This window comes from Neolamprologus brichardi, chromosome 1 (assembly GCF_056152115.1).
Source record: "Neolamprologus brichardi isolate AB-2024 chromosome 1, ASM5615211v1, whole genome shotgun sequence".
Taxonomy (NCBI): Eukaryota; Metazoa; Chordata; class Actinopteri; order Cichliformes; family Cichlidae; genus Neolamprologus; species Neolamprologus brichardi.
This window is the reverse complement of record NC_142104.1, coordinates 30,982,882-31,049,289: the sequence shown is the minus strand read 5'-3', so window position 1 is coordinate 31,049,289 and position 66,408 is coordinate 30,982,882. Positions and strand designations below refer to the sequence as shown.

The 66,408-nt window shown below is 39.4% G+C and overlaps 1 protein-coding gene across 1 annotated transcript; it reads left to right on the top strand.

Annotated features, from left to right (window-relative positions):
- The first annotated feature begins 17,589 nt into the window (after positions 1-17,589).
- On the top strand, positions 17,590-62,180 carry LOC102795379 (leucine-rich repeat-containing protein 4C-like). The gene is made up of 2 exons (XM_006793780.2): positions 17,590-18,035; positions 58,266-62,180. Exon 2 carries the CDS (start codon positions 58,293-58,295, stop codon positions 60,177-60,179), a length of 1,887 nt encoding a protein of 628 aa, XP_006793843.1. The 5' UTR covers positions 17,590-18,035; positions 58,266-58,292; the 3' UTR covers positions 60,180-62,180.
- The last annotated feature ends 4,228 nt before the right edge of the window (positions 62,181-66,408 follow it).

Sequence of the window (66,408 nt, the reverse complement as noted above, 5' to 3'; positions counted from 1 at the left end):
TGCTAGTACATTTTCCAAGACATCTGTGACTGAAATTCTAGTTATGTTTTATCCTTACATAAACGAAATTACGCATGCAGTCTGCCTTTGCAAGTATTTGTGAAAAAGTCAGTCGTTTCAAAGAGCTCACTGAATTCAGTGGAGGTAATAGTAAATAAACTGATCTTTTGCAATGAGTAAGTTTGTGAAATTTCCTCCCATCTGGATGTTAGACAGTCATTGACAAAAATGGTATTATGGCAAAGTCCTGTCTCGGCCACAAAGTGCCAGACAATGTGGCCGATAAAGTTACAAATTGGGCTTACCAACAGGTTCCAAACATCAGCACAAAAAGTGTGCCCTGGGAACTTCATGGCAGAGGTTTCTATGGCTGAGGAGCTCCTGTAGGCAGTGGTGGCTCCAGTGTCTGTTGGAACTCTAGGCAAAAATTCACAGAAAGCTCTTCCAACTAGTATTCATCATCATTATGTTATAAATAATTTGACACCAAAAAACCCCCCCAAACTGCACACTCATCTAGGTCAGGTCTCGGCCAGCAAGGCTGGACACACTAGGTTGCTCTGCTAGCTAAGTTAATTAATGTTAAATGTCAAAGTAAACAAAGGAAATCATGTGTTGCTAGTAGTAATTGCATTATTCAAGTGTTTCTCTCACACAGTTAAAGCTAGACAAGCAGCATTTAGTTATCTGCACCACTCTTGATTGGCTTTTCCCCCTTCTCTTATTTTTGGTTCTTTTTTTCCACTCTCAGAAGGATATATATTCGCTCTTCATTTGCACTGAGTGGCTTTTGTTGTCAGTAGATTTGTTCGAACAGAATCATGCACACCATTTGCAGCAGGAGTGGGTGGAGTTAGGTGGGGTTGTCTCCTCCCTGCGATCACTGCAAGTTAACACATTGCATGGCTTGTCAGCCCTCGGTCGCATCTGTATGTGCCCCAGCACTTTTGTCCATATAGTGTATATTAGCACTTTTTAGCCATTACAGCCGTTCCCTCATGACTTATCTTTAACAACTATATTAACTGGGGTGTTTATTACTAATATAACCTTTAGGGTTAAATGTATTTAAAAAAAGAAAAAAAAAAACCAGTGAGCTTCAAATATCTTTTAGTCCACCTGAAAACTGAAAAAGGAAACTTAGCTGTCAAAGCAGATGTACCCATAATGATAAATATTTCTCAATAAAGTGTTTATATTAAAGGAAAAACAAAACAAACAATCATCCTCCAACAATTGTTATGATGTGAAAACTTTGAAATATGACAGCAATATTTTTTTTGTACCGAGCCTACTGTAAAGTTGGGCATTTTCACACAGTTGGTGAAAGTAAACTTCATAATGAAGGTTTCATGAAAATGTGCAAAAACGTCCCACGACACGCAAGCGTAAAACCTCTCTCAGAGTTTCAAAGGTAGGATATGAATGGGTGGAGGAAAATCCATGGTTTCGGGACATACACGCACAAAACCTGTGTAAGACTGCGGAGATTGTTCAGTTTTATGTGCTATTTAACCTTTTTCAGATCAGCCTGGGTAATCAAAGAAAATAAAGTCACCATGTAAAAGACAGCCAGTGAGAGCAGATATTTCGTATGAAAGAGCGCGGAGGTGTAGGACATCATTTACACCAGGGGTGTCAAACTCCAGGCCTCGAGGGCCGGTGTCCTGCAGGCTTTAGATCTCACCCTGGGTCAACACACCTGAAACAAATGATTAGTTCATTACCAGGTCTCTGGAGAACTTCAAGACATGTTGAGGAGGTAATTTAGTGATTTAAATCAGCTGTGTTGGATCAAGGACACATCTAAAACCTGCAGGACACCGGCCCTCGAGGCCTGGAGTTCGACACCTGTGATTTACACCTTTACTGAAAGAAAGCAGAGGCTTTATTTTCTTACACTTCAAGTTTTCACAGATTTGCGGCCATTCTCTTCATCCTCTTTCTAAATATTTCATTGTGTAGGGAAATTGTGCACCTCTGGAAACACGCCTCACTTACACAAAGCTTCCACGTGCCCAGTTAAAACAGATCCTGGCTGAAATCTGCATTTCCGCAATTTGTTTTGAAATTTCTTGGCGACTGTGATACCGCAGATGTGCCATGGGCTCGCAGCAAAGCCGCACTTGCTATAACAATGACTTGTTGTCGCCATTTAGTTTGCAAATATATGCAAATCTTTTTGACAGTTTACATTTGTGTAATTTCTCAGCAAAAAGAGAGGCCCACTTTGTTGTATTTTGGACAGCATTGTGCGCTCTATTTTTTCCCACATCAACTTGGCACGCTGAAGCTCCCACTCAGCACCGGCACACAGTGTCTGGCAGATACGTGCGTCTAGCTCACATTTCTGTGAGCGTCCTTGCCAGTTGTACTGTCTAGGGCCACAGTCGCACGTTAGACGGATCGGGGCCCTTTGCTATCCAAGCTCCCGGCAAGAGTCTGCCTTCAAGCAGCAGATCACACTCCATGCATGTTTTTATTTATTTCACTTAGATTTTTTTTCAGTAAACTCTTGAATTAATGAGCGTGCAGGAGGATTCATCATTAAAGCTTGTTTGTGTCAAGCATTTTATAATAGTGACGTTGGCTTGAGACCAGCTCTTCAAAGAGCACGAACATTTGCTTTACATACCACTTCTTCATCTGCTGAATCCATATCGCAATGCAACTTGGCAAGTGATGGTGAAATATGTTGAAATATATATGCTTATCATTGGCACCAGAGCAGAAATGGAAAAATAGATGACTTGGACATCAGAATTTTCATTGAACCTGTGTACAAACAACAACAAAAAAGCACTGCCTTTAATGCTTCGTATTAACTCATCACTTTAGATAAACCTTCAAATGTGCAACTAACATCACAGAAAATAGAAATTGACAGATTTTGTTAAAGAGCAAGAGCCATTCAGAGGAGCGTTGTTCCCTGTAGGTAAATGTTAATAAAAAAAAGTAGAAAGAAAGCTCTCAAGCCTAGAAAACCTAAAGGTCTGCAGCTTTGCTTGAATAACACAAGACCAGGGCTGAACGCTACAAACGGCAGAGAAGCTGAGGTAATAATTTAGACGTGCCGCCAGAAGACAGGTCTTACTGAGCTCTTAGGAAACCATGACGGCACCTCATCCGTCATCTGTCATCCTCCCTTCAGCCCATCTCCTGGGCCCGGCTGGAGAGCATCCTCCGTCTCTCCTTGCCCACATAGACAAGACACGCACACCCTCAAATATGATGGATGAGGCGAACGAACACACAAGCCTTACTCTTTCAACAGAGCATGACTCCATTTACACCTACACCATTACCAGTGAGCGCTCTCTGGCTGGTGGATCCCAGCGTTGTCCTTATCCTGACCAGCCTTGTGAACAAATTCAGACAGATGTAGGGCACACTCGGCTCCATTTTTACTCTTATTCTGTGACTCTAATCTTAGCCCCTGCCATTCTAATTGCAAGTGGATGCATCGGTATCAAAGAGCTGGTACCATTAAGTGGGAAAAACATGTATTAGCATATTAAAATGTTGCTTCCGGCATCAAAATAAAAAATAAGTTAGAAAAAGCTAAAAATAGTGGCTCACTGTGGGATCCTGGGTTTTGACTGTAATAGGTCATGAAAGCATCTTTTAAAGTGTGTTTCCTAATCTTTGCCTGATTCTGTGTATTTCACCTGAGTTTAAGCCAATGACTGTCAAATTATTCTTTTTTGATCTTTTGCTCAAAGTTTTAAAGATGCCAGACTTTAATTCACTACTTTAACTTAATGTCCTCCTCACCATTGAGACTGTCAGACTTTTGTGAGGCAGACATGTTGTGAATCAGTCTTCCCATCTCACTTAATCTTAAATATTTTTGTGCAGCTGGCAGCTGTAATGATCTCACTCTTTTAAGAAGCCGTGAGATGCACAGTGCTTTCACAATTATTTTTTTTTTTTTGGAGTCTTTGTGATTGCCCACCTGTCACACACAGGTTTGCTTCACTTTTCCCTTTCCTGAAAACTGCAGATTGTTAAGTGACTTGCAAATAATTCTACTTCGAGTGTTTAATTGCCGTGCCTGTGCTTCTCGTGGCCTTACAGAACTGAAGAGTTCATTTAGTGAGAACAGAGAAAAAAATACTACTTTGAATCTAAAACAGTTGTAGCATTTTTATGTTGTGCTTTACAACCAAATCCAGTCATTGTTAACGTGCAAAAAGAAAACAATCATGGGTCTTTTCTCCTGTACTATGTTGTGTGCATTTGTTGTTGATTTACTTTTTATCTAATGCCTTGTGTTGCTTCAGTCGGAGAACAAACTGTGCGATAAAGGGGAACATCTTTCCTTTGTATATATCCTCCATACTGTCTTGTGGAAAATGATTGAGGAATGAATCATTTGTTGCCATCTGGAGCAAATTAAACAATTTCATGGTGTTCTATTTAGTGCAGGATAACAAAATCATACTTTTTGCTGCATTATGTATCATTGAGGGGTTTTTTTTAAAACTGGTGGTCATTTTTTTTTCTCTCTCTCTCTCTATCGCAAATGGTTTGTACCCCTCGAGAACATGTGAATCATCGCAACCATGACAGCAATGTCACTGTATTTATAGCACAGGTGGTTTGAGGGGAATCTCATGTCCTCAAATTATTAAACACTGCCAAATCTGTGGGTTTATTAATCCACAAGCAAAAGAGACACTGTTGCACTGAGACTGTGTGTCATCAACAGAAGGCACTAAAACCAAAATAGCACCAAGTCAACAGCACACACAGGGCTAATCGAGGAGCTACTAACATCACGGTAGACCGTGTCCAAGTGCAGACAAACTGTAGGTGAAGTATTGCAATTTAAAAAAATAAAAGAAATAAAAACTGTAGTCAACTGTTAATTAATTTATTTATTTATTGCCAGTTTCGAATGACTAGTGCAATTTAATGAATAATGGATATCAATGGTTTTTTAAAATGAGTGTTGTCAAATGAATAAAACACAGGTTTGACTAAGACTGAGTGAAAAGAGACGTCTCCCTTCCAAGACAACATGTAAATACTGAACTGAGACCTCCAGCGTGGCCGTGAAGAGACTTCTAAAGCTTTAACGTACTCAACTGTTTCCCCAGGTTTACGTGCTGCTGATTTTAAAATATCTGTGCTGATTATATCTGCTAGAAACGGGAACAGCGGGAGTAATGTGCTGTGACGTGAATGAGGACTGTCAGGTGGTGCAGTTATGTAATGTTGACTCTTGGTTAATTCTTCAGGTATTCCAGTAAAGCTCCATGTGCCTATAAAAAACACCTTATTTACCAATGAGAGTCATTTCAGTCACATAATGACAACTGAGGCTTGAAAGGCTGCTATAAAAGCTCTGAAAATGTAAAGTGCTCTGCTCTCGCTAAAATATACTTTTATATATTCAAAATCTGTCGGTACACAGCAGTAACCGGACTGATTAAGTCCTCCCAATGCATGTGTGTACCCATTTTACCTCCTACCCTTAATGTGATGTCATAATTCCTTCCCATGCTTTCTAATAATCCATTGTGCATATTTTTGTTACCTCCTGAGTGAGTTAAGCTAATCCCCCAATTTTGCTTTATTAATTCGAAGCTGGAGGGTCGTGGTTATTTAATTTGAAGATCTGCCTTTCCCTTTCTCTCGTGTCAGGAATACACAGAGGTTAGCTCTAAAGACATCTGTGGTTCTAGTCTCTTTGTCTCGCACAACGCAGACTCCCCTGGTTACATAATACTCATAAAAATGCAAAATCAGTCTTACAGGGATCAATTAAAATTCACCTGACCTCATTAATAAAAAAAAATTATGTTTATTTATTTGGCTTAGAATGAATATAAAAAACATAAGATTTTAGCATTTTACTGTCATAGATTCGAGTAATTTCTGATACAATTTCTTGTTTTCTTAACTGCTGCCCCCCTGTTTATTCACATATTTACTTCTTTAATATTATTTATTTATTTATTTTTGCTGATCCTGCTTCTATCGATTGGCTGCACTCTGTTGAGGCTGAAAAGGGATGGGTAGGTGTGCGTGGGCGTTTTATGATCCGTCCTCATCCTCTTTCCATCCTGCAAAGTGCTTAACAACAATCAATCTCAACTCCCCTCCTTAGGAGATAACGTCAACCATGAGGTTGGTATCGATTGGTGAAGAGGCCTCCAGGTGGTCTTTAGTCATTCCGCAAACCTCGCGTATCTGAGGACAGAGAAAAATACTGATTTAGAAGGAATCGTTATTAGTGATGAATTGGGCACAGTAGTAACATAAGATCTGCAAACAAAACAGGAATGTATATCTGATAACCAAGGAGATGTAACTTTTATTAATTAAATGAGTTGGCTGCTGGAAAGAGCAGCTAGATTAGTTTGTTACATAATGAATTGTGTCGCCTGTCTAATTGTCACATAGATTTATGCCTCAGTCACCATTTGAAGGTGAGTATAGCCTTCTGCTTTGACATCTGAATAGGGCTGCTGTGTGGGTGCTCAGTCTGGATTATGCCACAAAAGACTGTAACACAAGATCCTGTGTAGTGATTAATACAGCCACCTGATCATATCTGTCATCCGGCAGCAGTTTGAAAGGATTTCAGGATAGAAAAAGTAACATAAAAGGCCTTTTTAAGCTGAAAATTTTATTGTTAAAACAGTTAAAGAATGCTCACAAGTTCCATATATCCATGCCCTCTAGGCATTGATTATTCAATACAATTTTTTTTTTATTCAGAGACATTTTTGCTAAGATATAAAATTCAGTACAGAGAGATCAATGATGCAGAAGACTTGCAAGGGCTTGCAAGAAGCAATCGCACAAATGGAAGGTCACTGTTTCAGTCCTTCACAGCACCCACTGTCCGTTCTGATTAAGAGAAGCATTGAACTGCTACAGCAGTAAGACAACCAGTATATCAACCTGCACTTCCATCGACACTGATAACTAAAAACATCTGCGATTTCCTGATCATCAGAGGGTGAACAATTTTCCTATACTTTGGTGAATAGAATTTTCTAACTCTTGAATCTAAAGCAAACCCATCACATTAAAATATTATAACTTCCATCTGAAGGTTATCAAATCATAAAATCCATTATTCATCCGCGATTCTGTTTCACCCCTAATGATTTTAACTCTTGAGAGCATTTCTCAGTATATAGATGTTTTATGCATAGGACTGCAAACCTGCACATCACATATGACAACATGCACATAATGAGCCGGTATTTTGATTTCTCATTGCTTCATGGGCTGCATATGCAGGAGAGCGTCATCATTCAAGGCACTGGTTTGCTTTATTGTGGCACGGTATGATGTTTATGGCAAAAAAGAAGAGCACACTAAATTTCCCTTAACCACCATCTTTATGCGTTCCTGTGCTATGCGTAAAGCATTTGCATTAATCACCCTCCTCATGTGTTCAGCATTTTTCTTTTTTTGGATGATGTTGTTGTCTTTTTTTTCCGAGCTGTAGCCCCGTGTGAGGTGGTAAAACGGTTGAAAGTTGCCAGATAAAAGATATAACACCCAGGCCAGTTTTAGACGCCTTTCTCTGTCTTCACATTTATGCTAATAAGGCTCCTTATCATTCTTTATAGAAATCTGGGCACCGTACAGGAAGTCACATGACCAGGACTTTGTGCACTCTTTTGGAGGTCATTCAAATTCAATGGGGACCTGGTGTAATTAATCACAATAATGTATTCTGGAGAAACAAGGACTGTTGGACAGCACTGTTCAGCAATGATGTGGGCACGTACCATTTTTGACTATATGCCAACACATTGCATTACTTCTTTTACCCTCTCAGCTCTTAATATAAACTTGCTTGCAACCTATGAGAAGAGCTAATATATATATTTTTTTATCCTTACATTTTTCTTCTCTTATGCTCTCTTGCAACATGTGTCACAAAAATCACTTTTATGATTGGCCTGTTGCTTCTTATAACACACTTTGAAAGACCTGTGGCTTCAGATATTTATGCATTTAAGTGCTAAGGTGTCTTAGAAAGAAATGACAAACTCAAATCTGACGGGACCGTATTTTATTTTAAACTCTGGTTTTGATTCAGCTTTTCTTTAAATTTTTTAATCGAATTAAAAAACATTCAACACCAAAGGATCTAATTTAAAAAATTGGGGTTTTTGTGGCCCAGCATCCAAAGGTCAAATGACCATTATACACACCATGTCCCATTTTCATGGGAAAAAAATTATAAATAAAATGTGAACAGGCTATTCTGCCTGACCTACATACTGATAATATTGGAGCCTTTATGAACCATAAAAAAGCAGAACTTTTTTTTAAACTTAGAGTATTTCACTTGCATACTAGATACAATAACCATTGTCTTTATTGACTGGGCACTAACTTGAATCAACCTAATTTTGACATTGGTTTCCTCAAGATTGCTTGACCTTATATTAAAACTGGATGTACCTTTGTTGCCCCCAGGAGCTGCTGACGCTGGCAGCTTTCTATTCACTTTAGAGTACATTTACATTTACAGTCTGCACACTCATTTTTTTATTCTCCTTCCACAAAGGGGCTTTAGTGTAATACGCATACACAGAAATGCCACTTTAATTATCTGGAACTGCTGTAATGGTCCATTAAGGTTCATCCTCCTACACTGCTCACTGTGATCACTGAATACTAAGAAAATAAAATGAAATAAATAAAGCAGAATGCCTTGGAGGTTTTATTTCTGGGGAGTTTTTACTGAGTCTGACAAAAAAAAGTCAAAGAAGAAAGGCAAGGCTTACCGCTGGACACCAGTCTTAAAAACCTTAACCACTACATTTATAATACAGGTAATATTATACTAAAACCAGAGAGTAAAACAAAAGTAAGTCTGCGTGTTCCTCAGGATCCCACTGGCTGTTTCTGTTCATCCAAAGGACACATTTTTGTTGTGTTACAACTTCCTCAAAAGTAATTACGACATACGTATAAAGTTGACCCCTGAAATTGGCAGGGCGTTACGCTCTTAGAGCACCTGCGATTTCAGCAAATTTTGGATGTGATCAAAACATGTTTTAACATGTAAACAAAAGAAAAGCAAAAGATAACAAAATGAAAAACAAAGAAGACTTGGTGAGATTGCTACACAGTTTGTAAACTGTTATGATGCAAAGAATGCTGGACTGCATCTGCTGGAGATCCAAGAAGGAAAGATGAATAACGTTGAGTACAGGAGCATCACATTTTCCTCCACGTTTGCTTTGTGTTCTCTCTACAGTGCTAAAAATGTATACATATTATATTTTATATGGAATATTTTGCTGAATTTACATTAATATTTATTAAGTACATTTAAATTTGTAATTTATTTATGAATAATATTGTTCTTAATAATTTAGTGTTAAAATTCATGGAAATTTATATATTGCCACAAAAAAGCTATAAAACAATTACAGAGGATATTTGCAGTTTCCGCAAAGTTCCTGGGGCTACTCAGGAACAATTATTAGAACAATTATTAGTCTAGGTTTTAAAGAAAAATTCAAACTTTCAACTGCGACTTTGCGGGAGTGGAAAAAGTTGAATTAAACCATTAACCCCACCACAAAGAAGTAATGGTACTTAAATCATTTTTAAACTACTGTTTGGTCAAATATTTGTAATTGACCTTGTTTGTGTTTTTGACATTTTTTTTACCACTTTAGCAGGTTTGCAGCTTTTAAGATGACGAGGTGCTTACTTAGCATTTGTATGCTTTTTTCCTCCCTCACACAGTGTTGTGCATCTTGATTGGTGCTAGTATCCAAAAAAGCAACACTGCAGGTGACACACTTTTAACATCTGGCCTCCAGGAGGCTGCCACCATGGGTCATGTTTGCTGTGCCAAGAGATTTTGAAAATATGATGGAAACAACAATGTAAAGGATTTATTAGGAAACAACTTAAAACTGGTTGATGTCATGAGACAGCAAGTCTCAGAGTTTTTCCTTTTTTCCCTTACTTTCAGGCTTATTGTAATACCTTCCTTTGTTTATTTGCTCTTAAATAAAATACCTGACATTTGTTCTTGGTAAACACTAAAATTACAGACTAGCCTAGTAACATGTTCTACAGGAAATTACTCTTTTTGACTTTTTGACAGAAAAAAACAAAAATTGCTCACCGCACTGAGAAAATGCTCATCACATCAATAAGGGCCATAATATTAGTATAATGAATACTTGTGCATTTTTTAAAATAATACATTTTGTTGTAATTTCCTTAAGAATTAGTATGCAAGACTTGAGTCATTGACTTTCTTTTCTTTTTAAAGATACGAGCTAGCATCGCTGACATTCCTAAGGTGATTGGCTATTAACTGAGTGCCACAGTAGGTGCGTGGGTTTTCACCAGCTGCTCCTGTTTCCTCCCACAGTCTAAAGATGTGTTAGTTGAAATAGTGATTCTAAATTGCCCCCAGGTGTAGATGTGAATGTGAATGGTTGCTTATAGCTCACAACCAGAGATTTGGACACCACAATATAACCCTGGATGGATGGATGGATGGATGGTCAGATGGTCACTTCATTCTTTCTCATGTGATGGTGTTTTTCACAACATATTCAGATGTGTGGTGTAATCAGAAAGCTCTACGACACCCCAAAAGGCAGATGCCTCACTGAAACATGGCTGATTCTTTGTGTCAGTCTCCTTGTGCACCTCAGGACCACTACAAAGGTTCTTACTACTCCCTGTTCAGATCATTTGCAAGTGTGCACAGCACCACCTCCATTGTGTCAAAACAGCCTTGAGATGTGAACCCGTAGTTGTTGGGCACCAGACCTGGCATTTATGGAGAGCAGCAAGCTGTCTTTTTCAGTTTGGGGCTTTTTATCTGACATAACTTGATCTTATATTTGTTAGCAACCTTGGCTAAAATTAAAGTGAAATAAAGTTATTGTGCTGTCAACACTGAGTGTGAGGAGAATCTTTAGACTTGCCTGCTCATGTCACAAAGTCCCACCAGACTATTCTGACCAGGTCAACCCCTCAAAGAAAATACCAGGGACTTCAGTTTGCACGAATGAGCAGAGAGGGCTTTTCCTGTCTGTTGGGATACAGGTAGCATGCTCTACTTGATGCTAATAAGGCAGTCCCTGAGCCTGTCCTTAATAGAATTTAGGCTATACGTGACAAGAATTCGTCACTCTTCAAAGTCATGCATTTAGTTGCAAAGATAGTCTCCTGTTCATCAACTGCTATGGCAGAGATGCAAAAAAGTCAAGCACACTCAGCCTTTGCTCTCTGCGTGGGCTTCATCTTGTGGATATCTGTCTCTTTGGGGGCGGCCATTTTAATATTCAAACCAAGCAGAGAGAACAAGTGCAGAGGGACAGCGGCCATTTGAATAATTGAAGAGGCTCCGTAGAGCTAGAGGATCCTCTCTCTCTTTCTTTCTCTTTCTCTCACCATATTTCCCCTTCCGTGTTTTTTTTCTTCCAGCCCAGCTTCTTGAAGTTTGTCCCAGAAAGCAGTCTGGGACTTGTGCTACCACAGCAGCCGAGCCAACATCCCAGTAGACTGATGGGAAAAGATAGAAAGGAAGGAAGCTGAGGAAAAAAAAGAGATGTCTCACAGAGGGAAAGAAATATAGAGGCCAAACTTGTTTTGACAGATAAGTGGCTATGGACCAAAATGAGGGATAAAAAGAATCAACTAAAGCCATCTCTGCCCATAATTTGTTAAACACTTTCACATAGCTTTTCCCATCTGTGTCCTTCAATTTGTCTGACAGACTTTAAAGCCAGTATCTCTAAATAAGCCAGTGAGCAGTGAGCAGTGAGCCTCTTTCTCTTCCCCCAAAACAGAAAGAAAGAAAAAGTCTCTGTGAAGCTCTACGAAGCACATTTAGATTCTTACTGTCCTTTATCGTTTCATCATATCTTAAGCAGAAACTCGGAAATTTTGTTCAACTAAATTGTTCTCTCAATTATGTGTTTGTAGCAAAAGGGCTGTCAGGATTACCTTCAGAAGCAATATTTATTTATTTATTACTGGATGAAGCTCCACATTTAAAATATGTGTCACACATCTTTTTCTGTGTTAGACAAGAGCTTTCCATGACTTTAACCAAGTGCTGTGACTGACTAAAAAGGTCCATAAAAAGGCACCGAAGGAAGATATACTGTGTAATCAGATATTTTAGTTGAAAGAAACTGCACATTATAACTTGTCAAATACCTGAATGTAAGTATTTAATGGGACTCTCTGCAATGCCTATTGATTCAAAAGCTTTTAGAACCACCTTTAGCACCAATCATTTTAAGCATTCATTTTCTGTATGATTTATTAGTCTCTCACATCAGTGTGGAGGAATTTTGGAGTCGTCTTCTTTACAATTTTGATTCAGTCCATTTAGATTTCTGTGCATTCATTCATACACAGTTCTCTTAAGGTTCTGCCATAGCCTGTCAACTGGGTTGAGGATTGGACTTTGACTGGTGCTACTGCAACAACTATATTCTTTTATTTTTCAGTACTGATTTGCTGCTGTGCTTGATTATTGTCCTGCTGCATGGCACATTTTTGACCAAGCTTCAGCTGTCAGATCCGTGGCTTCACATTAGAATACTTTGGAATACAGAGGGATTCATGGAAGACTGAAAACCATCCCAAAGCATTACCTCTCCACCACCATGGTTGACAGTTGATAAACTGTTTTTGCTGATAAACTTTGATTTTCATCAGACGTGACCCTATGCATTATGACCAAACATCTCCACTTTGATCTTATCGGTCTAAATGACATTGCTCCAGAAGTCTTGTGGTTTATTCTGATGCAACGTTGCAATCCTACACCTGACTGCCATTTTCTCTTCAGAGAGAAACAAATCAATTCATCTATTTTCTTCTTTCTGAAATCAGGGTTGTTAGCTGCCATAAGGTGAGAGGCAGATGAGAGCTTTTTTTTTTCTAATTGGACTGTCATGACATTTAACATGCTAACTGAGGCTTATAAAGTGTGACTTGTAGCTTTTGGGTTTTTTGCAGTTTCTTCGAGCACTGACGGTCCGACCTTGGTTTGAATTTGCTGGATCGTTAATTCCTGCCTGGAAAGATAATGGCACTGTATTAACATATACTCGAATGCTCCAGACCAGCAAACTGCCAAAACTTCTGCTTTTTTTAGTGGCGATCACACTAGCTGATGGTCACTTAATCAAGAGCATTTGATTAGCAGCACTCAGTTGTACTTACCCTCTGAACTCTTATGGGAGCAGCTATGGTGTGCTTAGTTTTTCATAGAACTGCAGAGAGTTGCATAAAGACTTTGTTTTTCATATGGCTGCAATTATCAAAGTGTCCAATACATAATTATGGAAGGTTTGATAATTATTTGCATAGAAATAATTAGATAATTAGCTGCAAAGAAGTTATATTTATATGAGAGACAGGGTTGTACTTTACATTAATACTGTTTCAAATGCCAGAAAAATGATACCTATTGTGATATTGTGTAAGTAAGAGCCCTTTTGGGATGAATATGTTACATTTTGAAAGCTACAGATTATAGAACGCTCAAATTACATGTACTGACATATAGTATCCCAGCTGTTTTAGGCTGATTAGTTTGTCTGAAAAAAGGCTAAAAGAAGGATGACAGATTCACATTTCTTTAAATGCTTCAGAAAAATATAAAGGCATATACACCTGGTGTCAGAAATCTCCAACCATGCCTTTTGCATGGAAAATAGAAGTAAGAGAAACTGTCAAACTGTCAAATAGGCTTCTAACTCAGTATGTTGATTTACCACCCAGAAGCCATTTGTGGGCTGAAAGTCTTTGGCACTGACACTAAGTATTGCTGTTGTTCAGATTTAAATAAGACATACAGTATATTTATATTGTCCTTGTATGAAAAACATTCTAATGAGGGAGTACATAGTTAAGGCAGCATGTGGTTGACATTGATTTGATCGTACAGATCTGCTGAGGTTTTCTTTTTAGCAACAAAGGTTGTGCACCCCACCTCCCCACCCCAGTTCCCTCCACCTTTATTTTTAATTTTTTCTGCTCAAGAGAGCTCAATGAATTAAAATTCATATTTCATCAAAGCGTGAACAAAATGCTGATAACAGAAAATATTTCTGAATGCATCTTTAGTTAGAAGACTGAAAAGTCTCTGAGTTTTATGATTGTTGCCAGTTTGGTATCACTGCAGTGCTGTGTAGGAGAATTATACTAAAGTAAGTCACAATTGTGGCTCAGTATATGTAATGGGAAACTAAAAGGTCCAGTTTTGTGCACCTGGATCTGACTTTACATGAGGCTATGAAAATGAATTAAGGTAAGAGTCCCACTAATTTAGTTCCTCAGAACAGGATTATGTTTAATCAAAGTGAAATTGGAATGTGTTCTAACAAGCAACCGTTTTAGTTATGCATGAAGAGGCAAGTTCTGACTTTCACAGATGTGGAAACTAAAATGTTTTATGAGAGTGCTGAAAATGTTTCTGGTTCACCGACTAAAGTCAGATAGATGTTAACAGATTCAAAAATAGCACATATGGAACCAGTAATTTTATATTGTTTTCTAAATTAAGACTTACTGTGGCTAATTACGTCTGACACATTCATTCACGGTTACCGTGTATACTGATGGCTGCTAGATAATTGTTCCCAGCCCTTTTCAGTCACATAAAAAATAAAAGATGTAGCATGATTTAGCTAACACAATTAGTACATGACAAGTTAGCTAAATTACAAGATTCAAAAGGTTAGAAAATCATGGATCCAACAAGATGTATGAATAAGGTGCTGGGTTCTATGATCCAGTGTTATGAAATGACTCGGTTATCACTGGCATAGACTGTAGAAGGAAAAAAAACAAAAAACAGAGAGAACAACATTTGTACAAAATATATATTCCCTTGGGCTGAACTGGTTATTATATTTTTATAATAATATATATATAATATAAATTTATATATATATATATATATATATATATATATATAATATTATATTAATATTTATTGGATTAATAGATTAATATCCTACTCGTGTAATATTTCATAGTGTAGTGGTTTACAAATTTGGCTAAAAAGTGCAGGTTCCCTGGTTCAATCCTAAGAGAAAACACAAATCCCTTTAGGGTTCCTTCAGGAAGGGCATGTAGTTAAAAATTTGCCAAATCAAATATGTGGTGCTATGTGCTATCACCTTGAGATCAAGGGGATAGCCAAACATAAGTCTTACTGATGAAGCTCAAAGAATGGCAATATTGCTTGTTATGCTGGTTAGTCCAACATTTAGACTGAAACATCTTAACATTTAATGGACTGTCATGAATATTTTACAGATATTGAGGTTCCAAAGATGACAGATTGATCTGACTTTGGTGATTCACTGTCTTTTCCTTTAGCAGCACGCAGTGTTACAGTGCAGGATGGACTGCATCAGCAGTTGTTGGATGGATCGCCATATACTCGGGTGCAGAAATGTCCAATACCCCAATCTGATTATAGCGCCATTATCAGCTCAAACTTTTAATGTGTCTAATTTCTTGGTTCATCTAACAGTTTATTTTTCTTCACAAGCGCTAACACACCATCACAGAACCTTAATGACGATATTGCAGAAATGCAAGCAGTTCACCTGCTCTGACTGGATTTTTAAAAAAATATTTTCAAGGATCTAAATCATTATGTTCAGGTTTGAACTGGACAAGTGGTTTGATTAATCAATAAAGAACTGAGTATTTATCAATAAGGAAGCTGAACTCATAGAGTGCAACTGTGACTTGTATAATAGCAGTTGAGAGCAATGCCTAAAATACCAGTCCAAAATCCCTTTTAGTTACTCTTTTGATGTGTTGACAGTGAAGACGGTAGCACACAATTCACCTCATTTTCATACCCATCAAGCCGTTCAGTTATGCTTTATGAAAGTGTCACTGTTTTGTGTTTCTTTAAAAATGCATCCATGTTTTTCCCCCGCAACCACCACCACCACCTCTCTGTAGATAAGCTGTCACTATTTACTTTAAACATTGATTCTCCCACAGCTCTCATTCGATTTGTTGTGTGATCAAAACAACATGTAATACAATACCATTATGACTAATTTATATTCATCTTTGTTCTTTCTCCCCCTCTCTCTCCCTGTCTTTCTCAATCTCATAAAATAGCCTGGCTTCAGTGACCAGGAGCCGCTCTGTCACGTAGCTGACTTGTGGTTCATTATGTCATCTAATGAGACAGGCGGTTCATCTCAGATCAAATGAAACCACGCTCACTTCTGTCTATCTGTAGGTCTGAAAGTCACTAAAGCTCCTCGCCTACTGTCCCAGCCTATATTTCATCTTATGACTTATTGGCAGTTAGGACTCAGTAAATCAGTAAGAAGATGACATTGATGGGAATGATGAAAATATATATATGTGTGTGTGTACTGACTTTAACATGGTGGTCAATTCAGATTCTTTCTGCACTTTTTATGTGGAAGAAAGCTGGTAGGATGTGCACATGTTGAACGGTTGAATGTGGGTTTATTTGTGGATGCAGACCGTTTTGGATGACTGAATAGAGCATAACGCCTGTAGGTGGCAACCATAGGCTACCTCATCAACAACTGAATCACACTTGCGCGCGTACCGACGCACACACACACACACACACACGCAGAGACACACAAACACACACACGTACACGGAGACATTAGACCTGGGCTTGCGTTAATGCTATTGATCCCTGATAATTAACGACCGCTGTGTGATTTAAATGGGCAGATGGACGCGCAGGCAAAGTGGTCAAAGTTAAAGTGGTCCCTAGGCAATTTTCGGGAACACGCTCTCGCCCACACGTGCCCGCACCTGCATACACTTAGTAGCCTAGCTACACGCGCACACACGTGATTCGCTCACACGCACGCGCGCGAGCCAGATCTGTGCCTGGAGACCGTGATCTCAACGTGCTCGCTATTCCAGTCATGGACTGCAGCGACCGGGGGGACCATTAGGAGACGGTGCGCAAGAAGAAAAAAAAAGCGCTTTATTTGCAACACACGGAGGATGCTGGTGCTGTCTCACCACCCGGATCGGACACATGCTCCCTGACAAGCGGAATTATTACTAATAGCTGCGCTTATGTAATCAATGCGCCGGGTTGCTGTGTGTGTGTATGTGGGGAGGGGGAAATAGCACCCTGTAGAATCTTCCCATTTGACTTAATAGAGAATACTGTATGCCATATGCTCTTAGAGGAGCCTATGACAACCCATTTGTCCTGATGCGACGCGTGTGATGGTTGCAGTGGGACGGATATCCTTAATTTTATCCAATAGGCGTCCTCAGGTTTTCTTTTTTCTTTTTTCTTTTTTTTTTGTAGGACGGTTCTGCACCCCCTTCGTTCTGCGCTGACCTTATCAGCAACGCTTTAAATGGGTAATTGTTAACTGCCAGGTGTTTCCACTGGTTTTGTTCATCTTTATTAAAAATTCACAGCCAAACAGGCATATCTGTAAGAATCAGTCCACTTTTTTCTTTTTTTTCTCTCTCTCTCTTTTTTGTGCTTTTTTCCCCCCCTTTCTCTCTCCCCCCCCCCCCCCCCCCCTCTCTCTCTCTCTCTCTCTTTTGGTCGAATTTGGTTTGGCGATTTTCAAAGAGGAAACCACCGGTGGGAGTCAGTTTTGGACTGTGACTCGTCTGGAGAGGAAGAGGGGGCCTAGTCGGACTTGACCATCTAAAACTCTGCAGGATTTCCTCCTCTCAAGTCCAGAGGAATACCTTCAAGTCCAGGGGGGCTACTGCTGGTCCTCTTGAGCGTTTTTCCCCCGCTCTCTCATTGGCGCTCGTTGCATCCGAGGGAATGGTGGCCGCACCGCAGATCCACGCAACTCTTTCTGAATGTTTGGCATTTTTCGCTGGCGAACATTTTGACTTGTGATCGAGAAAAGACGCGGACTGCAGCAGCCTCTAATCCCTTTCACATGGAGATTTGTGCCTCGGTCGTACTGCAAATCTTGAAAACGGGGACCAGGGCCCTGCTGCTTTTTCATTCGATCAACCTCAATTTCTTTTATTCGAGAAAATGCGTAAGTATTTCACTGAATTCACTCCAATACAGCCCGTTTGGTGTGATGTGGTGCTGTGCATCCCCATTTAGACTAATCTCCCATCGCCATTTAACCCGCAATTTGGTTTGCTGGCAGACTTCAATGTAACGAAAGCTACTTTTTAAATATTCTTTCATACGTCCTTCTTTTCTTTCTTTCTCTATGGGTTACGGTAGCTGTCGCATTCTCTTTCGGGTGTGAGCGATTGTGTGCGTTCTGGATTTGTGTGTCTGTGTGTGAGAGACATATGGGCTATATAGAGAGAGGGATAAAGATAGATAGGAAAGGGGGTTGAGGAGATGTGGGGGTAACTGATGCACCAAATCGTGTGTTTGAGCGCTCGGTAGACACCGTGAGTCTGTGTAGTCTCTGTTGCCAATAGGACATTAAAGCTAGAAAAAGGCCGACGTCATATGGTAATTCAAATTCAGTTCAGGTATTCTCAGCATACACGTTTGCAGCAAAAAGGGCGCCGGATTGGCCAGGTGGGCTGGCTGGTCCAGTGGAAGGGCGCTTTGAGTTGGAGGTTTGAGTCATGCTTTATTGTCTAGAATATGCTGGTGTATGTTTTTTGTTCTTTTCCCTATGCTTATACTGGTGACCCAGTGTATCCCAAACCAAGCAACTCGTGAGTGATACAGCTCGAGCAGAAAATAGGTTTTGTTTCTCCCCCTAACACAGCCTGAGCAGGTCAGAGAAAGTATAGGGCAGCATTTTAAAATCTAAGCTGTCAAATCTTGAAGGACTTGTTGGGTTTAAGTAGCTTTAGTAATGCAGTCTTCAAAGAGAAAGCAAATTGAATAGGAGCTGTCCATCAGTGGGAGGTGCTGAAAATGCCCTGATGCTGAAAATACATGTGTGTTGGTTGAAATAGGCACATGGAGCTGGCATTGTTGGTGCAGGCATCAGCTAAAAGCAGTCCACTTAAACCTGAACCGGTTCCCTCTCAGCTACACTCATCCACATTCACTTCTGGCGATTTTACAGCATGCCTGTAAAATGAAGGACACGGGCTGAGTGTGAATGAGTCTGTGATTCAGGGTTGGTTAACACAAATTTGCATGCACATATAGGCAGAGGCTTCCCATTATACGATATCTCATATGTGCTGTTGTTTGATGTAACATTTTTCATGAGTAGACACTTAAATAGGCTTTTCTGGTAAGCACTGGTGCAGTTGTTCTTTATGATCAGTAGGTTGCTAAAGAGTCAGGTTGTTGCAAGTGTACTTCCCAGCATGTAGTTTATACAAACCTGCTTACCAGAAAGTTGACTCAGTGTTGAAGTATAAGCGAAAAGGAACACCTATACTTAGCATAAAGACAACATGTCATGTCTTGAAATCATTACAATGCAACTACCTCGTTACAAGAAACGTGGGTCAGGTGAATGTTAATTATTTTTTTCTGTCACCCCTTTTCTAACAGTCACTATAGTTTTGAAAGCAAAGTGTTTCTTTCTTTGTTGTATTTTTCCATTTCATAATTTGTTAGTTGTTTTCAGTGAGCCACAGGAATGCAGTTAGCCCTGTTTAGCACCTGGAATACAGAGCTGTGCAACTATTACATTTGAAGAATGGGGTTTGACATTGTATTGCTGAATTAAGCAAGAACTGTCCTAGAAGGCATATGTTGCTCTAACACCTGTATGCTGCTAAAATGCATTCCCAGATGTGCACATTAACCATGCCATCGCAACTTGATTGTGATGGTATTTGTTCATACAGTACAAGTTTTTTTTTCTTCTTTGTAAATTGCAGTTTTAACTTGGCGTTGTAGATGAAGCAACACCACATTCATCGACAGCATTTCAAATCTGAAATCTCTCCTGCCATTTTTAATATTTCTCAGTTTCAATATTTCACATGTCATGTTTTACTATTGCCAGTCAAATGGGGTTCGAATGATTTCCAAATCCCTCCTTTCTCTTCCCATCTGCTCCTCAAACAGCGTTCCCAACTATTTTGAAATCTGGGTTATTGTTGGGTTATTACAGTTTGCCCTCTATCCATTAAATATATATATACTCCTTTCAAAATGATTTGCAACAGTTGTTTTACAGTTTTAAAATTCAAGTGCCTCCATGTGTAGTTCTGTTTGTGAAATCTGGAGACACCCTGTTATTGGAGTGTGCTGTAAGTGCTAAAATTAAGGCCACACACGAGTAAGTGTCTCAATAGGGCATTGGGCCACCTGAGGAGTAACAGTAAGCTCTTAGTTTCTGAAAAAAAAGGAAACCTGAAGCTCAGCTGGAGAGTTGTGAATATTTCCTACCAGAAGTTCATATGAACCTTAAAGATGGTCAGCATCATTTTTATTGGAAAAGCTGTAGTGCTGTGTTTGGTTTCAGTGCTCGAAAACAATGAATGGGGGGGCGGGGGTCTTAGGTTGTCCTGCAGATTTTGGTTTATCACCTTGTGTATTCCTCGGTTATGAGGCCAGAAACACCCAAAGCACGAGAAATATGATCACCCCGACAAGCATTGTCAGTTCTGGCATTTACCTGCCTACTAAGGGACCAAATGGACGTAAAGCATGCCAAGACCAGTCACCAGAGCAGCCCTGACAGAAGCCTTCGCTGTAGGAAATAAGCACTTGGGTGAATAAATTTCTTTTCATGCATGCCACGCATGTAGTCAACCACTGGTTCAAAACAGGGTGAACGGTGACTCATCTAACCACCTCAGATCTTTTTTTTTCTCTCCTCGTTAAAGCGATGCATTTGTTCTCGTCCAACCTGCTGCGTAAAAGAGCTCGTTTGTAATAAGGAGTTTACGTGATTCAGATTCACCGTCACTTCCCTCCTTAAATATCGTTTTGCTAAGCTGCCTCCTTACTCCCCCAACAAACATTTGCAGCAGGTTGAATCATGTTGCCTCGCCTGTGTGTGTGTTTTTTTTTTTTCTCTGCTTGCTTTTGGAAACGGTGGACACAGCGGAGGCATGCATGTCTCCTTTTTGCTCAGGCGCTTGTTTTGTTTCACAGTTTTCTCTTTGCATTTTCCAATTTTCAAACTTCATTAAGTCAACTAATGTACATTACAGAAACTCCACAATCTATCCACTGATTAAACTTTTTTTTTCCTTTAAGCCACAGGAACCAAAATAATGAGCAACTGGGTCTGCCCATGGTTGCTACACGCAGCACTAAGCATGGTGGGATGTTAATCACGGAGTAATTTGATGGACCAGTCGCACACACACAAACACACACAAACACGTGTGGAATAAATGTCTTCCTTTTTTTTCTCCAGTCTTTTAGATGTTAAATGTCCAGTCATCCACACTAGGATTCCTAATTAATTCCCCCAAATCCTCAGGTTATGGGTCAACCCCACAAAGTTCAATCTGATTTCAGCATGACATTTTCAAGACATTTTCAAGACTCTGAAGCTGAAGCTACTGCGGTAGATTAATGGTTGTTTTTAAAGCCTTTTGCTTTCAACCTGACAACGGCAAGAAAATAAAAATAAAAAATTGCTGATTCATTTTCAAATGACTATCTTCTCCATTACACTTAAGCTCCTGGCAATTGATGGAGTCAGTCAGTGTTTTTGAGGAATACGTTTTGTTGTTTCATCAATTTATATCGTCGCCTTGCCCGTCTGCATATATCTCTGCTTGATATGGGGATCATTTATGGCTGAGCTCCTGTCTGGGTAAAGTGAAAAAAACACACACACAGCACAGTCCGCCCCAGGGCTTTGTGTTATATCTTAAATAATACAGAAGGATTGTTTGCTTTTCTATATGTATATTTAAAGCACGTATCCGTGTGACGTAAATATGTAAGTGGGTCGCGGCTGGAGATTAGAATGACTTCCAGCCGGCTCCATTTTGATAGATTGCACTCTGTATCTTTCCAGTAGTACCTCCACAAAACATGTGTTTGTGTCGAGTCAAGAGACAAGGCTGATCTGAGCGAGTTGGACTGCTCGGGTGTGAAAGAGTCCAACGCATGCCAGGCTGGAGAGAGACTTAGTATTCACTGTAGCAGCTTAAGTTATGCCTTTGTGCACCAGAAAGGGGATTATTCAGCGAATCCTGCTCTGTGTCATTCACGAGTCTGCATTTCTAAATCAACAAATATTAGTGTGGTGATGTATGAAGACGCTGCATCTGCGTGTGTGCCTGTAGAACTAACTGCCTGCTCATTACAGCTGCTTGTGGCTTATGTAGAACGGCGGCGTTGAGGCCTGCAAAAATAAATAAATAAAAAAAATCATAACTTATGGCACAAATGTTGTAATTGTTTTGACTGTGGCTGTCGGTGCCTTATTTCACCATCTGTGTTGTGTGCCATGTGTCTGCAGTGGCCTGCAGCAGGAGCCAGCCATCAACTCCATTGAGAGCCTCTGATAGAAAGAGTATGTTCGGGCTACGGGTACCATGTTTCTGCCTGCTAGCAGCAATGAGCCGCTTTCTCGAAATGACATAATGACCTTTACAGATTCTGCTACAGATTTCTAACGATCTACATATATACAGGTAAAGCTTAAGTCAACATTGTTTTCTGTGATATGAGACGCAGCTGAATTCCACCTCCTGCCCATGAAGAATACATAATCACCGTAAACAATGCCCTAAAGGCAATTATGGCTTTTATTCAGCTACTTTACTGCTTTATTTATTTATTCATTTTTTAAAAATGTTTCATAAGTATATGTAATGCTGTACAAATCAAGTAAAGGCACATCACAGCAGCCTACAAGAGAGCACAGAACTCTGGAAGTCATTGGAGATGTTTATGGGAATTTGCAGCGATGTTCTCATTAGTGTGTTTATTTCACATCTGGTCCCAAGATGATGAAATTAACCAGTTAGTCAAATTCATTTTTTTAATACTCTGTATTTTATTACACTACCAGTTAGCATAGCGTAAAATGTTTTATTGTTCAACCAGCTCTCTCTCAGCACACAGCAGGTAACTTTAAGACCAACCATAGTCATTAAAATTTGAAAGAGAACCATACATCTAAGAAAATCCAGCTACATTTGGGCCAGTTTTGTTCAAGATATCTGGGCCTCTACAGACTTGAAAACTGCTGAATTAATACTTCATGTTATTTGTCTGGAAAACCTTGAGACTGTTGGAGTGTGATTTTATGTGTGTGTTTATGCCTCATAGTAAAGGTAACTTTATTTGACCTTTTTATTGCTGAAATTGAAACCAGTTATTAGATGTGATAATAGATTTAAAATAGTAATGAACTGCAAGAGTATTCAGAGGACACACCCTCTTCTAAAAATTACAACGTTTTTGGCAATTTTAAGGAAGTGATTGGATTTAGCACCAAATTCTAATGGGTGCTATTAAGGATGACCAAACTAAATCCAATCCAGAGAGCGTACACGTTAATGTTCCCAGCTTGTTAGTTAAGTAAAAAGATGTGCTAGAGTCTGTTTCTATGATGCTGATGCAATATCCAGTGTCGATCTTTTTAAAAATTAAATTAAAAAATGTAAACCTTCTAATAGTCTATACTCATTCCAAATGGACTAAAATATTTCAGTTTTACTTTTGATGATAAGGGCTACTAAAAATCAAAAATCCTCTATCTGAAATTATTAGACTATTTCCTAAAATCAACCACAGAAGGACTTACAAAACAGAAATGTCCACCTTGTAGAAACTATGCTCATTTATACTTGGTTGGGGTTCCTTTACCATGAGTTACTGCATCAGTGAGATGCAGCATTGAGACAATCAGCTTGTGGCACTGCTCTGGCTCTACTGAAGCCCACTAGGCTGGCAAATCAAGCGCAATAATAACATGGTCAGCAAAACATTTTCGGCCCCGTGGGCAGCAGCAGAGTCAAGGGAATCAGGCATCTCTACGAAGTTTATCAGCAGATGGAAGCATGAAGTGCTGCGTTGACTTTGAACTTGAGAAAACACAGTGAACAACCACCACCAACACCAGCAGATGACATCGCGCCCCAACTCATCACAGACTGCGGAAACCTCCCACTGGACTTGAGACGCCTGGGATTCGGTTCCTCTCCACTCTTCCTACAGAATTCTAGGCCCTTCATTTGCAAATGAGACACAAAATTTACTTTTCATCTGACAAGAGGACTTCCTTTCTGTAACTATTTAACCCACTTCTGATGTTGTCTCTTGTTCAGGAGTGGTACAGCAATCAGACTTTTGTCTCTTGAAGATACCAGTGCGTGGTGACTTTCAATGAACTGAACCACCGTCAGTCCACTCGTCGTGACTCTCTCCCAGGTTCTTGAATTGACTTTTGTGACTGCGGTCACACCTCTTGTTTGTGCACGTTTTCCCACCACATTCAACTTTCCATTACTATGCTTTGATGCAGCGCTCGCTGAACAGTCAACCTTTCCAGCCATGACCTTCTGTGACTTAACCTCCTTGTGGAGGGTGTTGGCGATCAGGACAACTCCCACATGAGTGCGGCTGCATGTATTGAAGTAGACAAATATTTTCAGAGAGGGAATTTTTGATTTTCTTGCGCTATGAGACACACTCATCAAAATGAAAATAAAAGCCTTTTTTAGGGCTTAAATATGATGTGCAACCCAACATAACTCGGGAAACCTGGCCACCCCACTGCTGTTTCCTCCACCAAGTTTCATTCATTTCAGCCGAGTAGTTTGCAAATAATCTTGCAGCCACATGGAAAATCATCACATAATAAAATATAATACAGTATTCAGAAAGAGAACAACTCATTTGTTAATGTGATTGAGGTGATGTAGTGTTGTAATCTGTTTAAATTCCTAGTGCTAATCTATAAAGAATTCATTAAATTATATCTTTTTAAGATCACTCCTTTGTCTTTTGAAGCTTTATTAGAAACGGTTGAGCAAAAAAAATAAATAAATAAGGAGAAACACATCAGGACACCAGCTGAAAATTAAATCAGGGACTCTATGTTTTTGCTTATTGCCCTAAGGAGTTAACTGTTAGGTCAACCTAAAACCTATGTTCTGAATATTAAACACTATTCTAGGATGTGTTTGAAGGTAAGGCTTTGTGGAAGACAGCAGCTGTAATTTGAAAAACTAGAGTCATGGGATGGGGGAAAGTGTGGAAATATTTAGAATCTTGTAAATTTTGGCCATATTTTTGGCAGTAAATGATGCTAAGAGGAGTCTGGAACATAGTGAGAATATGAAGTGCATGCAAAGCTGTTGTTTCTGAAAAGGAGTAAGGCATAGTTGTATAGCTGAAGAAATCTGGCAGAGGTTATATGACACTGGTGCATTCCTATTTCTGGCCTGAAGTGAAGCAGAAGCTTTTTCTATTACTACATGGTATCTATGAATACATGAGGTATGACTACATAAAGTATTGCACCAGCCAAGACCTTTGCCTCACTATCAGTCATTTTCTCCCCAGTGTTAGGATCTTTCATCACACTGCAATCTGTATGTCAACACATTGTACAAAAAAGCCAAACAATCACATATGTTGGTCCTAAAAGAAAAGTCTGAGTTTATTATGATTGAACCACTGGAGATTATTAATGGTTATTCATCCTGATAGTTGCCAGGATATTTCAGTCTCAGGCCAAAGTGATGCAGCCCAAAAAAATCTTCTGTGTTAAGCAAAGGTATTTAGTCAGAGCCCATAGTTTTATATCATAAGAAATTTGTGGTTTGGCTCATAGTGCTAATTAGACTGAAAATCCCAGAGGTCAGAGAAGATGGACTCAAGTCCCACGCACAAGTTTGTACCTGGATCCATGCTTCAATACACAGCTAGACAGCAGAAGCCAAAGTAGACCAAAGCGAGCCTTTGGAGTATTCTGCCATTTGATGTATCAAGTTTAGACCTAGTGGAGGTGAAAGCAAGCCCTTGGAAGGGCTTTGCCTCAAAGTGCGGGCAAATCTCATTGTCTGCTTATCAGCCTCAAATTTACTCCGCCTTACTGAGATATTGCCTTGGAGAATTAGGGATAATAGCTGAAGTGATGACTGTCATGATGAGTCTCTATCTCTCTCATGTCTAATACACCCTCGTCTTTCCGGCTCCGTCTTTCAAACTTTCCCTTATTTATCTAATTCCCCACATATTAATATACATTTTATCTCCTGCCAGTTCTTTTGGCTCAGATGTACTTGATGAAAATAGCTGAGCGTTACTTAGTTCATGCGTGCCTGGGTTTTCATGTTACAACTCACAAGGAGCAGACAGTGATTCATGATACAATAAGGGGGTGTAAGAATTAAATCAATATCTAGTTCATTAATGCTTTGGCAAAAGGCGCCGATTGTAGTTGCTGGAATACACTAGATTGGCTTAATTGGCAAAAATGAAACCCCCGTAATTGGCGCCAAGTCAAACACTACTAAACTGAGAAGGGAATCTTGTAGGGACGACAAGATTGCCTGTTTAGTGTGTCGCTTGGAGTTGCCTCTCCAACCCCTCCCCACCCCTCCCACCACTTTTTTTTTTTTTTACGACAACACTTCTTTTCACCAACACGGTTTTCCAGGGTTGAACAAAGCTGGGAGAACATCATGTTCCCTTGTTGCCTCGCACTAATGCATTATCGGTGAACCTCATTGTTTGCGACAAGAGCATTTTGTCCTTCACATTCAAAGGAAAGGAAAGAGAAAAGCCTCTCATGTTGCTTTTCTTTGTGTCTTGTATCCTCAATTATAACACAACGTCTCTTTCATTTGTTATGAAATGTATTAAGACTTGGCTAAGTATCCAAAGGATACTTAGGATAAAGGATAGTTGTAAAACAATTTGATCTTTTCCTTGTTCCATGTGTCCTGTAATCTTTTTACATCAGTACAGACGGGGACATCCCTGTCATTTTTCTTGCAGTTTTTATTCCAATAGTGTGTTTCCAGTGTTCCTTTGACATTCAGTACAAGTGCTAGCATAGCTCATATCAGCTCATATCGCTGCGCAATTGGTCAAATTTGTCATTAAATGTAGTAAATCTGCTTATTGTAACTATGCAATTAGTAAATACCTTTCATTTTCAACAAAAAAAACAAGTATTCTACAAATGTTTTGTATCACTTTCAGTGGAAAGAGAACTGACAGTCTGACCTTGACGTGGTTTAGAATTAAGCCCCTCCTTAGCTCCGGTTTGATTAAAATTTTCTCAGCACCAGCAGCAAGTAGCACCACTCTGGGTGACCACCTATAAATCACGGTGAAATATAGCACCGAGCAGTAAATGTATGCGTCAAAACCATAGCACAGGTGCTCTCAGAAATAATGTCACCGGCAGCTTCGGTTACTCCCTTAATCCAAATGAGTATTTTGTGTGAGCTGCTTCAGAAGGTGGTTGTCAGGCAGGTCGTTACGAGCAACTTTCCACGGTTCCTGTGTAGTGTTGGGCATGTCAGTTGTGTTTGCCTCTTCATGTAATCTCAAACTGACTCCATGTTGAGAGCGGGGCTCTGTGGGGGTAGTGCCATCTGTTGCAGGACTCCTTGGTCTTGTCAGTGAATGTTTAAAATTTGTATTTTTTTTTAACATTATGGCTTTATTTGGAGTTACCAGGACACCAAAATAAATTGGGACCTCACTGTATTCCTCCAATAAAAGAGGAATACAGGAAAAAAATCTCCGAAATATAATCATTGCTGACCGCTCTGAAAATACAGAGATTAGTGAAGGACATTTTGACATCAACACTACGTGTGTGCTCCTACATGAGAGTCTACCTTAATTTTCTGCCTGTGTGTGGATGTAAAAGAACAAAAACCAAAATGCATGACAGACAAAATTAAAACTATCCACTCTCTATTTTTCAGGGTGATCACAGAGATCTCAAACACTGGCATCTTGTCAGCATTTAGGCGATATACAAAACGATGTGCACGGGTTATTAATACTTGGGTTAAGCAAAAACAGTATTCTTCATGTGAACCTTTTGGATACATTGCCAAGAATCTACTTCTAAGTGCTTCTCAGCTGCTTCTGTCGCTGCAAATGTGTCTTACACAGTTGAAGTAAAAACACTGCAAGCTCGCCCAACCAGCTCCTGCTGTACGGACTTTAATTATCCCTGCTGGAAAAATAGTGACACGAGCTGAGGTGGAGACCCAAGTCTTTATCGTTTTCACACCTCGGTTATGAATATGATCAACAACACGAGCCAATTAATTTTGTAAAGGAAGAAGGCACTGCTTGACTACAGTTCCTACCACATGTTTTGCAGTTATTTTACTTAACAAGTCCTCTTAGCCCCTGTGATATAAAGACTGGGATCGGCTCCAAGTCCCCCTCCTCATGACCCTGAGCTGGATAAGCGGTTAAGAAAAATGGTGGAAGGATGGAAGTCCTCTAATCTGATTGGGTAGAAATGCTTCTTTGTGCCAAGATACCCAGATACACACACAGTTTGTGTTTCTCATCAGGCTTCAGAATTAGTATCTTATTTATTTCTCTATCCTCAGTGAGAGCAAACAAAGAGGGCCGGGCATGTCAGGCACAAAGACATAACTTTCTATTAAGAATACAACAAGATGATGCGCAGTGGTAAAAAGATTGCATCTCTTACTTTTCCTGTCAGAACAATGTCTGTTCTGACAGGAAACGTAAGCAGAGTAAACAACTAGATCATCAAGTCAGGTCTGAAAATATCTGATCATGTTTTCCTAAGGCTGCATAGATTGCTTGTCAACCATGAACTTGTTTTAAAAAAAAAATTTCTAAAGCTAAAACCCGAATCCGAAGCTAAAATCAAAAGGAATGCGAAGGTTGTGTAGGTTGGTTCAGGCCATTAACTGAGCGGGCAGTTTCTGTGATAAATGCCAAAGGAGACTGAATTTCAGTTTCAATTTTAATGCGTTTCTTTGGGAACATATGGTAGTAAATTGAATGTTTTTCAGATAAAATAAAGAGAAAAAAAATAAAGCTCTAGTCTCTTAAATTTGCGTTTGGTAATTTCCACAATCCCATATTGCTATAAGTTTATCACACAGACAACTCGTATAATGACATATAATGACAGAAATGGACCAAGACCAAAACTAGGATGCAATTTACTTCACGGTAACTGTTGCCATGAGCCAGGCAAACTCTACCAGTATCCCCCATTCCTGTTTCTCATTCTCGAGTACTGATGATATGTAGACTATGTATCATGAGTCATTTAATATAGCGTAGAGCAGCTAGGCTAAGGGGCATATGGCCATGTTGGAGCACAGCCATCCGGCTTAAGGCGGGGTAAACGGATGGGCAGGGATTGCTGGTGCATTAGCATTTCAGCTCTGCATCATGTTTCAGTGTTGTTTCTCCAGTGAGCTTGCTGTTTATCCAACAGCAGTAAATAAAACATTACAATCATATATTTGCTCCGTGATCGTCAAAGTTGGTGGTAAGGAATTGAGACTGTCACACACTGCAAAAGCCACTTGTCTGTGACTGCAGAGGAGACAGACAGAAAGGAGAGACAAATGGTGTGGGGAGAGTGCTTGCGTTCCTCTAAAATATCCCTGGTCGACAACGGATGCTGTGTTCACGTGTTATTCGTGGACAGTTTGTACCAGCACTAACATTCTGCTGAAGCTGTTATCGGCCACGATTGGCTAAACGCGGTGGAGAAAATGCTTCCGCAGAGCTCGAGAGCTGACGACGGACTATGTGTGTGTCGACTGTTGATTATGGGGAGAGCCTGTGGTTCCATCTATTTCATATTCATGAGCCAAATGGTGCGCGTTGTAATATTCATGGACAAATTAGACGTTCAAAACACCAGTGTGAGCGAGGCCGTATGCAGAATGCTCTCACTTGAACTTCTTCCACCTTATCCTGACCCATCGATTTCCATCACCGATCCTGGTGCTGGGTGCTGGGTTCCTCTCAGGAACGTGCTGAACAAAATACAAAATTCCAGGCCGTTGTCTTCACAGAGATAAGTTTCCAATGTCTACTAGCACTGGCGAAGCAAAACCACTCTTTTTCTTTTAAGGAATAATATATCCTGTTTACTGTACGATAGGTTGAGAGCAGACTGGCTTGTAAGAGACCAGCTTTGTTCTGCCTCTCTGATCAGCTGGCTTGCTAGCAGTTGGGAGGGAGCAACAGAAGTGTGTCCAATCAAGCTGAGCCCTGTTTTAAAAGGCCCTGCAGTCCTTCGGCAGAGGCCGCATTTATGACCCAAAATCGAGGAGATGAGCCTGGCCCTCTTCCAAGCCCCTCAAGCTCATGTATATTGTTTGAGCATATCCAGAGGAAAGTGCAGCACTGCAAGGAGGCCTCATGAGACACCTGTGCATGTGTAACTGGCTGTGTGTGTGTGTGCGTGTGTGGATAACGAATCTCAAACTCAAACTTTATAACGATAGCATTCACATCGCTAAAGTCTAATGATAAAAGCGGGTGAAGAGTGCAAATAGCACCAGGGTTCATTTTTTTTACCAAGAGCTAGTTTACAAGGTCAAGAGAAAGGAAAAAAGTGCACATCCAAAGTGACAAGAAAAAAAACCACTATTGCCATTCCCTAATAAATACAGTCTGCTCACTGTTGGTAGAAATTGCATTTGACTTGACAATCAAATTAAAAAGCCACTCATTTGCATCAGCTAAATGGGAACCTACAGTCATTTTGTGATTACAGTCCAGTTAGTCTATTACTGTAATGGTGCGGATTTATAGCAGATTTTGCCCATTAGGTGATCAGAGCGTTTCACACCACGGTGGGTCTCATCTAATTTAGGGCAGATCCCTAAACTGAAGGTCAAGATCACAACTCAGTTGCTTTGTGTGCCTGAAATCTATTTTCACTGACCTGTCTGTACATAGATTAGGTCAGTAGTGATTATAGACTTAACCATACTAACTGAGACCAGAAATAATACCTGAAAAGCACTTAGTGTCCTTAAAGTTCTAAATTTTACTTGAGAAATTCTTCTGCTTCACATCATCATTCCTCAAGATTCACCTTTTTAAACATGATACAAGAAATGCGGCTGCCAAAATAGCACAGATTTACCTAAAGTGTTTTTTGTGTGTGTCTGTGTGTGTGTTGTTGTACTGTAATAGTTTGTTTTCCTTAGGGTGGATTCATGCCAACATGCCCCACAATTTTATCTTGCTCATGGTGATCAATAGGCATTAGCTTGAGACAAGTGTTTTCTCAAGCAGGTTGTTCACTGAGTGATTGGCATGTCTCTGCTCCTTCACCTACACATCATCATGAACCCTTCTACATCTGACTGAGCAAACACACTTCTCAACCTGAATGAATGAGCGTAACACTCACCGAGCTGTCAGTGCACTTTGCTTCTGGAGTTTAGACTCAAAAATCATTGCAGCTGTTCCGGAGCTTGAAAATTATCCATCAAGGTCTGCTTCTGGATCGGTCTGAGGTGGACTAAAAAGCCCCACTGTTACCTCGCAGGCACAAAGTCCTGGGATCAGTACTCCTAAATAGCAGAGATTAATCAAAGGTAGACTCACGCCCTCCAGAGATAAAGTTTCTATAATGTGGTACTGCAGCAGCTCACAAAGTTTGGAATTTTCCAGAGTAGGATCAGGCTGTGATCAATTTTATCCAATCCATACCAGCAACATATATTTGATAGCCTACGTTTTTGCACCCTATTTTTCTGGAGCTGCTTTATCTTTACAGACACATCATGGTCTGATTCATAAATGTGAGTTTATTAGCTCAACCTGTCAGTGTGACGTTCATAAAAGAAACTATACCAGGCAACAAAGAAACAGTTGCTGTAATTGTACTGTATTAACCTGAGAGAAGGTATTAAATATTTTTGCTAATAAAAAGAGCTGAGAAAAAGAGCTACTTTTAATATGAAATCCTGAGCTAACAGCACAGTTATATCAACAATCAGTTACCACAAACAATGTGTGGTTCTAACCCAGCCCAGTTTTGACATGCCTTGACTCACACCAATATGTAAACAGAATTTTGCAGCATATCTGATGTTTGACACATTAATCTGCTCATTGCTTTCATCATTTTTGACGTGTTTTATAGAAATCCATTACCATTGCTCCATTATAGTCTGTGTGCTCCAGTCTTTTCTCTCTTCTCAATTGCCTGCCTTATCTTGGTTGGGCTGAGTTAGGTGTTTTTCAGTCTTAAATCTTTTAGCAAAAACTAGGACTGCAAGATAGAATCTGGCTTTGTGGAGCTAGATCAAATACTAGCTCGGGTGCTCTCAGTAACAAAGGTGTTTTTTGTCATTCCAAATACAGTATATGATGCAAATGCAGCTCTATTTGAAATGATATTCTTTCATGCCTCTTTTGCCGTTTTCTTTTTGCAATGACATGTAATAAGTCTCAAACCAATTTGCACCCGCCTTTATCCTTAAGTCTCAAGCTACAGACTTTAATCAAACAAGCATATGCTGCCTATGCGGTTGCCTTTGCTGCATCAGATAGTGGAATAATTCAGTGATTCCCAACAAGGGGTACAAGGATCCCAAGAGCTACTGCTTCAGTAGCTGGGGAATACGTGGAAAGATAATTAATGATCTGAACAAGTTTGAGTGGAAAAGTTAACAATTAACAGAGAACCAAAAGGAAAGAAATGGCATTATTAGCTCCTAATAATGGTTGTTATTGTCAGATCATAGGATAGAGAATACATAATTTGTTGAATAAGCATAATATTTAATTGCTGAAATGCAGTATCTAGCTAAAATTCTGAATTTGCTACTTTGCTGGGGTTTATTTTTTGCTGGGGTTTTGTCAAAAATATGACCAACAGCGGAATTGTTAGCTAACAATGCAAATTGTTAGCTAAATGTTAAATGGGTTGGCCAGTCTAAGTGTCTTGAAATAAGAAGCTGTTAAGAGCCTTGTAAAAACACTACGGCTGTAGAATGAGTGACCTGAAATCAGTGCAGATCCAGGATGAAAATGTATTCGGTTGAAACACGTGAACACGAAAGATAGCGGGAACATGAAAGATAGTTTGGGTGCGTTACATGAAATAAGGTTCGGAACCAATTTCACAATGGAAAACAACTCATTTAATGCATCCAATTTATTAAATTATAGAGTAGCGGCATTTTCATATGCATTTTAGAACAGACACAGTCTCTGAATTGCAAGATAGAGATGTTGTAAGATACAGCGAATTGGATTTTACACAACAAAGACCTAATCTATCATAGGCAGAGGATGTGGCAGTGGACTAAAAGATGTGCAACAGGAGGGATAATTCAATTATTGAAAATCTTGTGGGCTCTTCCCTCTGCTTTTCCCCACGGTGTTCAAGGTTAATTGTCACAAGTTCAGGCCGGTCTTCCACCAAAGCACGAGGGAGGGGACCGGAGGAAAGACAGTAGACCAAAATTCAATTTTATTAGGACGATTGCGCATTCAAGCAATATTTTCCATTAGGCATTGATTGTTCAGTGCAGACTACCTCTAGGCAGCTTCAAAGAGTTTCTCCAATTTTCTACATAAGTTACTGCTTGTTCTCTCGTCTCGCTGACATCACAGCTAATAGGAAAACCAATGTGACACATTTACTGAAGAACTAAGCGTTAGTAAAAGGTTATATGAAATGTCTTCTGAACCTCAGCTTAGGCTTTTGGCTGTGAGATTAACAAAAGGTGTTTGGCATTGCAAAGGCACTGTAGATAGATAAAGGCCATTTCAGACACCAGCATGTGAGCTTGTCTCAGTCATTTAGAGGATTGCTTGTGTAATGCCATCTGTATTCTGGGGATGAACATCCACTTTTACACCACGACGGGGAGAGGAGCAATATCGACTTCAGCCAACATATTTTGCTTTCCCTTTATCTTACAGTCACTCACCCACTAGTTAGTTCAAATTATGACTGAAGTATGGGTACATTCATTGTAGAAACAGCGGACATACAGTATAACAACATTAAGCATTTGTGAATGCAGAATGTGAACTGCTATAAAGCAGACAATAGCAGGCCGCAAACACTTTGTTTTCTCTCAGTTATGGACTGAGGTGTACAATTAAAGAAAAAAGAAGACAAATAAAAATAAATCCGAAATGCGTCAATGCAATGTGTCAGGCAGAAACAGTACTTTAATTATTACATAACCCTAAAGCTGCTTTCACACAGGACGTGGCATGCATTGCTCTGCTTTTGCTTGGTTCAGTGAGGAAGGCAATCAGAACCGTGCAAAATAAGCAGCGTTTGCAAAACTTTCAGTGGGCTGTCATTCTGCTTTTTGTGCCTCTTTCCCTCAGTACTTTCAGAGCTTTAATATAGAGGAAGGTACTGTAAAGAACACATAACAAATCTAAGCTGTATTTATACAAACTGTCTGCTTTCAGCAAATGATACGAGTGGCAAAACACCTGAAGTGTCTACTTGGATGGAAACCTATTTCCAAGAAAGGTTTTTCCTTCTGAAGTCTTGATAGAAATTCAGGCTTATTTTGTTTATTACAGTAACTTGCGACAGATGAAATTATCATTTGTTTTATATTTTTGCTCCATTTTGCATTTTCTTCCTGCTGGAGTTTTGATGCTACCTTCTATTGTCTGTGCATGCAGTCAAAACGACGGGCAGCAGTCCAGTACAGCCCAAGAGCTGCTGAACTCTTGGAATACAAAAAGGTGAATTTTCTTCCTGAAACATTTTCTTAATCTAGTATGTTTTTTTTTCTTAGACTTCAGACACACAGACGCAGAGACTGACTGGTTGGCAACCATCTACCAGTCACTATCACAAGGAAAAATTGTATATTATTTGACTGACTGGCGAATGGTTATTGGGGATTGCTTGACTGTAGGTAAAATTAACTGCAAAGACGTATATCGTGCAGCACTAAATCCTCCTTGCAGTTGCTTTAGTCACTAGCAAAATGCCACAGTCTCCTGTAGTTTTCATGGAAGATGCCAACTATTCTCCCAGCAGTGAAACTGTAAAAAGTCTGACACAAACCAAAAGCTGAAAGGAGTTAGCAAGTATTTTTAGTCAAGTAGTTGTCTTCCACACAAACTACGGGCAACTGCAGCAACCTGGTAGTGACCAAAGCAATCATACCGAGGTGTTTGGTGTCCCACTTTCTTTGAGACTAGTTGCACTTAGCAACTGCCTGCAACCTCCAGCAAAACATCTTTCATATACAGGTCTTCCTACTGGTCCCTTGCCCTTAGATATGCATCAATTTAAACAACTGTGGGAAGCTGTTTTGATAAAACAAAACAAAAAATATGATCTATAAATAATAGTGCTGTCAGCGGTAATCTCGTTAAAATGACGTTAATGAGCTAACCATGCTAACGCGTTGACGCCATGCAGCCCCACGCATGGGGCATTCCACGCTAACTCGCTTAATGCTAACAGCACTAATAAATAAACATTAAAAAATCTTCAGATTAATTGATAATTACATTTGAAAAGTATGGGGAATCGTGCACATCATGATGTTTTACCTGTTTTCTGTGGTAACATATTTGTGTACCGTAAGACACAACCAGCCGTTTCCATCCAAGCTTTGAAACTACACAATTCCCCAGTCTATTATTGCTATTAGTGGCTACTGATGATGTACAATATGACCTATTATCTGCATATATTAACTAACGAATAAAATATTTCACATGTTCAAAAAACGCATGTTTGCTAACATTTTCTGCATTCAGTAGGGTTCACAGCGACCAGCACAAACCTGTTTCCAAAAATATACAAATAGAAACCAGCCAGCCTTTTAAAATCCCACGAAAGGTTCATAAAAGGAAAAAAAAAAAACAGGTTTGCAAATTTTGCACAGTGTAATAAGTAATTTTCTGCTTTGAGCAGTCAAAGCAGTTTCTCTGTGCTCATATTAGCAGCTTTTTGTTAGCCACAGCCACTTTTTCTTAGTAGAACTTGGGATTGCCATTAAGCTCCGTATTAGGCTTTTTTCCCATTTAGCCAGTCTTAAAAATACATTTACAGCTAAACAAGAGCAATTGTATTGTTTGTTTTATCGACAGCATACTGGAAATGCTGTATCACATCGCTAAAAGGCTCTGACCATTAGATTTGTACAGATCCTGACTTTTTTGTGATTTCATCTTGACCTTCTCTATTATCATGTCATCAGATACACGACGAAGACATTCCGCGTGGCAGTCATATCCTCACTCCAGAACAATTTGTAAAGAGCAGAATTGAGCAGTTTGTAAAAGTGCGTTCACAAACACACACACACACACACACATGCACAGCACAAACAAACAAAGGTCTGCTGTGTCTCTGCTGCCTGTCAGGTCGAGTGGTGGTGGTGATGACACTAATGACAGCGGTGAAGGTTGGAGGCTGCTCAGGATTTAAGATGTGACACCTGTCATCACTGTAATGATGAAGTAGTACGGTCCATGATACAGATCCATGATGCCTCCATGTACAAACTGCTGTTATTGATGCTAAATTGTTTCTGAAACACTTTATGTGTCTAAATGTGATGACTTTTTTTGGGGGGGGGGCGTTTCCTTCCATTTTATTTTGGCAGCAGCTTTGGCGGTGATAAATGATCATGGCTTTGTCCAAAAAAACAAAAGGGACTAGCCTTGTTTGTTCCTCAATGTCCTGTCTCATCCTCAAGTGCTTTTCATCTACAAAACTCAATGCGAATCCTCCACGTTTGGATTCCACACAGTCATTTCCATGTTTAGCAACTCATGTATCCCCATCATTATCCTTTGTAACGTTGCCGCAGGTTCTCGGTCTTTCTGCCTGTTCCAAACTAGCTGCTGCTTTTGGTCTGAGAGAAGCATAAGCTTGTAATTTTTATAAGTTTTATAATTTGTGTTTTGTATTTTTTGTTTTTTTTACATGAACTATGGCTCAATAGACACTTTTTCTTCCTCCAATCTGATTTATTATTTCAGGTGACCGGTTTACCTGGGATAGGATTAACTGTTGTCTGGTGTTTACATGGATGGATAGACATGCACTACAGCGGAAAGGTGCGATGTGCGGAAAAGTGATGAATATGTTGTGATTCATTTTCATCTTCTTATCGCTGTCTGGTCAACTACCTAAAGATATCTATCGCCCCTTGAGTGCAGTCATTGTCGCTCTCGTGTCACTTTTAATTTGATGAGAGTTTGTATTTAAAACTCAACAGAGGAGCAGTTTAGATAAGAAGCTACTACTTTTGAGTAAAGGGCAGAAGCATGCATCCCTGTAGCATGTACAACAAGGCAGAAAGGATGTACATTTGAGCCTAAACTGTCCCTATTCTGACTGAGGTTTTTCTTTTGGGGCACTTTTATTGTGTTTGGGCTTTTAACGTGATTAGAAACAAATTATTAGGACCTATAGCGAATTACTACTAAGTGCTTTTAACACCAAATGTTAATGTTTTCATGACCCGGATATATAGTGAATCACTAATGTATGCATAAGGTGTCAGTAGAAAACAGCACACACTGAAATTACTTTAAATTCTGTTATCTTTTAACAAGTGCTGGGGTTCAAAGAAATATTGCATTACACACATTACCTTTTTTTTTACTTTTTTTACTAACAAAAGTAATTTATTACACTAGTTATATTACTTTTGCATTACTTAGCATCTTCATTTCTGTGATTGCCAATTAACAGTCTAACACTGTGCTTTTCATATGCCCACACATCTGCATAAATCCCTCTCCTCATAAGGAAAACATTCAGACAACAGGCTTGAACAGGCTTCTTTTAGTAGCCTGTTCAAGTACTAACATAAAGCTGACAGCAAAGACAGTGGTAAACAGCCAGTAGGGCACTTCACAGGAAAAAAGTGATTCTGCAGCAAGGGTGAGTATGGTCTTCTCTGCAGTAGTGACCTGTTGCACATCAGGACTAATCTGCTTGCTTTGTTGGCAGGTTGGGCAGCAAACCATATGAACTAAACAGATAACCAAACAGGGCATTCGGCTCAAGTTACTTTGCTATTCCCAAAAATTAAATAAATAAAACACTTACACTTGTACACGCTATGCGAAATTACAACCATGCACTCATAGTGCACTCCCCGATAAATCTAGGCAGAGTTATAAAAGTGCATAAATATCTTCCTTAGATTACAGAGGCAAAGCAGGAAGCAAACAGAAGAGAGATTTTCTCTAAGTGCAGAAGTGGAATAACCACACACTACTGCAGTTGACTGTGAGTGCATGATATCCTCAATACATTTTTGTTATGCATTGTTCCAGCAGGGTCCTTTTTAAAACTAGCCGCACAAGCTGATGAATGACCTCCTTTTAGTTTCAGAGAGACACGAGGGGTACTTCCCAAAGTCTGACCTGCACAGGCCCATCTGCTAAGTGTCCTCATCAGTCATGCTGGTTACCACAATGGCTGCAGAAGCGCTAAACTACTGTGTGCTGATTAATTAAATTGAGCATGTACTACAGTAACTTACAGGTGATATGGATGTTCAAGTTTTTTAATAGCAAATTGTATCAATTAGTGTAACTTACAGTTAAGGTATATCAGTTAGATGTCCGCTGAGGGGGCACAGTAATGCTGTTGGTTGGGCCCAGCTTGAGCATTACTGTCATGGTGCCATGGTGTCTCACTGCTAGCTTTGCAACAGAGTGTATAAAAGAAATTACAATGTTGCTTTTTACAGACCATATTTTCATAGCATATAATTGTTGATTGTTTCTGGACTGAGCCTCACAGTTTGGTCTTCACCGACAGAATCTTGTCCCTTCATGCAATGAATTAGAATTAGCGCCGTAACGCTGCCACTCCTCCGCAGTTGTAGATCGCTCGGTCAAGCAAATGATCTGCGAGTGGGCATAAACAGGCATGTGAGATCATTTGTTTCTATCCTGCATCATAGAGATAATTGAAGAACTTATCTAGTTCAAGTAGCAACATATTTGTGGTTGGAGCATTAAATGACTGCATTTCCAACAAATGTGATTACAGAAATGCATCACTTTGGAATGTAATACACGCAAAGTTGCTGAGCAGTCAGAGATTGTTGATCACTTTCATTTAGAATCGATTTGTGGTACGTTATTATCAATTTCTGTCATTATTACTGATTTACAAACACACAGTATGCATGGATATAGATACACAGACTTTAGCAATGGTATGGGGCTTGCGGATTAATATTCTGATAAGACTCTGCATCGATTGTCACAGTCGATCAGTCTGGTCTCATAATTGAGGAGTTTGAGGAATGCACACGCATACACTTGAACGAGCTACCCACAGCAAGGTTTTTAAATGTAGTCAACAGCTAATAATAAGAAAAAAGAAGCTCGAGGTCATGCCCGCTGATCTTAAACACCTGCCAGAGAGACAATTAGCCTTAAGCTTGGAATAAACAGGCACTTCACAGACCCACACGTACTGTAGAATTATTTTGACTTCGACCTTTACCACTGCTGTCAGAACGAGGCCAAAACAAGCAACTTTGTTGTTCAAATATAGCTCAAACTTTTTTTTTTTCTTTTTCCACTCCCACGCAGACTGAGCTGGGGAATGATCAGCATGCCCTATTTCAGTCTGCTATTAATTGACATGACATTATTTTGATCTTGTAGCGCTTTCAACGTCCAAAAAAACACAAAAAAAGAAAAAAGAAAAGTTGTTTTTTTAATGGAGTTTTTAATGTGTTTTCTATCGAGTCTTGAGAAATGTTGAATTTATAACTCAAACCCAGTAAATAATCGTCTGTTCATATATAAACATTTTTTTTCTGGGTATCTTATGCAACACATTTACATATTTCTATTTTGGATGCATTCTCACCTCAGACAGATGTCACCCTGTGTCCTTAAATGCACCAAGAGAGTCCTGACACCTAGTCGCAGCCTGCACCTAAGCATGATTTATAAAAGCCTGAAGCAACCAGTACTAAAAAACAGCGCTTTTAAATATTGTACATAGAAAACCAGTCTATCATGGTTCTTTCCATTTTGGAGCGGGCTCTGATTTTAATTACTATACATGGTGAATTAGCTAATGAATAATGAATGGATTCCTCACACTAAGTGCTCTGACTGCTAATGCACTTGCGGTTCGCTCACTCTACAACCCCCTCACACACTGCCAATGTTGCTTTCTGATTCTGTCTCTCTCTTTTTTCTTTCCTTTTTTTTTTCTACCCCCTTCTCCCAAGTCTGATTCACACACACACAATTTCTTCCCATCTCTGCTTTTCTCACTCTCACTGAGATTTGATTAGATTTCCTTCTGTAAGGAATTATTTAGTGATGAGAGTCGAGAATGAGAAGGAGACAGAGAAATGCTTCAGGATAGAAGGAGGCAGATAGTGGTTCTCAGGGGAGTGTGGGAGAAGGAGAAAGGTGCTTCGAGGAAAGAGAGTGAAAAAACACTAGGATTAAGGTGCACTGGAGCTGCAGATATGCAGACAGAGACCAAGAAAGACAATGTCCTCCATGTGCATACGGTAAGAAGAAAAAAACACAAATATGTGTCTTAAATAGTAGGAAAATGGATGTAATACTGAGTCATACAAGCAGAGGATTACTGTGTGCTATTTTTACACTGATGGTGATAATACATAAACTGCATTTTTGTGTGCTTTCCACATGTCTGCATGAGCTTCTTCCATGTGCTTTAGTTTCCGCATGCAGTCCAAAGGCGTTAGGTCATGTTAGGTGACCTAGAGACTCCAAAGTGCCTTTAGGTGCGAATGTGTTTCTCTGTCTATATGTGTTAGCACTGTGATAGACTGGCAGCCTGTCCATCATGGTTCTCACCCATGCATGATGGGACACACTTCAACTCCCTTAGGCACTTAATGCAACAAGTGTACAGAAAATGGCGTCATCTGTTTCATGGTTTTGTCCTTTCCCCCCCCCCTCCCCCGCATAACAAAATATTCCCAAGTACTTTTAGTTATAAAAAGTTTCTGACGCTGTTTCAAAAGACTGGGCACAATGGAAACACACAAAAAGGGAAAAAAGAGTCAATAGTTTTAGTAACACATGGTTTTGTCCTTACAGCTTCATCTAGTGCCTGTTGTTGTAATAGGTTACGGTGTTGCTGACTGATATCAGAATTAATTCTCTGAGTTTTGATTTTCCATCTCGAAGATAGTTTTGAATCACAGCTGCCATCTGTTTTAGAAACAAAATCAAACAATAACACTGACCTACCAAGTACAACAAAAACAAGTAATGAATTTTAGCAGCTATGTGGACATAAGAGCTAAAAGGAAAAACATTATATGCAGGAAACCAAAAGCAACAGCAGATAACCAGAAACACAAGCACACAGAATGCTCAAGTTGCTCCAAATCTGCTAAATAAATAAGCTAGTGTTGGTTTTCAAGCAAATTTATCATTACCGTTTATCAAAAAAGAGAGGGAGTTTATGGTTAGATTATTATTGATATCCTGTATCGGTCTATAATAAAAGTGGCATCATCTAAACACAATGCATGTTCAAGCATTTGGAGATGTACTGATTCCTCATAGACCAACGTGTTACTTGTTCTCAGGAAATCTGGTGATAATTAGGATTCAATTATTTTGTTTGTAATTATGCCAATCCAGTGACAAATCATTTTAGAGCTTTAGAGATTAAGGTGGTCAACCTGTAGCTGTCATGTTCTTGTCAGCTAGCAGCAAATGCATTTCTAAAGTCAGTGGGGAATTTGCTATGTCTCCAGCATAATATTATACTGTATAGGGCAACTGTAAGCCTACAGCTGACTGACATAAACTGCAGTCATAAAATTCATCCATATATTTTTCTAGCATCATGAATAATTAAGAGGACAAAGTACACATTTGTTAACAAATGCAAAGACAAATAGTGTGTCAAGTGGCTACATGGCTGATTCAAACAATCTCACATCAAAGGGTTGAATAACAAGCTACTCAGATGAGCAATAATCAGCATCACAGTGGCTGGACAGCTTTGCCTCAGGGTGACCAGGATTTAGTCTAAATAATATCAAACATGTAAAGATAACCTAAGGACATTTTAACTCAGGGTAAGTTGGAAAATGCGCATGGCCCATCACTGGTTAATGCGTGTGGTTAACAACTGTTGCACTTTTCAGGTTAACTTAATGTCCAAGATAGAGTGCCATAATTTCATATGCTTCTTAACTTAATGTAAATGTTGTTGTCATCACTATAGTGACATAGGGCCAAGCATTAGGTATATTAAATATGTTATATCACGAAAAGCCATGAAAAGAAAGCAATACAATCAGTAGAAAAAGTTTTGTCTCCTCATTAAATGTCTCCTGTGTCAGTTTGTGTATTACATTCATAACTTTGTTCATTTTCTTCTGTAGATACATTTTTTTCTCTTTAAAGATAAGATTGGAATAAAACTGAATAGAATTTCAAATGAGTAGATATCACACTTGTTTGTGATTGTGGCGTCGTGTCGGCACCAAAGATACAAAAGAGGAAACAGATAGCGAGGACAAACAAGGGCAAACTAATTCGGAAACATGTTTTTGAGGAGATACTAATTTCTGACACAGCACCAATTTGTAACAGCTTATTAGCATACCAGCTGAAACTTCTCACCATGAACAAATAATGAAAGAAAAACATGATGGACTGCCATCTGCATCCTGTCAACACCGGCTACACGCAATCAATCAGCCATCAGAAAGTGCTAACACAGTCCTTTACCTAACACAACCACAACTAGTCTGTTCAGCAAAAGGCTGAATATATGAAATAAGTTAACATGTCCTCAACCACCTTAAAAAAGGAGGCAGCGATCTTTAGAATCCAGCAATCCTAATCCAACATGGTAAATCCCAAGTGACCATATAATATATGGCTCATGAGTATTTGTCATCCTATTGGTACATCTGGGCCTTTGTGCAACACTTTGTGCACAGTGTAGATCCACTTTTTACAGAATAGTTGACTGCCACTTGAATAACAGCATTTTCCCCGCTTTGATTTCTGCCTGACTGTAAGACGGTCTCCCACCAAGCGCAATGCATTCACTGCTGAATTATCAAAGCAGATTAACATAGAGGGAAGAAAAGAGAAGGCAGAAGAGGGGAGGAAAAAAAATCTAAATCATTCCACTGAGAAAATGTCTGCTCTTCAGCTTTCATTTATTGAGTCCAAATATATTGGATGGCGGTTATTTTTAAACAGACCTTAATCCTCTGCTCACCCTTCACTGTGAGGTAGATAATTATAGTAATCTGGTCGAAGGGAATTTAATTTCCAAGCTGAAGATCGTTGCAGTGGGATGGACTAGCTGCTTTATGAAAGGAATTTAGTGTTCTATAATATCAACAGCTACACATATGCAAAACGGAGCATTGTTCAGGGTCTATTTTTGCAATTATGATATATTAATTAGCACTAGTGGTGGCAGGTACCCATATGTGACCACAAGGCACATGGCAGGTATATACTTTGAGAGAATTCACTGAAAATTACCCATTGTTCTTTCTGTTCTGTATAGAGGACTAGATTGCCTTTAAACTAAGACAACCGCATAGCGCTCTCCTAATATTCACTTTAAAGGAAAATCAAACCTCCACTGAGCTTCTCTCATGTTGAAAATTTCTTTGAAGATATTCCAAGTAGAAGAGATTTGAGATGGCCCTTCCACTGTAACCACACAGGGAAGTGCTTGTATTGCACATGTACTTGTCCTGCCCTTGAGCAAGTCAGTGATTCCCCACAGACTTGCTGCCAGCTCCAGGGGCGCTTTCTGTGAAGATGACCCTACACTCCGACCTCCCTGGGGGCAGCAAAGTGAAAAGAGAGCTTCACTGCAGGGATCAATAGAAGTATCACGCTGTTGTCACTTTATTCAAGTCAGTTAAGCAATTTGGGAAAGAAGGGCTTAGCTTGCGCTTAATCCTTGACCAAGATATGCACACATGATTTTTTTTCTGTAACTAGTACGGGATTTAGTGCGAAAACAGTAAACATGTGATTTACATTTGCCATGTTCTCTTCTCACAAAGTTGTGGTATTTTGTTTCATGCCTGCATTCTTCTCTTTGCTGAAATATTTAATTGTGTAATGTTGTATAAACAGCCGACTTACAGTCTCGCAGGTGCACATTGCATGCATCTTCATGGAAGCATGTAGATAATTGGATGCGTGTCCACTTTAGAACATTGAAGCCAATTCGGATGATGAAGCCCATTAAATATAGAGTACATATGTTTCCTTGTAGCTTTCATCTTGGACATTTTCTAAGAGTCCAATCATGATAATGAGTGCCTGAGTCTGCCCCCAGAGTGCATGTAGATCTGAGCGCAACCAGTCTCACACGGAAGTAATTCACCACTCTTGAATCAAAGCCGTTAAATCCTTTTTAAATTTTTTAACAAAGTTCTGTTCAAAATTATATATTAATGCTAGTCAGGAGTTGTGTGTCAGCTAAGGAACGTCAAGAGGAGCAATTTATTTCTGTTTGTTTCTATGATTTCTTTATTCTTCTCTCTGAATGAAAGCTTACTGTGTGACGGTTTGTTGAGTGAAAATGAAAACACTGCAGCCATAAAGATGCAAATGTAGTTTAAAATTTGATCCATAGATGATGCATGTTATTGTATTTAAATGCTATGTAGGTATAATAACAGACATTAAAAACTAGAGAGAGTGAGAGAACCACTATTAGAGAACTTCTTCAAAAATCAGAGTGCTTTCTTTTTAAAACCACCAAAACATTAAACCTCATCCAGTTGTTTAGCAGGCATATCGCTATTGTAGTGAACATGTGTCAAAATTCCAAAAGAGGTTGACATTTGAAAATCTTTCATATAATCTCCCATACTGTATGCAAACCCATATTTTATTTGCAATAGAACACAGAAAATGTATCAAATTTAAACTGAGAAAATTCCCCATTTTCACTGGGGAGAGGAACATTGTCCCTTTCTTGTCTGATATTCTGACTCCTCAGCAGTCCTGGGTCTTCTTTGTTACATTTTTTGTTTTATGATGAGCCAAATGTTTTCAGTAGGTAAAAGGTAGGCACTGCAAGCACCGTTCAACACCCAGGCTCTTCACTTTTGAAGCCCTGTTGTTGTAATAGCTGCAGTATTTAATGTACAATTCCATTTCCTGAAAAATATGTTTATGTGAAATCTGTGAATACCTTTCAGCATTGATGGTGCCTTTCCAAATGTGCCAGGTGCCAAGCTAATAGAGACAAATGCACCCATATACCATCAGAGATGTGGACTTTTGAACTGAGCACTGATAACAAGCTGGATGGTAAATGGACTGGTTCTTATATAGCGCTTTTCTACTCTTTCTGAGCACTCAAAGCGCTGTACACAACTTGTACATTCACCCATTCACACCCATTCACACAAGCACATTTTTCTAAGTGCTTTTCTAAGTAACACTCACACACACATTCATACTCCGATGGATGCATCGGAGAGCAATTTGGGGTTAGTATCTTGCCCAAGGATATTTGGCATGCAGACTGGGGAAGCCAGGGATCGAACCACCAACCTTCCGATCAGTAGATGACCTGCTCTACCACCTGAGCTACAGCCACCCATGGTCCCTCTCCTCTTTAGCTCAGAAAGCAGTGTCCACGTTTTGTTCACAGACATTGATTTCTGTAAGTGTTCCTGAGCCCATGTAGTGATTTTCATGACGGAATCATGACTGTTTTTAATGCAGTTCTGCCTGAGGGCTCAAAGATCACGGACATCCAATATCAATTTTCAGCCTTGTCTCTTACACAGAAATATTTGTTCAGATTCTCTGAATATTATATAATTATTATGTACTGTAGCTAATTCTTCACAACTTTATGGAATATTATTAAGAATGTGTTCACAATTTGTAGATGCCGTTTTCTGTCCACCTTTACTTCTGAGAAATTACCTATCAAAGATGCTCTTTTTATACCCAGTCATGTTACCGACCTGTTGCCAACTAACCTGATTAGCTGCAAAATGTAAAAATCCTCCAGCCGTCTTTCTAGTACCTTACATGTCCTTACATGTCCAGCCTTTTCTTGCCCCGTATGAACTTTTTTGAGATGTTGCACTGTCATCAAATTCAAAATGAACTAAAATATTTTATAAAATAAGTTGTATTGTGAATAAAGCATTTTTAATACTGAAATACTGAATAGTTTTCCGAGATATGTCTGTTATTTTGGGGGTGTCGGATCATGGGATTATTCCTAAACCTAAATGAAGCCATAATTTCATGAAGCTGTACATGGTTAAAAATCTCAAATCTAACCTGCATTGCATTTTGAGGGAGAATCAGTAAATGTTTTAAGCATTTTTAAACAGATCTTATGATTTGATACATTCAGTTCAGTTCAGCTGGACAACTAAGATTTGAAACGTATAAATTGCAGAAAAGGAATATAATTACAGTTTGGAGAGTAGTGAGTAATTATCCACATCCAGAGCTGGTGGTGGGTGCTGGGGTGGTGGAGGGATTGAAATCCAAGGCAGTCTACCCCATTTGAGTGTCACTGATGTGTCAAAGGGACAGACAGGGAATATTCATCATCTATACACCGCTGTTTTGGAAGGGTATATTTGGTATATAACACATGGCGAGTGAGACGTGTTAGGTGTGTGTGCTAGGCATGCTTTGCTCCATTTGTGGCTTTTGACCCATTCATTTCAAAAGAAGGTTGGTTTTGTCGGCTCAGAATAACTGCCCAGAGGCTTTCCCAAGATCGATGGCAAGACTTGCTTATAGAATGGCTTGGATAATAATCTCTAGTAGGGAGTAAAAAAAGAGGCATATATTCAGTGGCATCTTTTCAGTGCTGCTATTGCTGTTTTGACATAGTGGTTTTAGGCGTTTGTGGGTCTGTGAGCAGTTACTTTTTTGTAATATTGATGTTTTATTTCATCAATTAAAACAAAAAAAACTCTATCAAATCTGGGCATCTTTTTTAAGAGTGGTGTTTCTATGAAAATATCTTTAAATCTAACAGAATAGCTGTGATTCTACACAAAGCCATAGATTTTAAAGACTATTCTACAATTATACACTATTAAAGTAAACGAAATAGTAATTGTGTGCCCACATATATTCTAACTAGCATTTTCTGCTAAAAAAAAAAAAAAAAGAACAAAAACGTGAGACTCTAATAAGACCAATCTCAATACCAACTGTGCCTCAGGATAGGGACCTGTGACCACATAATGGTCTCGGCTTTTCGCTTATTAGAGATGTGTGAATGACTCCTCACATACCCACAGACAAAGGCCAGAATCCATGGAAGGGATTTCGAATGAAAGACAGTAGCACACTGTTGGGCAGCAATCTTAAACAAAAGAACAAAAGACTGGCCCACGTATAGTGTCATCTGTTGTCACTATCCTTTTGCCCCAGCGTGAACACAAAAGCTCCCGAGAGAACTGCCTGCAACTTCTGCTATTCAGTCAATTTGCAAACTAGAATGGCCGGAATTCATTGGCAAAAAGCTGTGACTGAACAGAAGACACTTCAGTGAACTAATCCCTTCAAGCACTCTGCATTTTGGAGGGAGTGGCAACCTGCCAAGAGTGGCCAATGAAGCTACATCGCTATTGTGTCATTTTTAATGCAACACTGTTGTCTTTCTCAATACTAACAATGACTGGCAGCATTTTAGAGGCATTAGAATACCACTATATTAGTGATTTCCCACTGTGAGGTAGAAATCTCAAGGATTCTGGTAAATTGCAAACTTTATCCATGTCTGTGAATATTCACAATTTACAGCGTTACATAATTAAAACACAGTTTCCTGGCCCTCTGCCTTGAGCCTACAAACCTAAAAGAAATTGCGTTCACTTAAAACATTTGGAAATGCATACAGTGTAACAAGAGCACCACTGTAATGTGAAACCTTTTTAATGGTTCATCTTTTAAACGAAGAAACAAAATCATTCTGTATTCTTTTGCTGGTAGCACAGCTTCTCTCCTTACTACATCACTGCTCACACAAAGAAATCTTCTGTCATACTGTACTAATAAAGGAATGTATGAGGTTTGTGCAGATCCTTATTCAGTCACCAATGCTGGCTGTGTGTAGTCAGCCAACCTAGCACAGACTGCTACCTTCCTTTATGCACAGCATGTGGAGAGAATCTGCTTCTTTACAGTTTTCTGGTTACCAAATCTATTTTTTTTCCAGTGAGAATGTTAATCCATATGTGTGCAACCAAGTATCAAGACTGACACCACTGCTTGAGTCATACTAACATACTGCACTGTGCCATGTTTTCATTTAGTTTAATCATCCCCGACTCTGCCCCGATGCCCTTCCACCTACAGTTGGCCAGTGCTGCAGATCTCTCTTTAGAAGCGCAGTCATGGGAGCAGATTGGTGGGTTAGACAAGTGACACGAATACTAAGAGCGCCCTCATATTCAGTCAGTCTGCCACCTAGGGCATCCTGTCTTAATCCCTTTGCAGAGACCAGACAGAGCCTTGGCAGAGTGCATTTGAACATGGAGGTCCCTGCAGATTATTTAGCTCATGTAATTATTATAATGGAGGCAGCATAAGGTAATACGTGAATAGGAATTGAATTATCACTTGAAAGGTGTTTCTTTACCCTCTTGCTTGGCACATGTTAGCAATCTTCCTCTAATTACCTGAAACTGTCCCTTTCTGCAGAAGGGATAGGGACAGAGCCGTGACCCAACCAAGGTTTAAGTTTTTGAACCGATCGTGGCTCAAGAGTTCGTCTTGTAATTGGAAGGTTGCCGGTTTGAGCCCCGCCTCAGACAGTCTCGGTCGTTGTGTCCTTGGGCAAGACACTTCACCCGTTGCCTACTGGTGGTGGTCAGAGGGCCCGGTGGCGCCAGTGTCCAGCAGCATCGCCTCTGCCAGTGTACCCCAGGGCAGCTGTGGCTACAATGTAGCTTGCCATCACCAGTGTGTGAATGGGTAGATGACTGAATGTACTGTAAAGTGCTCTGGGGTCCATAGGGACTAAGTAAAGCGCTATACAAACATTTACCATTTTGTTACTTTGTATACATTTATTTAGTTGAGTTAGTATAGTTAGTTATGTGAGCCCACTGAATAACATGTATTGATATAATGGACACGGTGGCACGGTGGTTAGCACTGTTGCCGCACAGCAAGAAGGTCCTGAGTTCAATTCTACTATCAGGCCGGGGTCTTTCTGTGTGGAGTTTGCATGTTCTCCCCGTGTTTGCGTGGGTTCCCTCCAGGTACTCCGGCTTCCTCCCACCGTCCAAAGATGTGCAGCTTGTGGGGATAGGTTAATTGGATAATCCAAATTGCCACTAGGTGTGAATGTGCGAGTGAATGTGAGTGCAAATGGTTGTCTGTCCCTGTGTGTTGGCCCTGCGACAGACTGGCGACCTGTCCAGGGTGTACCCCGCCTCTCGCCCTATGACAGCTGGGATAGGCTCCAGCGCCCCCCGCGACCCTGAAAAGGATAAGCGGAAGCGAATGGATGGATGGATATAATGGAGTCCTATCATCATCATATGGACCACACGTCAATTAAAAATACCACTGTGGCTTATACTTGTTTTCAGTTCTAAAGCCCTGTCATACCTCCTGTAGTCGATGTGAAAGTCTGAAAGATAAAAATGAAAATGTTTTAATAGAAGTAAATCAAACCATTGTTCTTTTTGACCTGCACCAAGATTGCTTCCTTTAGTCAGCACGATGTTTCCCATTTGGCTCTGACCACAGTACAATAATTTTGTGCCTGTAATTTTGGTTCAGAAAAAACTGAAAAGCACTAAAGTCAACAGAGTCAGAAGTAAAGTATCCTAAGGCACATACAAAACTCTATATAACAGGACACTGTTTCACACCCACAACAGGCAGTATGGTTACATGAATAACTGCTGCAGTTAACAACAGTCACAGAAGCAATCTTTCTTAAGGCCTTTACACACTGGACGCGGACTGTTCTCAATGCAGTCATTCGCTCTGACTGATTTCACTGGACCAATTTGCGCCATTTATTTTTTTCGGCCCAAGCTAGATTTATCAGTTCCAAATAAACTCATATAACCAATCATACCACTGCATTTGGCAACAAGTGCACGCTTAGCTCAAAACACGCACCATTACTGAAGACACAAATACCTCAGACACGCAGCTAGATATTGCTCCGGGTCATTTGGGTCTCTGAAATAATTTCTCTGCCTCTTTAGATGCGGTCCCAACTCTGCCATCAAGTTCAAACTGCCCCACTGACATCCTGAAATATGTGCGTCTGTGATCCTGGATCAGACCGTGAAATTCTCCCTGCTGCTTTTGAGAACTGGATGAATGCAGAATTTCTATTTCTTCTGTTTCTTGTTTAGAAACATGTATTGATAACATATGCTTAGAATGATGTTTATCATTATTGCTGTGGATGATCTAATGAGTTGCAAGACTTTTTTATCTTAAATCTTTGTGTAACTTTGATGCACAGAGGTTTTACATTTCAAAACTCCTCTTATACAAAACGTAACAAATTTATTAGACCACCACCCAGTTTTAAGTTTATACCGCAGCTGTCCTAAATTAACAATATTGGTTATTATTAAAATCCTTTTTTATGATTCTGTAATGATGAATCCACCGATGTGCCCAACTGAAAATAATATGAACGCAATGAACGCTAAAACGCAATTACACAAAATTACAATTACTGTTTTACAAAAAAGCATTAAGCATCTTAATAATATATATATATATATATATATATATATATATATATATATATATATATATATATATATACATAATTATTATTATTATTATTAAGATGCTTAATTACAGTTATTTACTTGCATTCCTGAACAGAAAACTTTGTTTTAATGGTTGCATGTTATACTTGATTAATTTCTGAGTACTCAGAGGAGCCCAGTGTACCGGCTCCAAATTGAATATAAAACTGTGAACTGAGTTCAGGGAGTTTAGTCATTTTTAATTTTAAAACCATTTTTGACAGATTTTTTAAATGTTTGTGTTTTCTTGTTTTTATAACAGGTAAATTTGACACGCAATACAAAATCTCATCATATCAGTTATTTTACGGCACTTTCAGAACTGCAGTTGCAAAGTGAATTATGCTAATGCAAACAAATTGTGGTCAGACCTGAACTCATACACCAATCATCAGTCTATAGGGAAAAAAGGCTGGTTTCCTGATAACTGTTATCACATTCCTCACAAGAAACAACAGATTAATTAAAAATTTCTTTTGTTCTGTTTTCAGAAATAATATCACCACACATTGCCTGATGGCAAAGGAAAGTGTCCCTATATGTTTCTGTCCCCACAGTGATTGTCTGTCTAACTATAATTCCAGATGGCAGTTTGATTGGTTTCAATTCTGCCGTTCTTTTAATTTAATCTCTTCTATCACAGACTGGAGAAAATGAGCCTGGTCATCAAAATACGTGATGATTTTCAATAATATGATGCCATCTGGGAGCACCGCTCCCCCTGAAGGGATGGCAGAGGTTAAGCTTTGGGTCAAAGGGTCAGCTGTACCACTTTTGCTCTTGTGCGACTGAGATTATTGTCCGTTTCCATTTTGTGCACGGAGCAATCAAAGCTTGATGGTTATAGATTAGATTTTACCTACATTCACCAAAACACCGGTGACATTTATGCAAGGGTAGAATAGAATAGAATAAAAAAGCCCTTTATTGTTACTGTACATGTACAACAACATTGTGGATTATTATAATTGTGGTTATTATTGTTGACTAAAACAGGTTGTGAAAAATATGTATAAAAAGTATACAAATTAACACAAATAAAGACTAAATCTTAACACTTTCAGATAATGAACCAAAAAAAAAAACAAAGAGAAATAAAACTAATGATAATTATGCAGTCGTACTACAACTTTGTATCTGCGTTAATGAATTACTATATTTGTAGTGCCCTCGTGACCTTGAACGTCAGTAGATGGATAGGTTAATAGATTCCGCGGGTTTTGTGTGTTAAGTCAATGTGTTTGCAAGGTTGTTTTGATTTTTCTTCTCCATAGAGGCCAAAACCAATCAATCAATGCTGCTTTAGGATGAAAAAGGGGTCAGTGTGAACACATTTAACTTTAATAAGTCTAGAGTGCTCCTGCAGTCGTCATAACATCCTTTACCCTATGGCTATATAGAGCCATTCCATCTAACGCCCTGTGCTCGTATCTCCACATAAGACTAGGAAGAAAATCAAAAAAATTTTCATGTCTAAAGCAAATCTGCAACTAAATGGGCTTCTAACACAATGTGAATGATGTGAATTACATCTCCCATGCAATCAGAAACACATTACCTCAAACCTACTTTAAAATGTTATTTTGTGGCTTCATATCGTCGTGGAGTGCAGTTTTTTTTCCCCGGGAGGTTTCTTCCATCACGTGCCCATTCCACCAAAAATATTTACATTTTGCTTAACTCAGATGTGTGTCTGCCCTGTTCTGTTCTGGCCATTTTACTCATGATCTTGAAGGTAATCCAGAATAAAGGGTGTAAAGAAATAGTCAACATCAAAATGTGGTTTTTCTGTTTTCATGACTCTGACTTCACTGTATTGGGAGGAGTGGATTGGAAGTCAGAACAAAGAGCCGCTTGGTCAACAACTGACCCAGCCAGGCAAATACAGGCAATTAAAAACAAGTGGAGTAAATGACAGATGTGGTGCTAAGCAACACATGCAACATCGTCAGCGAGGCCATATCCTAGAGCCAAGGTTTAAAAATCGCTACATCAAGGAAGCTAGACATTATACCAAAAAATACATTGGATCAAATCAAACCAATAGAGTGAAAAATGTTCAAGAAAACATTTCTCTTTCAGTGCTGAGACACAACCAGCCGTCATTTCCATTCCTCTTGTAAGAACAGCATATGACTGATAAGTCAGCAGCAGCCGGCAGCATGTGTAGATTTATTTCCCTAACACCAGCACTGAGAGCACCGAGGCCAAAATGGAGGAAGGCGAATTGCCTTTGTTTCAGGTTAAGCGAAAACTGGAGAGTGAAGCACTTCCAGTCTGCATGTCAGTGATGGCCGCTGGTTATGATGGCCTTCAGTGCCAGATTTTAAAGCTGCCCCCCCCCCTCCTCCCCTCCTTATACCCTCTGGGACAAAAAATGCATGCCAGCGTGCACACGCACTGCAGCAAAGAGAAATGTTTTATTATGTTGGATTTAAAAGTCTAGTAGTCTTCCTACTGACAATATGTAGTGGCACAAACACAGTCACGCTTGCAAAAATCTAATTACTAACTCAACATAACAAGTAATTATTTTCAGGATGTTTACATATACGTATAGGCCACTAATGTTTATGTCTGATCAGCATAAGAAGACTTCAGGCACAACACTGGATGCCTCACTGGATATTAGCACACATTTCACACTGTATTCCAGTCATTTATCAAATGGGTCATTGTTTTAATTATTATTTAAGCTAAAATCACTTTTTTTAGTTCACAGTTTTATTTATGACAGAAAGTAAACAACATTGTCCAGACCCAAATGTGCTGTGGTCAGCTTGTTTTAGATGTTAGTATTGTTTTAAATTATCAAGTATTCATTAATCAGTAGTCATTCAAAATATTTTGGATGACTACTGAAGAAAATTTGACACGTTTAATTTATTAGATAATTTGCAGAAAGAACATAAATCATAACAGATTACAATTCTGCAAATAATTCATATACATGTAGAGCAGTGTTGGTCAAGTTACTTGAAAAAAGTAATCAGTAATTAATTACTGATTACTTCCCCAAAAAAGTAATCCCGTTACTTTACTGATTATTTATTTTCAAAAGTAATTAATTACTTAGTTACTTAGTTACTTAGTTACTTTTTAAAAACATGATTTACAACCTGAATAGGTGATAAAGCGATAGATCTTTCAGCCCAATTCTACTTTTTCTACATAATCCATCATACAAAATGTAATCAAATGGAAAAGTCTCTTTTTAAAACTTGTTTTATTAGTTTTAATCTTTTAACTTTATGCATGAAGCAAAATTTTAATTATATGCACCATTCTCTGACTGGAAGAAATTAGTTTAACATTTAAACCTATTTTCTGCACATTCCAGCACATAATATATATATATATATATATATATATATATATATATATATATATATATATATATATATAATTATTATTTTTTAACTCTTTCAGATGCAAGTAAAACACAGCAGAAAATAAATAAAGTCAAAGACTAGCGGTCCTTTTGCTCTATTTTCACCTCTAAAGCAGGAGTGGGGTAGGCGGAGGTTTATCCTGGTGCAGGTGTGCCGCAGCGGTCAGTGGAAGGATACCGCAGTTTCTCTGTGAGTTTCTCATTACGTCGTAGCTACTCGGTGCTTGCTTGGAAGTTTAGGGGGGTTTTTTTCGCTGTAAAAAGAAGTTTTCTTCCCACGCACAGCGGACACTAATGTTTTTGTCTCTTTTTACGGAATCAAACTCAAAATAAGGTCAGTACTTCCACGCTTTAAACGCTGCACGCTCATACTCTCTCCCGCACTCGATATAGTATCCATTGTTGATCTGCACACAGCTGTTGTCACAAACATCACACTCGCTTACCTCACTGTCATGAGACATTCTCGCAAGAAAATCACGGTTTTAGTAACGCAGTAACGCAGCGTTCCTACGGGAAAGTAACGGTAATCTAATTACCGTTTTTGCAATAGTAATCCCTTACTTTACTCGTTACTTGAAAAAAGTAATCGGATTACAGTAACGCGTTACAAGTAACGCGTTACTGCCCATCTCTGATGTAGAGTAAGCAATCACCGTAGGTATTGTCATTGTAGTTTTAACAGTCCACTCTTGATCACTGTTTGAGTAAGGTTTGCAAATCAAATTAATGTTTCTGTATGTGCAAATCGTGAAAACTTTAAACAGTAAAATTTTACAGATATATCATTACTCGTCCTTGGAATGTGTGGAAGATATTTTTGAAAATGTAAATTTCTAAATCCATATCATCCTTGTTTAGCATACTGATGTGTGTTATGTTGCTTATGGGGTGCAGGTTGTTGTATACAGAGCATATGCTAATATAACACTTTAATAATATGGCACTTTCAAACTGTTTGAGACTTTCAAACACTGTTTGTTTTGTCCATGTCTAACTTCAAGGCACATTGTCTATAGTCAGGTCTTCTAAGACCCACATGGCCTGTGAGGTTACACAGCAGCACAAACGATGTTAAAAGCAAGAGATGCAACAAACGTATGCAAATACAATGAATCACTAATGCATTGAATGAATTAGGAAGATGATTTTCAGTTCATCAGACAGCCCTGTCCGTGGCCACGGGCCTCTTTTATCCAGCACGATGAGAGACTTGCCACATTTCATATCACTCCATATTTTATCCACTCTATCAATTTCATATAGACCAGATCAACTACAAATGGCTGATTAGTAATTGTCTAATGAACAATGTGACTTCGTTTTTGGTTTGACTCACTCTTCCCTAATGAAGTAGGTTAATGATGCAATAATATAGAAGACAGTTTTTTTTATTGTTCTTTCAGCTGGCTTTAGTTATTGTACCATTACATTTAATAAAGACAGACTGAAAGTGTAAATAACACACAGAGTGAAATCAGCTGTGGGAAATCAGTGTGATGATCTTAAGACAAACATGAGATCAACACCAGCGCTTAATGAATGTGAGCTTTTATTTTTTTAATTTTTTGTGGAAAAGGGGAAATGCAAATGTGCACAACACAATTCAAAGTTCCCCCTTACAACTCAGAGGGGAACAGCTGCCAACAAATGCAAATGATCCGTAATGAAACGTTTCTTGTTGCATTTCATCCTCAAAGATTCCCGTCAGTTTGATTTGTGCTGAGAACTTTTAACATGTTTCTTCTCATATTCACTAATTTAGACTACAAAAGAGATTATTTTTTCCAAGTAGTACTAAATTTCTTGACTGGAAAGCATTCAGTGTCTAGACATCTGCTTGCTTCTCCAGCGTGTGGAAATGTCTGCGATAACACATTTTCCTAGTCAGAGTAAAATGTTGTTGTTTCAAGTGTGCAACACTGACAGACTCTAATCATCTGACATTGTAATTTAAATGCTCTCCTTGCTGTGTACACCTTGATTGAGACATATGTTACCCTAGCACTTTTCCAACAAACTCATTATAACAAATGCATTTGGCAAATCACTGTGGTGTCACACACAATGCCAGTGGCGGCTGGTGCAGAAGCAGTAAAGTAAGGGTGGGTGTGTTTTTATGTTGCTGGCAGGATTTTAGATGTAAGCAGCCACTGCTTTCAGTGAGTCTGAATACATGTTGAGCGAGCCTAGATGAAATTAATCCATGCAGTGTTGCAGCAACAAAGGCAGGAAGGATGTTGGTAGCGTTTTCCTTTCCTTATGCAATATATGTCCCATCTCTTCATGGAATGAGACATCCTGTGCTGATAAAACTGGTTTTAGATCAAGTGCTTTATGAATAAGGCATGTGAAGGTACAATCGCTCCAGGAGTGGCAATGACATGCTCTTTTCTTTAAGCATTCAAGTGGAAGTGCAAACTGTGATGTTTTATTGACAGCAAATAATCAGTATTAGTGTGTTTGCCATGTCTGACATTTTCTTCTCTTAGGTGGCAGTGCAAGGTTGTTGTAATTCCAGCCGAACAAAATGAGCTCCTGCCAGTGGGAGGCCTTATTCGATCTGATTCCCCAGCAGAGGCACGTCTCTCCACAGCCTCACTACATCACAGCTATCATGACAGACTGGCTGGTGCAAAACCAAGCCACATGTAGACTCATTGCTACTGATTAAGTCAGCCACTCATCCTCACCGGAGAACATTTCCGCCTCAGTTAACAATTTTTTACAGTTTAGAAAACACCTGTCATAATATACTTGTTTCTCCTTGCTCGTGGGTTGATGGAAAGAGATGATTAACAGATAACTTCACTTGGAAGAGCCAGGAAGAGACAAGGAGAATACTTAAATCTAAGGAACCAGTAGGCAAGGTTAATGTTTTTTGCAAAAGTCAAGAGTGCTTTGCTGTTGGTGAACCCATTAAGTGCAGTGAAGGATGACGTGTGTATCACTTAACAGCAGAGGTTGACACAATGTTGCCAAACCTATACTTTCTCCACATGTCGGGTAGGTTTGTTATACTGCATGTACGACTTTATTGTAGGGTACCATCTTTGAGGGGCAGAGTTGCAATAACATCACATCCACACTGCAGTGTAAAAGTGGGAGGTACAGGCTGTGCTGTACTGTATGTGTATGAATCTTGTGGTCTATTTTTATCTTCAGCATGCTCAGGCATATTCTTAAAGTAGATCTGTTGGGTGAATGGATTAATATAATCCAATTTAATCTAATCAAAGATAGCAGAGTAACGAGTTTCTTGTTAGTCACTTGATTTTGGATATAAGAAATTTTGCTATAGTTATTTAATGACCTCTTCACACTCTTGAGCCATACATTGGATCATAATAAAATGTAAACAGGGCTGGAACGCTGCTTTAAATAAGGAAAAAGTAGTAATTCTGTAACACTTTTTTAAAGCCTTACTTATAGATCATTTTCAAGCTTTGGAGTAAAAACAAAATTAAATTAAATGAATCCTGCTGCGTATCATATAACCTATAGCACAGTTTTAACCAAGAAGAAATTGATTTTTTTTTTACATACCTTTTTTTTAGTAGTGTTTTGGACAGAAAGTAATTTTAACTGTCATTTATATAGTGTGTTTGACAGTGCCGTGCCATATTCACTGAGCATAATGCCTCGGTGTTACTGACTTGTCTTCCACTGAAAAAAAATGACTCCAGTGGATTGCACTTCTTTTGAAATTTTTATGACTAAGGCTTTTTATTCTATTAAATAATTTCTGTCTTACGATGCCAATGAGAAGGGGGCTTACAAGAAATTTGCAGGTCGGGCTCTGATGGGATGCAGATACTAAGTTCTCATTTTCCATTTTCAGTCTCCTGTGTAGATGTGTCGGCGTCTGTGAAGCTTGAAAATCTGGGACAGTCCAGAGTTAAGCTAAAAAAAAAATACTTGTGTTTTAATACACAAATGAGTAATACTGACAATTAATTTAGGCTTTGAATTCTTGATCTTGTTGTTTCATTATTCTCTTCACAATGTACTGTATAAATTTATTCAACAATTCAATCCAAATGCCAAAAAAGAATGAAAAACAAATGCCTATTACAATTTCTCAGAGCTTGAAGTTCCTCCTTTGTGCCATTTGTTTCATGTGACCAAACAGTCTAAATATACAAAGATATTCAGTTTGCCTTCATACATGATAACAACATGTGCAATGTATTGCCGGCTACTTTTTCTGGTACTTAATGTTATTCTTTTTTGCTTCTTCTCGTTACAGAGAACACAAACAGCGGATGAACTATGAATGCTGAACACAATGATCTCTTCCCTCCAGCGCCAGACAATGAGAGGTCGTAGGCTGAAGGGGGCACTATCCAACCCCCTCTTTGTGCTGCTTTTGGCTCTTCAGATCCTGGTGGTGGCTGGGCTGGTTCGTGCTCAGACCTGTCCTTCCGTCTGCTCATGCAGTAACCAGTTCAGCAAAGTCATATGCACGCGCCGCAGTCTAAGGGATGTTCCAGATGGCATTTCTACCAACACTCGCTACCTGAACCTCCAGGATAACCTCATTCAGGTAATCAAGGTGGACAGTTTTAAACATCTGCGCCATCTGGAGATCCTACAGCTGAGCAAGAACCACATCCGCAGCATTGAAATTGGCGCCTTCAATGGGCTGGCCAGTCTCAACACCTTGGAGCTCTTTGATAATCGGCTCACGACAATCCCCAATGGAGCATTCGAGTACTTGTCCAAGCTGAAAGAATTGTGGCTAAGAAACAACCCCATCGAAAGTATACCATCTTATGCCTTCAACCGGGTCCCCTCGCTTCGAAGGCTGGATCTAGGTGAGCTCAAACGTCTCTCCTATATTTCTGACGGGGCTTTTAAGGACCTGAGCAATCTCCGCTACCTGAACCTGGGAATGTGCAATCTCAAAGAGATCCCCAATATCTTACCTTTGGTAAGGCTTGAAGAGCTAGAAATGTCAGGTAACCAGCTTTCTGTTATAAAGCCCAGTTCATTTACAGGGCTAGTGAACCTCCAGAAGCTGTGGATGATGCATGCCCAGATTCAAACTATTGAGAGGAATTCCTTTGACGACCTTCAGTCACTGGTAGAGCTCAACCTGGCTCATAACAATCTTACATTTTTACCCCATGACCTCTTCACACCGTTACATCGCTTAGAGCGGGTCCACCTCCATCACAATCCTTGGAATTGCAACTGTGATATTCTGTGGCTCAGCTGGTGGCTGAAGGAAACTGTACCAGCCAATACCAGCTGCTGTGCACGTTGCCATACTCCCTCAGCGCTGAAAGGTCGCTACATTGGAGAACTGGACCACAGCTACTTTCAGTGTGATGTCCCTGTTATTGTGGAGCCACCCAGTGACTTGAATGTGACCGAAGGCATGGGTGCAGAGCTTAAATGTCGTACAAGCTCGGTGACCTCCATCAGCTGGCTCACACCAAACGGCTCACTGGTGACTCACGGGGCCTACAAAGTGCGTTTGTCTGTCCTCAATGATGGGACGCTGAACTTTACTAGCGTCACAATGCAGGACACTGGGACTTACACCTGTATGGTTAGCAACACAGCAGGCAACATTTCTGCCTCCGCTGTGCTTAATGTCACTTCTTTGGACAGCAGTGGGGTGACCTATTTTACCACAGTCACAGTTGAGACCACTGACATGATGGGGGAGGATAGCCAAACACCACTTCCCCCATTTGGCTGGGTGTCTTCCTCAACAACAAAAGGTACTCCTGTTTCCACAAGGACCACAGAGCGGACTTACACCATTCCAGTTCTTGATCCGGAGGGAGAGGGATCCCTGGATGAGGTGATGAAAACCACTAAGATTATCATTGGCTGCTTCGTGGCCATCACACTCATGGCTGCTGTTCTGCTGGTTATTTTCTACAAGATGAGGAAGCAACACAACCAGCAGGATCCCGATGGCCCTGCCTCCTCCATGGAGGTCATTACCGTTGAAGAAGAGCTGGCAGGTGTTGCCGCCATGGAGAGACACCTATCACTGCCCCCTCTGGAGCACTACAACCACTACAACACCTACAAGAGCTCTTATCACCATCCTCCTATGCTCAGTACCATACACAGCTCAGCCACACAGGAACCTTTACTGATTCAAGCTTGCTCAAAAGACAATGTACAAGAGACCCAAATCTGATTTTAAATTTGACTAAATGTCCAGCATCAGCCGTTACACACTTGGAGTACAATGGACCAAAACGCAAAGATAAAAGAAATTGAATGCCATTGACTTCACAGAGTTGATGTCAATTATGGCGATTAGTCAGCATTTGGCAAAGGGACGACATATGAAACTTTAAAAAGTGTCTTTACAAAAACAAAGATTATTTATTAAAAATATGTCTAGTGGCTAAATGAAGAAAAACAATTTGTGATAGCTTTTTAGCTCACTTTATTTCTCTCTCTCTCTATCTCTATCTCTCTGTGTAATACCGCACAAGGGAAAGAATGGTTTGCTAAAACGGAAACTGAAAGGTATCAAATGCAGCATTTACTATTTCCATTGGCCTTAAACTCTAATGAATGCAATGCTCTTCATTCACTACTTACATTTTATCTGATAACACGGTTTATTGAAGGACAATGCCCAAGTATTTACAAGCATTTATTTAGTAGTGCAGCACACCAGTTCCAATTTGAAGGAAGTTTATGAAACGTGAAAACATATAATGACTTTTTCTTTTCCTCGCCATGCTATTCTAGCTGTCACTCAACACGAAATTAGATCTTTTAATGGCACAGCTCTGGATGATATCACAGCGAAGCCAGCGTGCCTGAGGAGCAAAGCTGCCAAATGAGTAAATGTGCATTTCCCCTGTGGCTTCTAAACAACAGCCATATATCCTTCACTTTAATTAAGATTAAGGTCTTGCTCCTACTCCTCCTCCTACTTTTTCTTTACACTCTTGACGCTTTACCTTGACTGTCTTTTTTTTTCCGCCTTCCCCTCCCCCTCTCTCTTCATACCTCCATGATTTCTCCATGTTGCCGTTTTACCCTCTGTCTTCTTTCTCCTCACTTTTTTCTCCTCTATGTCCTCTTGCTTCTTTGTCTTGCTGTCACGTAGCTCGGGCACGTTCCTCACCCCTCGCCATGTCTCATTTGTCTCGCTTTATCTGCCGGCATGTGCCGCACGATGGCAGAATATTGCTTGGGAAAATGACGGGAAGCATAAGGCTGTGGTCTGTAGCCTCCCTGTTAACCCAGTAATGATCTACGTCCACTCAGTGTCGCATTACCTTGCCATCACCCCAGGGTCACACAAGCTCAGGCGCTGATAGTCCATCTGTTAGAACAGATAAAGAGGCAAATGAGGCTGCTTTGTAATGTAGTGTGACCCTGTCAGACTAAAGCAGACGGAGCTAACATAGTCAGTGAAGCAGCTAGGAACCTGCAACAAAATAAGGGAAGATGGGTTATAGCTCATTAATCAGTATCAGCAGTTCATTTGCAGGCTAACAGAGGAAAGCTGATAAGGAAACAGCACGAGACTTTTTCACTTTCCCTTTACCCAACATCTAACAGGGGGTAGAGGCCTTTGATATTGAAGCGACCCCCACTCGGTCTCATTTTTTCTTCGAGGAAAACAAACACACACACTCTCTTTGATGATGCATCATTTATAGACCATCAAAACATTGTCTCTCCTGTAGTCTGTTTACGTTCCGCTTTTTCATTTAGTCTTTCAACGGAGAAGGCTTAAGGAAAGGGGAAGGTAGAATTGAAAAGTGAAGAACAGCAGTTGGGTAGAGGGAGTCAGACCTATAATGGTCACGAGGGGTCTTCAAACAGAGATATTGCAGATATGAAGAGAGAGGAGTGAAAAAATAGATAAGAAATAAGGAGGAAAAACTAGCCATCAGCCTGTCGCCATGGAAACAGTGACCTTGTACAGAAAGTAAGAGGAGGTAGATATGCCTTTCGCTTTGGTGTCTGTGCAACAAGCATATTTTAATGTGTCCCACTGGCCACTTCACAAATACATCTAATCATCGACAGAACTGGCAAAATGAAGTGTAGTCTTATATTTACAGATGGCTCTGGACGGGATATGACCCACACATGATGTTTCTGCGTTTGAGTTATTTAGTGTAAATTGTCACATGATGTAACCAAAAAAAAAAAAAAAAAAAAACAGTCGACAATATAGCTGTCCAGGCAGTTCCACTTGCCTTTTTAGCTTTCGTCTCTGTGAGGTCTGCTAGAAGTATGAGGGGAACGGAGTGCTGAATATTCAGAAACCTCTCCCGCTCTCGCTCCCTCTAAATGAATTATTTTGTTTTCTACATTAGCAGTTAGATGGCAAATAACAAACATGACGGAAAATATGCATTTAAAGACTTGGTTATGAGAGAGAAACAGTAACTTGTTCCCCGTCAGGGTTGGAACTTATTGATTGGTAATGCCAGTGAGTGAACCATTCTTTCCCTTTCCACTGTTTCATTTTTTTTCAGTGCTCAATTCCTTTTCAACGCTTTTGGTGGCTTAATGATTCAATGTTGACGCTGGCTACAGTGAAAAAAACAAGGTTCAGATTTTTTTTTATATATATATACTTGGGTCGAGGGTTGTGAGTTATTCAGAATGAATGGAATGTCTCTGTATTGGTATTTACTTTGGTTGGACAGTGTAAGATTGAAGACCCTTGAAAGCCAGAATGGATTTAGGACTGAATGCAGAATGTTGGACTTGAAATACCAGCAGAGTGAGCTTGATTTTTGTGCAAAATCCTTAGCCAAGGTGATTCCAATTCTTGTGTGCTATTCTGCCAACTGTCCATGTATGGGGAGGGATACTTATATGTTGGGGACATTCTCTCTCATTTTCAGAGAGAGTATTCATCACACGGTTAAATTTCTACAAAAGGAAAAAAAAAATATTTTCAAAAACACATTGCAAAAAAGAAAAAAAAATTCAGATCATAATTTTACATGTGCTTCGATTGTTTAAAAAAAATGACAAAAAAGAAAAAACAAAAAAGAAAAAAATAACAAGAGACTGTGCTTGTAAGGAGTCCAACTAATTTCCCTGAGGATGATGTTCAATTATTGATACATGAGATTGTAGTTCATACTGTACATGAATACAAATAAAAATTGCAATTCTTTTTTTTTTCAATAGATTCCATGGATATATTATTACCAGACATCTTGTCACCATTTTTGGTGTCTTTGTCGCATTTGCACATGAACACATGTAAAGAAAGACTCGAACAAAAGCAATTGCTAAGCAGCTCAAAGAAGTCTGAACTGACAAGAATGCGCTGGAGAGAAAAAACCCCCCCAAAAACTAAAAAGTACTGTAGCTTATTTTATGAGGTCAGAGGATGGAAGGGGATCTGTTTAAAAGGAAGTGCTTTTTCTGCATTATACATAGCCTTTTGGATTCTTTTATCTAATATGAATCATCCCATCTGTCTGACAGAATCATTTGATTCACGCTGTCAAATCTGAGAATTCCTTAACCAATAGCGCAATAGGCTATTCCTGCTCTCTCTGCTGACTCAATGTGGTGAATAAAGGATCTCACAGAACCTTAGAGAGTCAGAAGAATACGCTAACAATAGCCTGCGCTACTCTCACTGGCACTTTAAAATGTATTTAATGTCGAATCCGTTAAACTAAATCTCCACCAGAAACAATCGTGGTTGGTGTGAAAAATTACAACAATTCAGTGAAGAGACCGCTTGTCATTATGACACCCACAAATAGCACAAAATGGCTTACAGTCACAACTGCCTTTGGGATTGCTCCATTTCATTCACAAAGCGCTTCTGAGATGGCTGCTCACGTTGTGGTGCAGGAGTCATTCAGACAGGCTTGTACGATTCATCTCGAACGCTGGAATGTCTTTTCTGAGATTATAATTGATTCATTCACTAATGATTAATTTATTGAGGTGAAACACTCAGATACAGTGAAATGATTTCAAATCCAGTTCTGAAACTGAAAAGTAACCCCATTAATTTCCAGGTTATGTATACTGTATGAAGGCCATTACTTTTTCTTTTTTTTTTCAAAAACAGTGAAACGGATAATCATTTATTGAAGTGTGGTTTAAAAAACAGAATACACATGCTGTGGAAACAGGGCTTTATTTTTCACCACACTTGGCTGAGCTCTTTGTCCAAAAATAGGGGAGATTCAGTACGTTGAGCTTAACGAGGAGGACTGCTCCCCTCTTGCTGGTGATGTGTGTGTGGTGCATTCACGGTCTTCTAAAATTGACAATCTGTTGAAGAGCATTTACAAAAACACTTTGAGTGAAAGAAAATCCTGGAAAACCTCACTATGCTTTCAAGGATAGCCTTTGGTTTTATTTGTTTTGTTTTTTTAAGAACCTTCTGTAGTCAATAGTCAAGCCTTAGATGTTGAAGATAGCTGTGGTAAATACAGAAAAAGTAAATGCACAGCCACACAACTAGTGTGCGTAATGCACAGAACAGCTTGCAGATAAAAGGAAAAATGGGCTTTTAGAAGTGAGAATATTACACATCAAACACACACACACATACACACACCCAAGGTTGCCTCAGTGTGACCATGCTTTGCCATGGGACACAGGTAAATAAGTTAATTAAATATGAGACACCAAGGACCCTCTAGGTTCATTAAGCACCAACATACTCCTTGGTGGTTAATTAATCCAGACATGTCTTGAGGAGCCACATTATAATCGATCCTTAATGGTCACTTTAATCTTTCTTTCAGTGCTTGATAAATATCATAAGAAATGTTTTTCTTCTTCAAGGTGATATTGACATATTAGGATAGCCAATTATAAAAATCCCACATCTTTGACACCTGCTGTCAGAGGATCCAGTGGCTTTGTTATCCTGCAAGGACACATTTTGATTTGGTTACTGAGACAACTTGTCCACCTTAGGCTTTATAGAGACCTAGAAACCATTTAGTGACTTGTGTATGTGTACTCCCTGTTGGGTTGGTGAGTAGTTTTTCCACCTTTGCAATGGGAAATTGGTTGCAAATAAGGTACTGCACCAAAATTCTCTTTGCAGTTGCTTTGATTGCTAACAGATTGCCATGTTCACTCATAGCCTGCATGGACGATACTAGCTGGTCTGCCAACACTTGCTGACTAACCACTTAGCAGTAGTGAAACTTGAAAAAGTGCCATGCCAATCAGAAGAAGCCAATCGTTTCCTGGCCAAGTAAAAGTATGGCTGACCACAGGAATCTGTTAGCAACCAAAACAATTCCGAGGAGATTTTAGGTGCAAAGGCAGCTGATTTCACCAAGCAACAGGAAACAACCTCAAGCAACTACTTGCTGGTCAAGGAATGCAAATGTTTCCCTTGCAACCAGTGGTTACCAGGCAGTCCCCAACCAGTCTTTAGTCCTGTGTAGCTGGGGCCTTAGGGGAAATGTTAACTGCAAATCAATGCAGAGTTGTTCTGGGTGATTACCTGATGCTTATGATTAAATCTTTCAGATGGAATGTTCTCTTCAAATATGACAATGTCCCCATCCATAGACCATCGGGGTCACTAAACGGTTCAATGAGTGTGAAATAGATGTGAGTCGCACTGTAGCTTTTGCACTCACCAGTGCTTAGCACAGTTAAATACTTCTGGATTTTGGATATTAGACTGACATTTGAGACAGAATTCATCACCACTATTACTGCCAATATCAACACACCTAATTAGAGAGTATTTTTTGTTGTTGTTGTTGTAGTTGTTGTTGTTTTAGAAAAATGTGTTCAATCTGCCAGCTCTAATTCCAAGAAATATTAGAGTTGTTCTAGTGGATCATAATGCTCCGACGCTATCTTCGTTTTCCCTTGAATTTTTTTTTATCCCTTTTTACAGAATGTAAAAAAGAATGTAAAGAGAGCTCAACAGTTATAATCAGTGCTTTCCTAAAAACATCTTCACCTTCATCCTAATCTCTCAATTATAATAGAAGACGACTTAACTACTCCTTTCTTTCCAGCTTGTTATGTTGATGGTATAAAGGTTATGGGTATCTAGGTCATGGTTCTTTTAAACACTGACATTTCTTTTTAAAATAAATGATTAATAGTACTATTTAGTTATGGAAAAACACAATAGTTTGACAAATGGCATAAACATAACTTTTACACTGTTGAATAGGGAGAGATAAGCAAGTATCATTGCACTATTAGAGTTTTGATTATAATAGCATTTTTCTTTTCCTTTTGATTATGAACCCAAGTTCCAGTTTCATTTTGGCTTTTCATTCTCCTCTGAGCCAGAACATCTTTAAACAAGTGATCATTTATTTTTTATTGCCTGAGGGGAAGTGTTCACACATTTTCTGCTGCAGAGTTTGTGTGAAAGCTGTCTCACGTCATGTGCACATTGACCCGTAACAAACTGAGAC

Bases quoted from the DNA above. Each gene is read 5' to 3' on its own strand.
- LOC102795379 (XM_006793780.2), top strand. From the start codon at position 58,293: ATGCTGAACACAATGATCTCTTCCCTCCAGCGCCAGACAATGAGAGGT.